The sequence below is a fragment of the Trifolium pratense genome, linkage group LG4 (assembly GCF_020283565.1).
Source record: "Trifolium pratense cultivar HEN17-A07 linkage group LG4, ARS_RC_1.1, whole genome shotgun sequence".
Taxonomy (NCBI): domain Eukaryota; kingdom Viridiplantae; phylum Streptophyta; class Magnoliopsida; order Fabales; family Fabaceae; genus Trifolium; species Trifolium pratense.
Window position 1 is genome coordinate 33,255,182 of NC_060062.1, and position 60,948 is coordinate 33,316,129.

At 33.8% G+C, this 60,948-nt stretch overlaps 3 protein-coding genes across 11 annotated transcripts; all 3 read right to left on the minus strand.

Annotated features, from left to right (window-relative positions):
• Positions 1 to 19,782: 19,782 nt before the first annotated feature.
• Positions 19,783 to 20,580, minus strand: LOC123923468 (polyubiquitin-like). The gene has a single exon (XM_045976156.1). It carries the CDS (start codon positions 20,569 to 20,571, stop codon positions 19,882 to 19,884), a length of 690 nt encoding a protein of 229 aa, XP_045832112.1. The 5' UTR covers positions 20,572 to 20,580; the 3' UTR covers positions 19,783 to 19,881.
• Positions 20,581 to 22,293: 1,713 nt separating this feature from the next.
• LOC123921958 (protein LURP-one-related 7-like) lies at positions 22,294 to 24,892 on the minus strand. 4 transcript variants are annotated; one of them, XM_045974708.1, is made up of 4 exons: positions 24,541 to 24,892; positions 23,586 to 23,798; positions 22,833 to 22,965; positions 22,294 to 22,514 (listed from the first exon to the last, which is right to left on the minus strand). In XM_045974708.1, the coding sequence occupies exons 1-3, from the start codon at positions 24,787 to 24,789 to the stop codon at positions 22,834 to 22,836; spliced, it is 594 nt and encodes a 197-aa protein (XP_045830664.1). In that variant the 5' UTR covers positions 24,790 to 24,892; the 3' UTR covers positions 22,294 to 22,514; position 22,833. The 4 variants fall into 4 exon arrangements, with proteins under 4 accessions (XP_045830664.1, XP_045830663.1, XP_045830662.1 ...); XM_045974707.1 differs by having other exon boundaries at positions 22,804 to 22,965; XM_045974706.1 differs by lacking the exon at positions 22,833 to 22,965 and having other exon boundaries at positions 24,541 to 24,888.
• Positions 24,893 to 36,851: 11,959 nt separating this feature from the next.
• On the minus strand, positions 36,852 to 60,613 carry LOC123924063. 6 transcript variants are annotated; one of them, XR_006814577.1, is made up of 8 exons: positions 60,242 to 60,613; positions 60,068 to 60,142; positions 55,144 to 55,269; positions 54,847 to 55,069; positions 54,416 to 54,540; positions 54,266 to 54,337; positions 52,889 to 52,973; positions 51,998 to 52,209 (listed from the first exon to the last, which is right to left on the minus strand). XR_006814577.1 is itself a non-coding variant. In XM_045976829.1 (5 exons), the coding sequence occupies exons 1-5, from the start codon at positions 38,855 to 38,857 to the stop codon at positions 36,858 to 36,860; spliced, it is 849 nt and encodes a 282-aa protein (XP_045832785.1). In that variant the 5' UTR covers positions 38,858 to 38,952; the 3' UTR covers positions 36,852 to 36,857. The 6 variants fall into 6 exon arrangements, 1 of the variants encoding a protein (XP_045832785.1); XR_006814575.1 differs by having other exon boundaries at positions 52,003 to 52,502; XR_006814576.1 differs by having other exon boundaries at positions 52,001 to 52,973; positions 60,248 to 60,613.
• Positions 60,614 to 60,948: the final 335 nt, after the last annotated feature.

Below are 60,948 nucleotides of genomic sequence, written 5' to 3' on the forward strand. Positions count from 1 at the left end.
CTTGGATATCCGTGCAGTCTATAGCAGAAAGGCCTAATATGTCCTTTCCTTCCACAATGATGACATGTCCAGTTATAGAACCTGGGCACAGGATGTTCCATAAGATGTTGCGACAATCCTCCTGACACAAATGTGTTGTTGATTGGAGTATGTATAGTGGCATTGTTGAACTTCATCTGTTGCTTTACTCTTTCATGTTCAAAACCAATGGGCTTAGGTTTCCCGTAGTTTTGTCTTTGTAACATTTCCTCAAAGGCATCAGTACCTTTGGTCATCATTTTAGCCACTTTTGTGACTTGATCCAAGTCAGCATTTAACTTGGTCACTTCTTTACCTTGTTCAGCAACTTTACACAGGAGGTTAGACTTCTCTATTTCCAACTGTTGAATTTGACTACTCTGATCTTCAACCTTAATGTTGAGATTATTAATGTTCATGAGTAAGTCATTTCTCTCAGCTTGCAGTTTGCCATTGATCTTCTTTTGTTTCTCCAATGCTTTGCAAACTTCTATACTTCTACTATGAAGATCTTTGTAAGTAGCAGCTAGTTCTTCATAAGTTACCTCCTCATCACATGATTCTGAGTCAGATACACAAACTCCTGTTAAAGCATTAACATATTTGGCAGATTCTTCCTCCTCTGAATCTGTATCAGACCATGAAACCACAAAACTTTTCTTTTGCCTTTTTAGAAAGGTTGGACATTCAGGTCTGATATGGCCAAAACCTTCACATTCGTGGCATTTCACTCCTCTTTCATCTTCATTTGTCTTTTTCTGAAAGCTGGACTGTTTGTTGTTGTTGAATCGACCATTTGGCTTGTGCCTTTGATCCACTTTCTTCATCAACTTGTTGAACTGTCTCCCAAGCATAGCCATAGACTCAGCTAAGCTTTCTTCACCTTCAGATTCAATTTGTAAATCATCAGCAGCACTTTTTGAAGCAAAGGCTAGATTCTTATCTTTCTTTTCATTTCTCCTGTTTAGGCCAATTTCATAGGTCTGAAGTGATCCTATGAGTTCATCTAGATTTAGACTTGAAAGATCATGAGCCTCCTCAATAGCTGTCACCTTCATATCAAATCTTTTAGGCAAAGATCTGAGTATTTTTCCAACTAGCTCCTCATCTGAGATAGGTTTTCCAAGTGCATCAAACGAATTTGCAAAGTCAAGCACATTCATCTGAAAGTCATGAATGGTTTCTTCCTCCTTCATTCTGAGATTCTCAAAATTGGTTTTGAGCATCTGAAGTTTAGATAGCTTAACTTTTGATGTTCCTTCATGAGCTTTTCTCAGAATTTCCCAGGCATGCTTAGCAGTAATACATCTCTTAACAAGCCTGAACATGTTTGCATCCACACCATTAAAAATTGCATACAAGGCTTTGGAGTTGCCAAGTGCCAGATCATCCTCATCTTTAGTCCATTCATCATTTGGCTTCTTGACATCAGTTTTATTGCCATCTTTGTCAAGAACCATTGGTGGTTCCCATCCACGTAACACAGCCTTCCATGTCCTGCTGTCAATTGATTTTATGAAAGCCTCCATTTTAGATTTCCAATAATCATAGTTCTCAGGACCTGTCAGTAAGGGGGGTTTAGACACTGACCCTCCTTCTTTATCCATTGTACCAGAAAGTACTCTCCCTGGAGCTCACCCAAAATAACAGAACAGGGTGCCTGCTCTGATGCCAATTGAAATTCTGGTATCACTAGAATGATGTTGCCTAAGATGTCCCAACAACTACTTTATGAATAATGTTGTTTCTATTGTTGGCACATCTTACATAACATATAAAATACTGACAGAAAATAAATAAGGTGCACAAGTAATTGTTAACCCAGTTCAGCCAACTGCCTACTCTGGGGGATACCAATCCAGGAAGGAAATCCACTAATAGCTCTAGTTACTAAGACCTCCAGCAAACCCTAGGATTTACGCCTTAAACTAAGACCTCCAGCAAACCCTTGGTTTACGCCTTATAACCTCGACACTACTCATGCAACTTCTGCCTAGGAACTCCTAGACATGAGATCCCATCTCACTTCCACTCACACAACACAACCTGTGTTGATTATACAATGTTGGGAATGATGTGGCGACAACTTGCCAAGACAACACTTCACTTTTGCTTAAAAGCTTCAAGTGAATCACACACGGTAAACTCCGTACTTCAAAGCTTGGGAGTCACCTTAAAATAATAAACTTACTTCTTAACTCGTGTTATAGAATCCACAAGCAAGAATTACAATCAAACAATAAAAGACTCAACAAAGACTCAATATGTGAACTAATATTTTTCAATGAGATACTTAGCCTTGAGCTTGGTCTTCGTATATATAATAATTAGGCACGCTCCTCTTTCTTCACAAATGCTCAGACGCTCCTTGAGAATCATAAAGGATGATCTGATACTTTTTCAATCTTCATTAAGGATATATCAAGACTTTCCAAAAGTGTTTAAAGGACTTTATATGATAGGATAAGTCATCCAGCTGTTCCATTAAGTTTGTCTTATCCTTAAAGCTCCTGATCAGATCAAATCTCCATTGAGCGTGCTCTTTAAGTGGATTTCCATAAATAGCAGATGCTCTCATAAATGCGCGAGATTTCCTTGAATAAATATGATGTTGTAACATGTTTTCCAACATCTTGTTAGTATATTTGTTTTAGCAAAATTAAGCCAATTCAAATATCCAACAAAGTTCTTATGGAACTAGAAAATTAATTATGTCAAATAATCTTTTTATATCCTCACTTTGGTCATCTTTCTTTTTAGCTCCTTTTCTTATTTGAGGATTTTTATCTTTGGAACCGACCGACCTACCACGCTACAGGGTGGTTAAAATTCATTTGCAATATAAGATTGTCCAACAGGGACATCCATTTTGATTGGAGCACTAGCAGCTGATAGTTGATTTCATAAACTTTGCAAATGATATATCTTTTGAACATCTCGTTCAATCTATTTTATATGAGGATCAAGATGAGATAATAATAACTATTTATTTCAAGTGATTCATTTGAACTTCTGGTTCATATTTTTCAGCTGCTTATTCCCTCCCCCTAATATTGGGAAAACTAATTCATCATCACTTGAATATTTTCCTTCTGGGCTATAAACAAGTCCCTAATTATTGGCTCAATATAATTTATAAGGGACGAAGAGTCATATCAAATATATTTTCCCAATATTCTTTAATAATTCATCGTATTGCATTATATTGGAGCAATTGGAACATACCAACACATCCAAAAATGCTTATATAAAAAATATTAGATTATAAAACTAAACTTAATTGCAAGTTAAGGGGAAGACTTTTGTATAATAACATATTGGCTTCAGCGAATCAATATCTCAACATATATATTTAAATGTTCCCAAAATATAAAATAGAACTTAGAAGTATTGATCTCATAAGTATCGACCATGTAATTAACTTTAGACGTCTAAAGAATGGATCTTCAAGTCCATTATTATTTTTGTTTGTATGAACATATTCTACAAGATGTTTGGTATAAATTTCAATTAACATATGATACTTATCAAATACTTTCTAGAATAATATATACATAATGAGCTCTCAAAAATAATCTCACAAACTTTTGGTTGTGAGTTGATAACTAACATACATGTGACCATTTAGTTGATGCATCAATTAAAATTATAGAAATTTAATTGGTCCACATGATCGGTGTATTGATTTATAAATATCACCTTATATATAAAATAAGAGACGCTCGTTTACTAAATTTATCAATTTTCTTCGGGAACTAGTAATACACAAAAAGTGTTAGATTGAATGAACTTCTGGCCATTCAATACATATTCATAGAAATTTTTCGCTTCATAATAGACCAGAAATGACCCAACTGATCTTGCCAATGATAAAATTAATATGATTTATTTGTAAACTTCTGGTTTACTTGAACATGTGCTTAAATTGCACTAATATCATAAGTACACCACAAACTAGAGACAAAAGTTGATAATATGTCTCGTAATATAGAGATAAAATATTTCCGTCATTTCTTGTTTCAATATGATATTCATTTATGTGAATATCCTTCGGTAACAAATTTCTTTAAGACTTAAAATATAAAATATATTAGCAAAGTGCAACTTCGTTTCTCGATATAACAATGCATTGATTCTTCTGGAGCCTTCAATAATTTTCGTACTACCAAATATAAAATTTAATTTTTCATGAATAGTAGAATCAATGAATATTTTCAAGCTAAACAAATATGTTTCTACAAAAAAATCTTTTCGGTGGAACACAATAAAAAAAATAGTAATAATTTATTTGTATGAGAATTAAAAGAGTAAAAATAAAGTATAACAAAATAATGCTTATGTGGATTTCAGTAGAATTAGAAATTAAAATATAGTAACAATTAAAAGATTTTAAAATTCAAATCAATCAATTGATTTAAATATGTAACCGAATAATTAAAGTCAGTTTATGTTTGCAAAGAATAATTTGTTTTTTTTTTTTAAGAGCAAAAAATAATCATTATTATGAGAGGAAAAAAAACGTATGAACCATGCATTCAATCATGAGTTTAATATATCAATAATATCCATCCAATGTATGTACAACAATGGATATACAAAATATTCTTGAACTTATTTTTTTTTTCTTTTCAAAGTTGCTACTTCAAGAGCATATTCACGAGACATAAATAATTTTTCTATTGATTTCCTTTAATTTTGGTCTATCTTATACCAAGTTCAAATATATCATATAGATTGTAATCATGTTGTAAAATTTTATAAGTTCTTCAGGAACTTAACAATATATCTCTATCAACAATGGCTATGGAAAATTACAATTTTCCAATCCTTCTAGAATACTTGATATTAAATTTTTGCTTATTCAAGAACTATATCTTTAGGGATATTATATTAAAATATTAGTTCTTCAAGAATTATACCACCAATATTCATAAACATTGATTATGAAAAATTGTTCTTGAGCGATACTACAAGAAATGCTTTAATATTGAATTTTAAGTTCTTCAAGAACTATACAAATAATTTTTCATTAACAATGGTTCGGGAAATCCATATTCTTTGAGTAATCCATCGGAGATCATTATTATTAAAACATTAATTCTTCAAGAACTATATCACAAGTGATCTTCATAATGATTATGAATAATTTATTCCTTGTGCATTCAATTGGATTTTCCCTTTTTCTTCCTTAGTTCTTCGGGAACTAATTTGCCCACTTTAATTTTAAAATTAACACGGTCATGACTATTACCATGACCACAATTTTTTTTCATGGTAATCTTGTGTTACTACATTCACTTCTGGGAATGGAGTAACATCAGTGGATCGGATTTCATTCACTTCTGGAAATAATTTTTCATTCATTTATCATTGATATATACTATCATCAAATAATAAAATTAAGCAAATAATTAGATAAACATAGTAAACACAGTCAAATAAAAAATTCCAATTATCTTTATTAATATTAATATAATGTAACATAAAAGTTTATAATGCAAATTAAATAGTAACATAATGAAATTAATAATTATAATGTAACCTATAATAATAATTATAATGTAACATATATTAATTAGTAAGTTATTGAAAAAAAATTGGCATATGCATAGAATAGGTAACGTAAATTAGCATATAATTGTACTTTTTTTTTCTTTTTTTTTTTTTAACTAAAAATTCTAACATGATATGTATAGATTATGAGCAACATACATGAAGTATTCTAAAAAAAATGGCGCATGATATATGTATGTTTAGTTTGTTTTTATTATTATTACAGTAAATAAATAAATCCAATGAAAATTATAAATTGATAAAGTCATCCTTCAGGGATGCATGTATAGGAAGTTCTTCAAGAACTATATACTATAATGTAAGAATAATCTTTTTTTTTTTTTTGTGTACAATCCTTTAGGATGCATATATATTGAATCATTCATAAGTTCTTCAAAACCTCTATAATAGATCTTATCAATTATTTTGTACATCCTTCAGGGATGTGTCACAATTGAATTCATCAAGATTTCATGGAGGACAAAATTTGAATTTTTAAGTTCTTTGAGAACTATATAATAGATCTAATTGTACGATCCTTCATAGATGTATCCGTAATGAATTCTTCAAGAATTACAGAGAATAAAAATTGGTTCTTAAATTGTTCAAGAATTGTATAACAAATCAAATCAATTATTTATCCAATCCTTCAGGGATTGATGTTTTTGAATTCTTCTAAAAGATTAACAAGATATTGATTTTACTTATATCTATGAATCTTCAAGATTCATATTTTAAAATTTCATCATATTATATCTATGAATCTTCGGGATTCATATTTTAAAAGATATTTTACGTTACTTTTATAAGCGTATGCTTATGAATCTTCAGGATTATATTTTAAAATTTCATCATACTATGAATCTTCAGGATTCATATTTTAAAATTTCATCACACTATGAATCTTCAGGATTCATATCACTACGATACTTCTGGATCGTAGGTTTGTGAATTAATATAAAAAAAAACGAGAAGAACAAAATGATATGAAAAAATAGAATAAAAAAATTCATACATAAAATAAAATTGTCAATTCCCATTGTTGTTATACCTTTTTTGAAAGAGGAGAGACTATCGTGCTGATAACGTGATATGAACTATTCCTAGAGAATAACAAGAATAGAGAAGAAGAGATGAAGGAGAGAAAGAGAAGAGAGAATAGACTCTTGTATTGTTCTATTCAAGGTGTATATCACATTGTATCATATGCTCTATTTATAGGACAATATATGGGCCAATGAATATGGGTCAAGACTAATGGACATCTACTAATATATTCATAACAAAAAGTTAATAGACAAATAATCCTGAAATTACAAAAATTGTTAAATACTCCTCTAAAATTGTTTAAAATGTCAAATATCCCTTAAAATTGTGTTTCGTCTATCAAATTATTCATTACCTTTATTTACTCTGTTAGTGGTGATGATTATGTATATGTTTGGTTTAGCGGTGACTAGAATTGAGTTTGGTAGAATTGAGTTTGACAGAATTGATTTTAGTTAAAGTGAGTTGAACTAAATTGATTTATGTTTGGATAGATTTATATAAAAGTGATTCTCATCAATTCATGTTGTTTGGATAATTTAAAATAAGAAGTGCTTTTAAGGTGCAAATTACCAAAAGGGTCATAGTACATAAAATAAAATCACACCACCCTTTTATTTTTACTAGACCATTCCCTATGTTAAAGCCCAATAGTTTTGTGATTTTTCAAACAAAAAGACCCAACCCACTCTCAATACAGTCACGTGTCTCCCTCTCTCAATGGCACCCACACCACCCACTCTCCATTTCCAGAAAATTCTTTAGTTTTATACCTCCAAATCTACATCTCCCATTCTACAGTTTTCTTCTTGATCATCTCTCAATGCTCTTCTCATATCACACAAATCTTCTCAATGTTCCATAAGCATTTTTTGTCAATATCTCATCTGCCTTTTCCCTCGGATCATTGTCGAGTTTCTACAGTGGAATACAAATCTGTATTGCATGAAAAAAACGCAGAAGGAAGAGATGAAAAAAATTGCAGGAGGAAGAAGTGAAAAAAGGTGTTGCAAGGAGAAGAGTGAAGCAGGAAGAAGAATAATAGAAGTTAATGATGGCAATTTTGAAGGGCAATAAAGGAATATGTGTAATTGTTTTCCAATATTTAATGAATCACCTACTAGACGCGATTTGCCATCAACGCAGAAGCTAGGAATATCAGCTTCCCTTTGAATCACTTCTGGGTCACTGGAATTGATTTCACAAAAACCACCCAAACATCTTTAAAGATGAAAAACTCACGTTTGAACTTTTAAACGTACGTTTAGTGGTTCCCAACGCGTAACCAAACATATACTATGCATATGTGGCACTTGTCAATGTGACTTTGTTCTTGGGTAGAGCTGTCAATTTTAAGGGTAAAACTAATTTGGGTCCTAATCCCAATATAGAAGGGGTCTAAACTATGTAAACATAATGAGCACAAAATATACTAAACCCTAAATAGACTAGGCCCCATAAATTAAAAGCAGGCCCTAAGGCCCATAATGGGCCCCAAAAAGGGTTAAATGTCTCTGTAGTTCTGGGAAAAAATTTCAGGGACTAAAAAATGTGGAAAAAAAGTATGGACTAAAAACATTGACGGAAAAAACTTCATGTACTAAAAAGGGAAAAAAATTTCAGGGACTAAAATGAAAATTCTGAAAAACTATAGGGACCAAAAACATATTTAACCCAAAAAAAAAACTTGAAAATTACATAAAAAGAGAGGGGAAAAGTAAGGGAGTTGGAAAGAGGGAGAGATAGCAAGAGAGAACAATTGCAACAATTTTAAGAGATTTATTTTTGTCACCCAACCCATTCTCCCACGCGCCCTATGAATTTATCAAAATACCCTCGTCCGCTATTTAAGTAGCAGATGGCATTTTTAAAAAAATTTCATTTTTATAACGTCAACTAACAGAAGGGTAAAAAGGAAAAGGTGTATGGTGCGTGAGTAATCAGTAGGGTGACAAAAGAAGATCTTCAATTTTAACCACAACCTTGTAGAATATTCAAATTAGCCCGAGAGAAAGGGGATTTAGGGAGAGAGATAGGGAAGAGATATGTTGTTATTATTGCAAATGATCGCTGTTGTTTCCAATTTTTTTTCTTTACTCTTCTTCAGATCAAATCTTATATTTGAATTCAAGTTGTTGATGTTGTTGCACAAGTTTCCGCGAAGCTTAATTTTTATGAGAACATGTTCAACACATATTTGAATAATCAAGGCATATAATTTTATTATCTTTAAACTACACAGTTGAAAACCATCTTGAAGACAAAAAATAACAGGTGTCAACCTCACATGCAACTAGAGCAAAATCCTATGTGGACAAGAGACCGAAATTGATACTACTTTTGGGCAATATATTGAATTATTCTTTCCCTTGTCTCATGTGTTGCGAAATTGAGTCAAATAGGTAGAGTCCGTGACAAATTGGCCCAGCAAATAAGCCCAAACGGAATACCAAAAGAAAAGTTGTATGCATCGTTTGCCAAGAAACAAAGACATGTCAACATCTATGTTTGACCTTCAACTCCTTCTTTTGGTAAATAAGGTTTGTTTATACTTGAAAAAAAAAAAAAAAACTCTCTCATATCTGATTAATATAACATCTCCCTCTTCCCCATGCCAAACCGGATTTGAAAAAAATACATAAACTTACAGCTATTCAAACCTTTTCCCTAACCATAACCTAATTTGTGTTATATAATTTTCTTTGTTTTTACATGAATCATTCCCCAAAGTTGAAATCTTTCCCTATCCATGGGTTCATTAATCCAATTTGAAACAACCTTAACACAAATCTCTGAGGATACAAGGCATGCTTCAAACAATTAGATGACAAAAGTCAAATATCAACTCAAATCTCAAAGGTAATCCCAAAATTGAAAACTTCAATATCATCTATTTTTCAATTGTTTATTGAAATTAGGGTTTTTGACTTTTGATATTTAAAGGGGTCTTGGGCCAAGAGGCTTATCATGACAACGTACAAATATATTAGTAGCAGGACGTATGTTTGTCAGAGAGTGTATTCTTATGACCTAAGTAGTAGTTAAACAAAAACGCAAATGGATATGTATATATATATATATATATATATATGGCATAATTAGTTAATTGGTCCTTTAAAGACATTTTAGGTTTCATAATGGTCCCTTAAAGAAAAAAAGTTTTGGATTGGTCCCTTAAAGACATATCTGTCAGTCGTTTTGGTCTCTTCCGTCCATTTTTTCCAAAGAAACGTTAACTATTAATAGGTGAACCAATATACATTGTGGTCTACCGTAGACCTCAATAAAATTTAAAATTTTAACCATTTGATTATTTTGTCAAAATCTTAACCATCAAATCATGTAAAGTATATGGTATCTAAGAGCCAACCAACCACACCTAACTTTTTCTCCTTTTGTTTTCATCTTCTTCCTTATTCTTCTTCATCACCAGAGAAGAACTAGTGCCAAAAACCAATAACAAAAAGCAAACGTTTTTCACAACCACCAACCTGCATATTCACATGGTGAGCTTCATCTTCACCATCACCCCCTTCTTTTGAATCTCATCAAAATCTTCAATACCCAGAACTCAAAATCCCTCAATTCATCAACCCTTTTGATTTGATAATTTAGGGTGAATGAAGCTTTGATTTTTAAAGCCAACAAAATCATGAAATTAAAAACCACAAACATCAAATCTGGATAAATCTAACATGCTTGGTGACTGAAGCTTTGATTTTTAAAACTAACAAAACCACAAAATTAAAAACCACAAAAGATCACATCTGTATGAATCTAATTAATAAACTTGGTGGGAGTGGTTATGTTTTAGATCTAGAACTTAGATTTTCTTTTTCCTTGAAGTGAAGAGAAAAAAAAGAATTTAAGATTTTTGCAAATTTGGATTAAATTTTTCTGGATATGTTTAGAAATTCTGGGTTTAAAGGATGAAGTTATGAAGAACATGATAAAGGGATTATGAAGGAATGAGGAAGAAGATGAAGAAATAGAAATAAAAACTAGTTGGTGATGGTGCACTGTTAGATCTGGTGGACATGCAAAATCTAATGGTTTCTTTCTTTTCAAAAAGATCTGATGGTTAAGATTAAAAAAATTATTGAGGTATATGGTGGACCACCTATAATGTTGGTCTACCTAATACATTTGGGGTTGATAAATTAACAGAAAGGACTAATTTGACAAACAGTGACATCTTTAAGGGATCTAAGCGGAACTTTTATTCAATAAGGGACTAATGTGAAATAAAAAAATTCTTTAAGGGATCAAAATACTAATTAAGCCTATATATATATATATATATATATATATATATATATATATATATATATATATATATATATATATATATATATATATATATTCAAATCTTTACAAATTGTTGATGTCATCTAGTCCACATCTATAACAAAATAAAGTATTTACAAAATACCAATTAAATTGTTGAGAATTTTAATTTATGTAGCCAGCAATATCTCCAAGGGCATCTCCAATGGCTTTATCAAGCCCAAGAGGTTTATCATGACAAATTACAAACATATATATTCCACGGGTGTGAACTTTACTATGCCTATAATTCATGAACCTATTGTACTAGTAGTACTTTGTAATGTATATAGTGGTCCATCAGAATCAAAAGAAAGAAACAAAACCTTGTTTTCTTGGTTCTCTAGACTTATGGGTGTAATCTCACCAATCTCTTTTCATAACAAATACTCCGGTAAGCAAAGAAGAAGGTTTACACGCAATGTTGTTAGTTGGTTATGGACAACATATGGGCCAAGATATTTGGATCTTGATGAACTTGCACGGGGTTTGTTTTGGCAACGAAGGAATTTTTATTTGAAAAAAAAACACTTGTATTTATAGGCTGACGTGAGATTCTCATATCTCTCATTTATCCGATTATAGATGATGAATACTATCAGGGCCCGTTTGGTGCACAAGATAGGATAGTGACAAGATATGATATACAACAGAATAGTGATAGGATAGAATATCAGCAGGATAATAGTTATCCTATCCTATGTTTGGTACACACATGATAACAAACATGATAACTATTATATCATATTTTTAATACATATTTGTTCATACCAATATGATAAGATACATAACATATTTAAATGACAAAGTTACCCTTATAAAACAATTGATATTTTTTAAAAATTATATTGTAATACTTTGAATTTTATAAATAAAAATATAAATAACTAATCAAATAACTTTAAATTTTAAATACAAATCATGAGAAAATAAACAAATTAAGTTTTTTATATGAATCATGATCAAATAAATAATTCAATTATACATGTTACATAAGCTATATAAATATAATATATATCTCATATGTAAATAATAAAACTACCATTGCAAAAGAATTATATTTAAGTTGTTATTAAATTTAAATTAATATTCCTATTTTGCAATTTTTTAATAATTATTTTACTTTAAAATATTGTAATTTTAGGATAATTTTGATTTTATAAATTATATAAATTACAAAATTACCCTTGTGAGAAAATCACACACACACACACACACACACACACACACACACACATATATATATATATATATATATATATATATATATATATATATATATATATATATATATATATATATATATATAAATTAATTATTTTATTATTAATTTACTATCAAATTATTTTATTATTTATATTTTATTAATTTTAAGTTTTTTATTTTAAAATATATTTTATAGAATAAATCAACAATTTTTTCTTATCCTATCCTGCTGGTAACCCAGCTCAAATTCAGAATAAAGATTTTAACTAGAGAAACAGGATAGGATAAGCTTCAGGATTAACTTATCATATCCTGTCGTGTCACCAAACACTGGATTGAGACATAATATGATACAGTTATCATATCCCGTCTCATATCATGTGCACCAAACAGACCCTCAAGAGTTAGCAAAACTTCAAACACATACACATAAAAACTAAGCATTTACTATTATTTTCTTAGCAAGTCAGTAGGAACCCATATTACTACTCCATCTATTTCAAAATGATAGAAAAATAGTTTTCGAGCATATTATCACAAGTAATCTTTTTTTTTTTTTTGAAGAAGCTAAAGAATAACATTCAAATAAGCACAAGATATGTCTATAAAAAAGATACAAAGTGTTTAATCCAAACCGGTTCATATGTCTAGGAAACATACATCCACATGGGAAAGGTCTATGAGAAATCGCTAGCCATGCCACAAAACAACCTGATTTTTGAAGTTGTTTTTTTAAAAAAAATGAAGTTTGTTCTTTTTTTTTACGATAAGAAAGTTTATTCCTTCCTTATTATATTCAGATTTAAACAGAATTTATTACCAATAATAAATTAATAATGGTTCTTTGAAGATTTAAAATTCTATAGATAAGATGAGTACTATGTGTAATTGTTAAAAATTTCAAGTGCAAACTAAAAGAACAGATCTGAGTTATCTTCATCCAACTCCTCTACCAATAATAAGGTGTACCAATGTTCAAAGTGATTGAAATGAAACGTTTATGTATAGACAGTAAAAACATACAAACCATGTAAGATAGCCTTGAGGATTGAGGTGCAAAAAGAAAAGACTTTCGGTATAATCAAACTAAGATCTTTCAAAAAGACCAAAGTAAAACTCCTTCATTGAACCGAAACTATGCATTACATTTGCAGACTATACATTAAAGTAATTTTTTGATAACATACCTTAACTGTATTGTATATTTTATTTTTTAAAGTTTGGATTTTATCATCGTATCTATATCCTGAGAGAGCATAGAAGTACTCCTAAACCAGTGGAATGCATTACCCAAAAGCATAAGCAGGATAAAGTATATCAGCATTTAAAATATGAGCATTCCTAACACAAGTCAGCATGGGAAAAACATGCATAAGCCTTCGAGATGTATTATTTAAGATATGATGATAATGAACTCAAAGTAAAAAAATTAGAGGATTTTATTGACGTAACTTATGGCAACTACTATTGGTTCCAAAGCTTACATTCACAATGAAATATATCAAATATCAAAGAAAAGAAATTTTCCAGATGGTTCACCCTTATGCTGATATCACAAACTAACACGATATCTCAAAGGATCCCAGTGAAAATAAGGCTTGTTTGTGGATTGGCATTGGACTTGTAAAGACTAAAGAGGGTAGCTGTAGCCTGTAAGTCCATGTTATGACTCTTCGTATAGATTGTATTCTCTGATGATAAAGCATGAATTCCATTACATATTTCGTCTCTTTTCCTTCTCAACACCAACAATGAATAGAAATCATTTAAAATAGAATGTAATAAAGCAAACCTGCAAAGACCTTTTTGCTGCCTGAGAAACTTCAGAAGCTGGATCAAATTGTGCAAACCACCCTGGTCCCATCAAAGTCTTTAAATCTGGAGCTAAATCTCTCCTGAGAAGGTTGTGGGAAGTGAAGTCAACAACAGGTCTCCGACTATATGAATTTAATTCACTCATTCATGGTATATTAATACTTCAGAAGGATCAGGTTTCAAACCAAAAACATATTTAATCCATAAATAATTTTAATTCAATAAAATTAAGATATGCTCAAAACCAGTTTTTTTGAAGAAGCAAAAACTTTTATTAAAAGTGAATAATGCACAAGTGGTGCAAATTCACAAAACCAAAAAAAACCACCTGATACAATGAAGATCAGCAAAACATCCCAAACGAAGGCATGACAACAAATTACTATACACTACAATTCTACAAAGGCTAAGCACAAACCCAAGGCCTTTACAATCAAATGAGAGATACAGAAACCACTCAATACAGATTCAACAACAAAAAGGCAAAACACTAAAACGGCCGAAAAACAAGGAAGAAACCAAACTTGACGAGAACTAGCAAAATCGCTACAACAGCTCGGTTCACAATTAACACATCAAAACAAATACACCTTAGGATCTCGCGTCAAGCCACAAACGAACACTCAGGCTGCAGAAGCAAAGCTTCCAACCCGAGATAACAGGGCGAAGACATTATGAGATGCAACTAAAGCGCAAAATTTTGACGAGTAATTGCAAACAGTCAGCTCCACTAACACCCCTTCTTCAACCCTGCACTTGAAAAATCACCAGGTGGCCATTAACCATCAGTTTCTAATACATGGGCATAGAAGGACATTCAAACAACTCACTCCAAGGTCTGCAGTAAGTAAAATCCTTTACCACCGACCTGTTTAAAGCTGCACAAACAGAAAAGCAACACAGCAAAAAACAGTTTTGGAAGACCAACAATTCTAGCAAAAACAGTTTAACTGTGAAGCATATGTAGCAAACCATTTGATGGCAGAAAACAAACATTCTATTCCAAAATATTGAGAACATCCCTTGAGTCTAACAACCATTTCTGTAAAAGGGATCATTGATTATTGTCTGTACACTCCCATACATGCATGCTAAAGGATCATTAATCCACTGGAAAAGAGGAAAAATAAAACCTTTATGACAATTTTTTAATATTCTCCAAGCCAAAACCTTTGCCTCTTCTACAACTTTTCTCCCATTAAAACCTTCATGGTTGAAAACTACTGTGTTCCTAGCTTTCCAAGTTGCAAATATATTTGCAAACCAAATCACCCCTAACATTTCTTGTATTTTCTTGTTACCTACCACTAATCCTTTGAACATTTATGATCAATCCCCCCTTCTATAAATGCAGTTGAGATTCCCAACCACTTTCAAAGACTCTTACCATGATAGATATCATCGGACAGTTGAAGAACATATGTATAGCACGTTCCTCACATCCACACCCCCACCCACACAAAGAAATGAGGAGTTTAAATTTACACCTCTCAACCTAAGATTATCCTTCGTTGGGAGTCTATCATACAATACTCATGATATCATGATCACACTCAAAACCAGTTGAATAGGTACATGTTAAAAACAACTCTTTAATGTATGTATATTTGGTAGACTAAAATGTCCAAGCCTGGTGGAAACTGGGATAATGCTTATTGGGTGGAATAGAATGTAGACACCAATTTCCAAAAGATATTTGGCTTCTTCATACGCTATTGAAGCAGGTAACTTATAAGTTATTACCAATCAGAAAATTGAATGGGATGAGTTCAAACATCAAATATTATGATTGGTGAGCATGTCTTGATAGAGAACCATAGGCATGAATCAGCAAAACTTCCATGGTAGGGGAAGAATGAATAAATTTATTCATAAAATAAATCAACAAAAACTTATCAAATTTCCAAGTGTTCAAATACTTAAAATTATACAGTAACAAATGCAAGAAAGAAACATGAATAAATGTTCATTAGAATAGGTCAAGTTCTAACCCAACAGAAGTGACAAGTGTGGTCATGGTATCATGAGTAGCCCGCCTAACCTCCCTATTGTAGTCCAGCAACAGCTTTTTATATTCAAATGCCTACACGAGAACAAATTAAATGATCGAGTATATTAAATAAGTATATGAAAAAATTGAGACAGGACCATTTAAGAACTACTAGACCATTAGAGGGGGAATAAAACTGGTTTATATATGCATGGGAAAGAATATATCACAACTGCAATAGAATGCATTACCCTCAAACGTAAGCGGGATAAAATATATCACAAATTTAATAGCAGAAACTGGCCTTTGGAAATTCCTTACCTAGTCAAGACAGCTTTCAAAAGAACAATCATCACGATGTTAAACAGAATCACCAACAATGAGGGGCTGCAGAAACTAAAAATGAAACTATTGAAATTCACAGCTTTCAGAAAACAACCATCATGATTCGAGTTTAATAAAACCCACTGCAGTTTTCTAACATTATTAAAACAAGTAGATGGATTAAAAAATCACTGTAAAAACAGATAATTTGAACTCTTAAGCATCGCATATATCCATATTGAACAGATGCATAAAAACCATACTACCGAAAACCTTTCCTCATGAATCCTGCTACTCATCATATCTGCAAATTGCAAGTGTTTTCTGTCAACATTATGCATAGCTAAAGCACCCCCAAACCATTAAAAAAATTCTTATGAAGCCTTAGAAGATAAAAGAATACAACATTCAAAGAACAAACGAATAACAGACTCATCCTCGCAAATATGCCCGAAGGCAAATAGGAGAACTGGAGAGCAGATCCTGTCCCATTAATGTTTTCATTAAACAATAAAATAAAAAGACAAAAAGACAAAGTGTGAATGGTGAGGATGTGAACTGCTCCCTCTGCAGTTTATTTTCAAATTGAGAGGATCTGCTCTCGGAGAACTGAGACTAATAATCCCTCTCTTGATAAGGTTATCCTTGATAAGGATTCTGTTTTGTAACAGCTCCACACAAACGATGAGACATTCCAGATTTTGATTATATGCAGAAAGTACTGAATAAAAAATCCCAATGCCTCCACCCTCCAAACTCATCTATTTACATTAATTTTAATATTCTCCATGCATAAGTTTCTGCGCTCTTCTTCCCACTGAAAAACCCTTCCCCATTGAATGCAATTTTGCCACTCCTATATAGAGAACTTCAGTACAAGGTGTACCAGAGTTCAAAGAGATTGAAATTAAAAGTTTATGTATAGACAGTAAAAACATACAAACCATGTAAGATAGCCTTGAGGACTGAGGTGCTAAAAGAAAAGACTTCTGGTACAATCTTTCAACAAGACCAAAGTATAACTCCGTCATTGAGCAATATGAACTGCATCATCAAAAGTATGCATTACACTTGCAGACTATGCATTCCAGTAAATATATTCCACTTGTTCATCAATGCTACATGATTCCATCACCCATGTCCATGACATCAAAGTTAAGGTCTCTGATATCATCATACAAACTACACTTGTGCATCATGAGCTTTATACAATGCCTTCCTACTCAAAGCATCTGCCACCACATTTGCTTTGGTACTTCAGATCGAAGCCGAAATCCATCTCCTCTGTCTCACAAAGTGGATTCTCATTCCAGTCAAAATACTGTAAATTAACATATATCAGCTATGTAATTGTCTGAAATCAAAACTTTTTCGTGCAGCTTTAAGTTACAAATACATGTAACCGGATAAATAAGTTGCAAATGAATGTTCTTGTCAATGATACTATTTCCTTCCATTCAAAAATATTACAAACAAAGCCACAATAAGAGAATGGTCTATGATACCGGGAAAGATTGTCAGGCGAAACTTACCCTGAAGGACATATATTTGGTTAAGCTTGTACATCAGGCTACTCTTCATAGAAGTATAAATCAAAAATCTTTGTAATCCAATTAAATGTAATGCTCATTAAATTAATATAGATTATAGAAAATCTCCCTTTATATAGTCAATCATGTTTAATCATGTGATACACAGGGCCGGCCATTGGGTCAAGCAACCAAAGATAGGGCTTTAGGCCCCAACATATTTTTTAAATTATCAAAGTAATTAGGGCCTAAAAAAAAAAGTATCTGTTAATAATATATATAGTTTAGGCCTCTGATAAATATTGGAATATGCAAAGTAGCCTAGTTGGCTACACATGCTTCTTTTTAGCGTGAGGTAACAGCATCAATTAATGAGCATCGATTATATAATGACCTTGATGAAGAGCATGTTCTAACTATACTATATAATAATGAGCTTGACTTATCAAAACTGACGACATTATTTTATAAGGAAAAATATGCAATTATACTCATTAATTGAAAAATCAATTACTCAAATTTAAATAATGAGCGGAGTTGCTTATTTTTCGCCGCTATGACATACTTATGACTCATAAGTTATAAGGGTCTGTGATTACAGTAACAATTGCAATCGCATTGCAATCCTTGACATTGCAAAGAACCAAGGTCGAATATGACCAATGCAGCCTCAATTGCAGTTGTATTGTCGGCAACATAAAAAACTGTATGTTGCGACCCCAAATTGCAGACCCTTGATACTTATAGAATGACACTAAGCGAAACACAACCTCCCTCCTCTGTAGACCGTAATGGTATACAAATACCAGTTAACTTCATCAGCAGAATTCTTAGCAGCCATAGTTTTTTTATATATATAAGATAAAGTTTAAGTGTGTTAAGTCTCAGGGACTCATTACGGTTAGGAGAAAAAACACAGCAGACAATAGTTGTGATTAGCAGCAGCCATAGTTTAATCCTTACAGATAAGTAATGTAATATTTAAAACCACAGATACATAGTTTACCCATTCTAACTAAAACAGGTGCCACCTCTTACCAAACCAATGCTTATTTCTGTAATTTGGCTCTAAAAGTTGTAAAAATGATTATCAACAATGTTATTAGCTTTTTTAATCATCAACAATGATTGCCACCTCTAACCATTCAAGATAATTTTAATTATAAATGAACCAGTAACTATGATCATCAACAATATAATTATAATTATATTTTGATATTTGCAGTTGAAGCTTGTGAAACAAACATTAAAACATCAATTTATGTACCTGTGCCACCAAATCAGCATATTTATAAATGCTGCATTATCTCTTAAAACAATTCCACCCCATCTGGTGCCAGAGTCAATTCAGATTGACCCAATCTCTCTCTAAGATCCAATTTCTTGAGCATGTGCAATTCTTAACCTCAAGTCACGGTAATCACCAACTTAGGCTACATGATTCCATCACCCATGTTGGTGACATCAAAGTTAAGGTCTCTGATATCTTCATACAAACTACACTTGTGCATCATGAGTCCTGGTTTATACAACGCATTCTTACTCAAGTATCTACCACCACATTAGCTTTGCCAAATTGATACTTCAGATCGAAGTCGAAATCCATCTCCTCTATGGCTCTATCTCATAAAGTGGATTATCATTCCAGTCAAATTACTGTAAATTAATTGGAAGGAAGAGAGGTGTTGCGTGTATACAATACTATAAGGATTCAAGTAAAAAATTATTCATAAGATTTTATTGTTATGAAAATATATGGGGAATTTTTGCAATCAGGGTTTGTTATACAATGATTTAAGGGATAATTGTCTGAGATTAACATATATCAGCTATGTACTTCAATAACATTTAGCTATGTAACTTCAATATCGATTCAACAGAAGCCCAGAATAAATGCCCAGCATAGACTTTTTGGCTTCACAATCATGTTATACATAAATAAAAGCATAAACATTCGACCATAAAAAATCTAGATTGATAGAAAATTAAAACTTTTATTGATTAACTTTCAACAAAGAACAGAACAAACATTCATATAAAAGGAAACATAACATAGAAACTTATGCAATCAACTTATACATTGCCGCCACCACGGAGCCTGAGAACAAGGTGAAGCGTAGATTCTTTCTGAATATTATAATCAGCAAGAGTCCTTCCATCTTCAAGCTGTTTACCAGCAAAGATCAATCGCTGCTGATCAGGTGGAATCCCCTCCTTATCCTGAATCTTCGCCTTCACATTATCAATAGTATCAGAACTCTCCACCTCCAAAGTAATCGTCTTTCCCGTCAACGTCTTCACAAAAATCTGCATTCCACCACGTAACCTAAGAACCAAATGAAGCGTAGACTCTTTCTGGATATTATAATCAGCAAGAGTTCTACCATCTTCCAATTGCTTTCCTGCAAAGATCAATCGTTGTTGATCAGGAGGAATTCCTTCTTTATCTTGAATCTTTGCCTTCACGTTGTCGATTGTGTCAGAAGATTCGACTTCGAGTGTGATGGTTTTGCCAGTTAGGGTTTTGACGAAGATTTGCATGCCGCCACGGAGACGGAGAACGAGATGGAGTGTGGATTCTTTTTGGATGTTATAATCGGCAAGAGTACGGCCGTCTTCGAGTTGTTTTCCGGCGAAGATGAGACGCTGTTGGTCTGGTGGAATTCCTTCCTTATCTTGGATTTTGGCTTTGACGTTGTCGATGGTGTCGGAGGATTCAACCTCTAGGTATAATTCAATCAATAACTTTGGTGCCGTCAACATTAATTTACACCATTTCGTATTTTGAACATTTTAATTTAATTTTTCATATTTGGATATATTTTATCCTCGTATGTTATGTTTATGATTTTTCCATTATTAAACATGAATATGTTTATCGTTTCATTCGTTTTTTATTTTAGTGATTTTGAATTTGTCTTATACGGTGTAATCATGCGATTTGAGTGAATGAATATTATTTTTTAGTAAAAATTAAAAAGAGAAAATATAATATGCACCGATGGTATTAAATCATTTTACACATTCAATGAACATATTGTATTCTGTCAAATCATAGAGATATTTTAAAATTTGTTGTATGTCATAATATATTGATGGTTTTTTTTTTTTTGTTTAATGAAACAAACTTATAACATTTCATTAATCAATAAGTGTTCAATACAATACAATGTGGTATGTCAACCAAAGTTTAGGGACTAGCTATATATGTGGCCGCCTTAGTTAAGCTACGAGCAACCTCATTTATTTGTCTCCTAATAAACTTAACACTACAATTTACAATGATTTCTCCAAATTCGGTCACATCATGCTTTTTGGAGTGGAAATTATCCACTACTATTTTCGAATCAAGCTCAAAATCAATCGGACCTAAGTTTAGCTCATGCATCCATTTAAGAGTTGAAAGTAAGCAAGTGTCCCGCCAATGCGAACATCACATATTGGGATTATGCTGCGCGAGACTCCACATTTAACAACTTATTTAATGAGTCAATATGTTGAGTTAGTTTCGCATTCATTGATTGAGAATTGCAGTGGAGTGTTTAATGGATTGGAGTCATTGGTTGATGTTGGTGTTTAAAATTGCAGTGGACATCGCATAACTGGAATGACGATGAATGTGTGAATATATTGAAGAATTGTAAGGATGCAATAGCAAAGAAAGGTAAAGAAGGGAAGGTAATTATCATTGATATGGTGTTGGACACTGAGAACGGAGACAATAATGAATCAATTGAAACACAACTCTTCTATGATATGTTAATGATGGTAATACTCACAGGAAAAGAGAGAAACAAGAAAGAATGGATTAAGTTAATTTCTTTGGCCAGTTTTAGTGACTACAAGATTACTCCAATTTTAGGCTTAAGGTCTGTGATTGAGATCTACCCATAATATATAAAAGGCTTAACTATACATTTGATCCCTTACGTTTATTTTAAGTTTTAATTTGGTCCCTTACGTTTAAAAAGTATCAATTTGGTCCCTTACATTTATTTTAGGTTTCAAGTTAGTCCTTTCCGTCAATTTTGTCACATGTGGCAGTCAATTTGCATACGTGGACTGACACGTGGCACTTTGACACGCTGACACGTGTACTGTTCAAATGGTGTTAGTGACAAAACTAACGGAAAGGACTAACTTGAAACCTAAAATAAACGTAAGGGACCAAATTGATACTTTTTAAACGTAAGGGACCAAATTGAAACCTAAAATAAACGTAAGGGACCAAATGTGTAGTAAGCCTATATAAAATATAGTCATTTGACATATATGTAACAACAATAAAGTCTTTGTATAGATTCTTTAATTTATTAAGTCGTCGACCGATGTTATGAACCAAAATTTGTAGAAACCAACAACGTGTAGCACATGTGGTATGATTTTGTTCAAAGTATGATCTCTGACTAGTTCATATAGAAAAACATTTGTTGAGAGAGGTCAACCCTTAAATATATCTCAATTTCCTCAAGAGAGTCAGAAAAATCACAAATCAAAACCTTTTCTTGCAGTTTAAGTTACAAATACATGCAACCGGATAATTAAGTTGCAAATGAATGTTGTTGTCAATGATACTATTTTCTTCCATTCAAAAATATTACAAACAAAGCCACAATAAGAGAATGGTCTAAAATCCCGGGAAAGATTGTCAGGCGAAACTTACCTCTACGGACATATATTTGGTTAAGCTTGTACATCAGGCTACTCTGCATAGAAGTATAAATCAAAATCAATATTTGTAATCCAATGAAATGCTCATTAAATTAATATAAGTCTGTAGAAAATCCTCCCTTTATATCTAAGTTAATCATGTTTCATGTGATACACATTTTTATAAAACTTCAAAGTGATACACATGTTTAGAACAAAAAATACAATAAATAGTTTACAATCCCAAAACCAAAAGCTGGCTTGCTCCACTATAATTAGTCAAAAGCAACCCAAACTACTATAATACCATAAGAGCACAAACATAGATTGCACACAAAGCTCTACCAGAGACCGAAATCCCAACTGAAGCAGACCTTAGAAACCAATAGCAGAACGCAGCACAACAGTAAAAATGCAGAAAAACACAGCAGACACGGGACTCATCCGGAGAAAAAACCGAGAGGTATGGACAAAACGCAATCTGACTTTTGCACCCATGAAAATCACCTTCGCATGCATAAAGCAGGTAATGGTTATAAGTTGTGATTAGAAGCCATAGTTTAATCCTTACAGATAAGTAATGTAATATTCTTAAGCCATGATGTATATCTAATGTAATATTATTCGATATTTAAAAACACAGATACATAGTGTTGTGCACAAATAGTAACAGAAGGTAATAATAACGAAATTGCAAACAATAAGAACACAAGAAGTTTGATAACGGAGTTCCCCTTTGCTACGTCTCCGGCTGCAGAATTCGCTACAGCTCGTTTCTATTAGATGAAAGAATGAATTAGGGTTTCAGTGTTACAAGCGGTATATATAATAATAATAGAATGTCGAAAATACCCCTGCACCATAAGACGTAGCCATTCTAACTAAAACAGGTGCCACCTCTAACCAAACCAATGTTTATTTTTGTAATTTGGCTGTAAAAGTTGTAAAAATGATTATCAACAATATTATTAGTTTTTTTAATCATCAACAATGATTACCACCTCTAATCTTTCAAGATAATTTTAATTATAAATGAACCGGTAACTATGATCATCAACAATATAATTATACTTTGATATTTGCAGTTGAAGCTTGTGAAACAATCATTAAAACATCAATTTATGTACCTGTGCCACCAAATCAGCATCTTTATAAATGCTGCACGATCTCTTAAAAGGAGAACCTAGAACTTTTAAGTCGAAAACATCGTCGTTTAATCTCTCACCAGAGATAAGCACTTCTAACTCAACTCTAGTAAGTGTTTTCACGCTCCTCTTCACTCCAAACACAAGCTCCTTATTCTCATCACCACTTCCCTTGTAACATTTCCAAGTCCCATTCTACCAAAATAAAAATAAAAACATATTTAAAAAAATGTCCAAATTTACTTTTTTAACATTTGGATAAACAACAATTTTAGTCGGTAGAATGTGAGGCATCGTCATTATAACCACTAATATCTCTACTTATGAACTAAATTAACTAACTAAGAACATGACCAAAATGAATTATAAAAAACACATTTGATGACTAAAATGCAAAATTTGACAATGCCAAATTTCAAGCTTATACCTTATTTTTCCTAGCTTATAAGCTAATTATATTACGATAGCATCTTAAAATTACTGGTTAGTAGGTGACCAAACAAATCTTGAAAAGACTCTGATATCATCTTAAAATTTTAGGTTGGGTCTAACTCAACTTTACAATACTAATTTTGTAAGGTGAGAATTTCCCCCACTTATAAACATATTTCCCGGCCATCTCACATCTATGTGAGACTCTTAAGTCTTAACATAAATATGTAGTAAACATATAACAAATTATTTCATATTTATCGATTATTAGTTCAACCACTAATTTTACCCGATATAACAAATTCAACTATCTAACACTTATCCGCCGTAAACTATAAAGAGTTCCATATTAGTTCACCAGCTATAAACTAACTTATCAAATATCGCTATCTTTTGTGAGCGTGAGTCAAACTAAGGGATAATTGAGGATGTATTTGCAGTTTCAAATAATCAAAGACTTAATATTTTTGAATAATAAAAAAGAAACAAAGAAAAAGAGACTAACTTGATAGCGGTGGATGGAGAAGAGAGGATTATTGTTGGAATCAAGCAACAGTTTGGTATCCTTTGGAGGGGAAGATGAGGTGGGATTAGGTGGTTGGCGGTGCACCTTGAAGACTATGTTCCCCGATGCATCGGTGAAAGATAGGATGCCACGTGGAACTCCGGCGTGTTTTTTGGAACCGAAGAGATCGATTGGGATGTTGTGATCTTCGGTGCCTGTATACGCGCAATCTGAAGTTTCCAATTCCATATTTGTTTTTGTTTACTATTTTTTCCTCTTAAATTCAATACAAATACAAAAAAGCATCACACAAAATAATTAAAATATAATATAATAATATTTTTTATAAAGAGCTGCGGAATCAGATGCTGTTTGGGTGAGTCAAAATTAAGAATTGCGATTAACAATCAAAACCATTTTTATCATAAAAAAAAAGGTTAATCATATGCACGTTTGTAATTTTTTGTTTGTTTTTATTAGGACAAATGAATTGGAGAAATTCTTAGTGAGACCGCACCTAAACATTAATGATTAGGCACAACCAATTAAATAATTACAAATCATTAATTTATTTAAAAATTACAAGTAATTATTAGTGTAGTAATTAATAAAACCAAATCTCTTTAACCAAAAAAAAATTAACAAAACCAAATTTTTATAAATAAGGAAAGAAAAAAAAATTACATGTGCACTTTATATTTTGATTCATACGCTCATCATATATATTTTTTTTCATACTAAGCTTTCTTTTTATTTTTTTTTACTAATTGAAACCTTTGTATTTATATTAATAAGCTAAGGTTCCATTTGGATTAACTTATTTTTAAACTTATGCAAACAACTTATGCAATATAAATTATGTTTTTTGCTATTTTATAAGTTCACACTAATGAAAATATTATTGTTATAAGCTATTTTATTATAAACTATACCTTGACAAACTTATAATAATACATAAAAATTGCATAAGCTGTTTGTATAAACTCAAAAATAAGCTAACACAAACGGGGGCTAATTCAATTAGCTTATTGTTTATATTTTATAATTTATATTTCACCTAAATAATAGTTTATATTTTATTAATTTTCTCTCATTTTATTCTTATTATCTTACTTTAAAATAATTAAATATTAATTAAATATTTTTTATGGCACTTTATATTAATAAGATAATTCAACTGTTAATTTTACTAAATAATACAAATTGAATTATCTAGCTTATCGGCTATAATTTATACAATATAAATTTGTTTATCAACTATTCACTATTTCTTTATCAAACAAATTCATAATAGTTTGGATAGTCCTTAAGTTTCCAAAAAATACAAAAATAATAATGAATAAAAATAAGGTAAATTCTTTGATACCAAACTAATATTATTGGGCACCACTATTTCATACGCAAAATTCTTTAAAATGTGAATTATGTAAATATAAGTTAATATCAAAATATGATATTTATATTAAAAAAAAAGTATCAAAGTGTTCAAATAAAAATAATTTAAACAAAGAAATCAAAAACAAAAAGAAAGAGCTTAGTTGAAACAAAAAAATACATGAGCAATTAGAAGAAAAAAAAATAATAATAAAGTGCATAGCACATGTTTCTTGACAACTTTTTTTTTTCCTTATTTAGTGAGATTTGGTTTTAATTACTATTCTATTAATTTAATATATTAATAATGAGTTATAATTATTTAATTGGTTGTGCCTAATCATTAATATTTAGGTGATGACTCACCTAAGAATTTCTCAATGAATTGAGTGTCCTTTAAATTTTAAGGATGGTAATAGATTGGTTTTTTAATTTTTTTAATTATTATTTAACTTTATACTATAGATTATATTATAGATTATCCTTTTACCGTTATGATTATTCGTTACAAAACTATTTATGTAGTATGTGTTTATTGAATGATATGATATTTTATAGTTATATGGCTGTTGCAAAAATGCTTATATAGTAATAGTAGTCTAGAAGAATTTATGTGTTTTGAATGTTGTGAACAAACTTTTATAAATTGTAAAACATTCATCATGATAGATGCTTTTTAAAAAGATATTATCGTGGTAAGATACTTTGTAGTTGCTGTTAGGGATCCAAATTGTTAAGAAGTTTCAAATTGTAGTTGATGTAAGATGGTCTACACTGAGTTTATAAAGCAGAGTTAATCGTTACCTTATAAATCAATTTTGTATGGTTAAGATAAGATAAACTTTCAATTCTAAGATGATATCAAAGCAAATTTCGTATCCACCTTGAAGGAATTTTTCCACCGTATTTTCTCTAGAAAATTTAATTTTCTTACTTTTCATTTTCAGTTACTTTTCTCCTTTAATTTTTTGAGATTATTTTCCTTCTGTGCTTTTTTTGAGGAAACCGTATTTTTCTTGCTTTGCTTCCGATTTCTATTTCAATCCATTTTCTTTCGTTGCAAATTGCGATTGTTCCATTTGATTATGACCTTTGTTCGAGTCAATTTCGTTCTTTGCTCTAAAATATAGGTTTTTACCCTACTCATTGTGGGTATTTTTTGCGGGTATCCCACTTACGACCCTTACTAACTTGATCATCGGAGTGTGTGCATCTACCACCCCCTCCTTCACAACGAGTCCAACCATCAACTACAACCAGCTAATCAACAGCGAAGTCTTCACAAAGCGTCTTTTACCGAAGATCTAATTGGTGGCTACACGAAAGGCCACAGTTAGCACGGCGGCTGCTACCACCGCTGACCACGTCAACTTCCTAATAAATGCAGAGTCATCAAACGCTCGCGTCGTCTGGCCAACGTTAACCAGATGTTAGACGGCGCAACAACATCATCTTCATCATCTGTCCTCACTTGAGCTAGCAAACCAACCACAAAGGAACCTCATTATTCCTCCAAGAAACCTCCAGATTCAGCCATTTTAGAAGAATCCTGCCGTTGATCAACCGTTACGTCAAGTTCCACCACCAAACGACAGACAAGCGAGGAACAAGACACAAACAGACTTCTAAGAAGCCTCCTCGACGCCCTACACCACCAGTATGAAGTTGTTAGTTGACAAGGTGAGTTTTTTTCCTTGTCTTACACTTGAAGATAGGAACTTCTAGATAGTTGAAAGAAATATCACCTGCTGCAAAACCGAAAATATTAGCAAAGGCTAGTTTTCTGGATAAGGCCATAGAACCTGCATAGTTTTTCTAGGTGCCTTGACAAAGAGATTGTGTACAAACGAGTTGTGCAACTTGACACGAATATCGAGGCCTAACTCATCCTTACAAAACCGGCTTGTAAGGTGAGGATTGCCTCCTCTTTATAAACTCTTCTCAAGAGTCCTATCTATCCGATGTGGGACTAAATCCCACCGAGTGTTGGCTGCTAACACCCTCCCTCACGCTTCAGCCCAGCGGAATGGGCCTGAAGCGTGGACGACGGAGGAAGGCGGAAGCCCAACGATAGACCCGATAGGCTCTGATACCATGACACGAATATCGAGGCCTAACTCATCCTTACAAAACCGGCTTGTAAGGTGAGGATTGCCTCCTCTTTATAAACTCTTCTCAAGAGTCCTATCTATCCGATGTGGGACTAAATCCCACCGAGTGTTGGCTGCTAACACAACTGCTAGGTCTAAGGTATCAAAAGCCTTAGAACTGTCGTGCCATTTATAAATGTTGCAATATTGATTGTTGATACACTTTTGATGATCAAAAACTCATGGTTATAGCTTTTGTAACCCACCAATGTTGATAGAGGCAGGTGCCAATTGCTCCACAGACTGCCGGAAACTTATCCATAGCAGCAGTGACATACACTAATTCCTGTGGAGGATGGTTCTCTTGTGGCTGATCAAAAGTTATAATGAAAGCCAGACATGCCTTATTTGCTGCTATTTTGATTTTGAGTATCCTGCAAATTGTACCTTGGAAATGAATGTACCTCAATGCATCAGGGAATATCTATAGTTGGATTTGTATAAAACTGATTTTTGTTGCAAAAACTAGTGCTGGTACATTTTTCCTTTATGAACAATCTTCTCCTATATTGTTTCATAATTTCAAGTCTAGCTGCATCTTATCCAAGGATGACTTTCTGCAATTATTATTGCAAGATTGGGATTGTTCTAATGTGTTATTATTTAGATTTGCATTGGTATATGAACAGTTGATGCTTGCACTTTAGCATTGGGATTGTTAAATTGATTATGTACCAAGGGTATCCGTTGTTCTCTTTCATTCCTAATCAATACAAATTCCGATTTTATTAATCTATGTTGGTGGTATTCTAGAGGTGGTATATATTATAAACTATATTGTTGCATAATTTAGAGTATGATAGTATTTTTGAGGCTGAATATTCATGTATTTTTCTTATTTCAAATGCATCTCATACACATGAATATATATAGCATGAGTAGTGATGGTTACAACTATCAAAGAGTCACCACTACTAGGTGCTTAATCAATGATTAAACACTCCACTAAGCACTAAGTTCTTCCACTAATAACATTGGCAATTTTCTAATGTAACTCTTCACTTACACTAGATAATTTCCACTGCCTTATCATATTCCACTAACATAAAATCAGCACATTAACTAACATACTCCCCCTTAATGTGCTGCTCTTTAACTCCCATTGCTTCTCTAAGTTGCTGAAATCTTCCTCTTGGTAGTGCTTTAGTAAAGATGTCTGCAAGCTGCTCTTGTGAACTGCAGAAAATCAACTGCACATCTCCTTCTTCAATCACACTTCGAATGAAGTGATGCTTTATGTTAATGTGTCTGGTCCGGCTATGAAAAACAGGATTCTTTGCCATTGCAATAGCTGATTTGTTGTCACAATGAAGCTGGAGACTTCCCTCTTGCTTCTCTCCAATATCTTCCAATATTCTTCTCAACCAAAGTGATTGTTGTGTAGCCAAACCAGCTGCTAAATACTCAGCTTCAGCTGAAGATTGCGCCACAGTATCTTGCTTCTTTGAGCACCAAGAGATCACACCTGAACCAAGGTTGAATACATAACCTGAAGTGCTCTTCATATCATCAACACTTCCAGCCCAATCACTATCACAGTAGCCTTTAGCTTCAAATTTAGAATTCTTCTCAAATCTGATTCCATACTCCATGGTTCCCATGACATACCTTAGAACTCTTTTTGCTGCACCAAGATGTAAATGACTTGGTTTGCTCATGAATCTTGAGAGTAAACTAGCAGCAAACATTAAATCGGGCCTTGAAGCTGTAAGATAAAACAAGCTTCCAACCAAACTTCTATACATGCTTGCATCTATTAATCTTCCACCATCTTCCTTCTTTAATTTTTCATTCACCACTAAAGGAATATCAACAGGTTTGCAGCCATACATGCCAAACTTTTTCAAAATATTTTCAGCATACCTCTTTTGACAAATAAAAACTCCATACTCATCTTGGTAAACCTCAATGCCAAGAAAATGATGCAGCAAGCCAAGATCACTCATCTCATATTTTTTCATCATCTCTATTTTAAAATTTTCAACCATTTTCTTGTTGTTACCAGTATACACCAAATCATCAACATAAAGGGCAACAAGAAGGATATCATCTTTACCTTGATGTTTCACATACAAGGTAGGTTCACTTTGACTTCTTTGAAATCCTTGCTGAACGAAGTAGCTGTCAATTTCACTATACCACGCTCTAGGGGCTTGTTTCAACCCATAGAGAGCTTTCTTCAACCTGTAAACTTTTTCCTCTTGGCCTTTAGACACAAAGCCTTGAGGTTGCTGCACATACACCTCTTCCTTTAATTCTCCATTCAAGAAAGCTGACTTCACATCAAGTTGGTACAAATTCCAACCTTTTTGAGCTGCTAACGCAATGATTGTTCTTACAGTGTCCAATCGTGCAACCGGAGCAAAAGTCTCACTATAATCAATTCCAGGTTGTTGTGCATAGCCTTTGACCACTAATCTAGCCTTGGCTCTTTGGATTGAACCATCAGGATTATGTTTCAATTTGTACACCCACTTTACTCCAATAGCTTCTTTGTCATTTGGCTTTTCAACTAGCTGCCATGTTTTGTTCTTCTCAATTGCATCTATTTCTTCTTGCATCGCATTCCTCCAAACATCTTCTTTGATTGCTTCATCAAAATTTTCTGGTTCCACAACACAATAGTTGCACCTTGCATAAATATCACTCAAGTCTTTCAATTTTATTGAGCTCGGAGATGATGAACTTGAAATTGGTGAACTTGGAGAGGATGAAGAACTTGGTGTACATGGAGTTGGTTGCTCATTTTCAGCTGCTGAATTTTGTTGTAATAAAATTGCAGGGACTGTTTTCTCCTCCGTTTTGTCTTCTTCCCAATTCCAAGAAGCATTCTCATCAAATACAACATCCCGGCTAATGATCACTTTGTTTGTCTTCATGTTGTAAAGTCTATAGCCCTTTGACATGGAACTATAGCCAATAAAGACACATCTTTCACTTGTTTCTTCCAGCTTTGTCCTCTTTTGTTTAGGAATTTGAGCATAACAAACACACCCAAAAACTTTAAGATGGTTCACTGAAGGAGTTCTTCCACTCCAAGCTTCAAATGGAGTCTTATTCCATACAGCCTTTGTTGGACATCTATTCAACAAATACACAGCAGTTTTAACAGCCTCGGGCCAAAAGGTTTTAGGTAAACCTTTCTCAAACAGCATAGACTTCGCCATCTCCATCACGGTTTGATTCTTTCTTTCAGATACACCATTTTGCTGAGGTGTATAGCCAACTGTGAGCTGTCTTTCAACACCTTCATCTTCACAAAATTTGTGAAATTCATTTGAGGTGTACTCCTTCCCCCTGTCACTTCTCAACACTTTTATAAACCTACCACTTTGTTTCTCAACAAAAGCTTTAAACTTCTTAAAAATTCCAAAAACTTCAGATTTTTGTCTCATAAAATATACCCATGTCATGCGGGTAAAATCATCAATAAACAAGATAAAGTACCTGTTTTTTGGCATGAGACAAAGTATTCATAGGGCCACACACATCTGTGTGTACAAGTTCCAACACTTGTTTAGCTCTCCATGCTCCTCCCTTTGGAAATGGTTGGCGGTGGTGTTTGCCAAGCATACATCCTTCACACACACCATATTTTTCTTCAATTATTGGCAGCCCATACACCATCTTCTTTTGATAAAGCAACTTGAGACTATTGTAATTCAAGTGCCCAAGTCTTTTGTGCCACAAACACGAGTCATTATCTTCTCTAGCCATCATGCTGAAATTTTTCTGATAATTAAGAGAGAGTGGAAAACTTCTATTGCTGGTCATTTTTACAACAGCAACATTTCTTCTCTTTGAATCAAAAATTCTGCACTCAAGATTCTCAAAATTTAGAGAATAGCCATGCTCCAAAAGCTGTCCGATGCTTAACAAGTTCTCGTCTAACTCCGGTACATAAAGAGTGTCATGAATAACTTTGCTTCCTTGCTTTGTTGTAACTCCAATGCTTCCTTTGCCTTTTACTTCAACATGTTCTCCATTGCCCAATTTAACTTTTGAGCCAAATGAAGAATCAATGTTGATAAAAGCTTCTTTCTTTCCGGTCATATGATTGCTACAACCGCTGTCCAAATACCACACATTTTTATCTTCTTGAAATGCTTTTTGACAAGCAAAGAACAAATTACCTTCATCATTTTCTCCTTCTGCAAATGAAGCATGCTGTTGATTGCCAAAACGACAATCTTTTTGAATGTGCCCGAATCTCTTGCAATTGTGACATTGTGATTTGCCCTTGTTCCAACAATCCCTCTCTGCATGAGTGTTACTTTTACAAATGTTGCACCATTTATTTGATGCTCCTTCATGCCATCTTCCATCATTTGCGCCTCTTCCTCTACCTCGTGAGTTTCTTCCTCTACCTCGGCCTCTTCCAAATCTGCCACCTCTAGAAGACTCACCTCTATTTTGTGTTGGAGGCTTATTTTCACCATTGTTGGGCTGAATGTTGAGTTTAGATTGAAAGGCACTCTCAACTGATTTTTCAGAACGTCGTAACAACCTTTGCTCATAAGATCTCAAAGACCCCATCAACCCTTGAACTAACATAGTTGATAGGTCCTTAGTTTCTTCTATAACAGCCACCATAGGATCAAATTTTTCTGTCAAACTAATCAGAATTTTATCAATAATTCTGCGATCATCTATTGTATCTCCATGTGACTTCATTTGATTCACCAATTCAGAGAGTCTGTTGAAGTATTCATTCAAACTCTCATTCTCCTTCATTCTTTCATTTTCATAGTCTCTCTTAAGAGATTGAAGTTTCACAGTTCTCACCTTTGAGTCTCCTTCAAACTCTTGTTGTAGAATAGTCCATGCATCCTTTGATGTTTTTGCTCTCATAATCCTTGGGAAAATGGATAGAGAGACTCCTCTTTGAATCATCCCGAGAACTCCAGCATCTGTGATCTTCTTCTTCTTCAATTCTTCAAGTCGGGTGCTTGATTCTTCATCCTTTTCATTTGCTTTAGGTGCTGGTTCTTCATACCCCTTTTGGATGAACTCCAAGACATCCAAAGAGGTGAATAGAGTCTCCATTTTAACAGCCCAAAAATCATAATTCTCTCCTTCAAACAAAGGAACTTTAACATTGCTATAAACTGTGGAAGGGTTGGTTGTGGAAGCCATATTTTTTGTTGTTTTTGCTGCAGCTGCAAGGATCTGCAGCTCTGATACCACTCTGTTGGTGGTATTCTAGAGGTGGTATATATTATAAACTATATTGTTGCATAATTTAGAGTAGGATAGTATTTTTGGGGCTGAATATTCATGTATTTTTCTTATTTCAAATGCATCTCATACACATGAATATATATAGCATGAGTAGTGATGGTTACAACTATCAAAGAGTCACCACTACTAGGTGCTTAATCAATGATTAAACACTCCACTAAGCACTAAGTTCTTCCACTAATAACATTGACAATTTACTAATGTAACTCTTCACTTACACTAGATAATTTCCACTACCTTATCATATTCCACTAACATAAAATCAGCACATTAACTAACAATCTATTTCAAGTGATTACAGTCTTATTGGAGTGATGATACCCTAACATGGAGCATCGATACCAACAATTAGCATAAGGTTAGGCGAGGGTTAACATATGCATTGCTGAGATGGGAGCTTCGTGTGGGATGAGAGCGAAAGAAATTGTGAGAACGTGAGATTCGAGCTAGATTGGTTCTCGTACGTGAGATTTTTTAGGGTGAGAATGGTGAGGGTGAAAACACTGTCGCGGACGAGCTTGGCAGAGTGGTTACCGGGAATGCAAGAGAAGACGGAGATGAGATGCAGGGACTCAGATTTTAAGAAATTACATTGTCAATTTCAAAATGAAACTCTAACCTTTTATATCATATGCATTTATACAAGTCCAACTGCTAATTTTCATACCAGTGAAGGATATTTGAAGATTATATTACCACCAAAGTTGTTTGCTACTTTTGAAAACATGATGAAATTTTGAAAACAAGATACAGCAGAGGCTGATCACTCCATTTTTTGTCTGTTTCGATCGAGGGCACGTAATTTATGTCCATGTGACGATTCTTTTTTCTTAATTGAAAGATGAAGTGATTGATGACATATGATATGAAAGCATGGTTTTGTTGAAGAACATTAGACAATCACTAATAATAAAGCAATTTGTAATATAACCATGTAATATAAGTATAGGACATTCCATATACATAAGTTTTTTTTTTTTTATTGCTGATTCATAAGTTTACACACACACACACACACACACACACACTAAAGAAGAAGTAAATCATTAAAGGCAACTATTTTATTTAACAAAAAGTCAGCATTACCAACAATAAAACCAAGTGTACTTAATAACTTATTGACGGCCAAGCGGTCGTCGTTGCTGTTCCACTTCTTCGATTTGCTGTTCCGCTGCTTTGATTTGCAGTTTGGCTGCTTCGATGTTGTTTTTTCTGATACCATTTGAATAAAATCCATATAGTTATAGCAATTGCATATGAGCCGAGAATGGCTACACACACAACTAAAGCTATATCTTTTTTAGTCCAATGGGATGCTGCTTGAGGATGTGGAGGAGGATATATCGGGGATGCGGCGGCTATGGGTGGATTGCTATATGTGAACTCCAAGAATGGAGTTTGAGGGGGAAGTGATCCTTCGTCACTTCCCTCTTGTGCACTAGAGAAAGTTAATTGGATGAGGATATTGATGAACAACATGATATTTTGAAGAAAAGGGAGGGAAGACATGTTTTTGTTATATAGAGAAACGAGAATTTGGATTGGAAAGAGCTGAAACTGAGTGTGTTTTGAATTTGAAGAACGAAGGAAGACATGTATTTATATCACTTCGTGCATGTGTTTAATACTTTAGTGCGTTTGGGATAAGCAATAATGGGGCCATAAGCATTTCTGTTTTTTATAAACTAAGAGTATGTTGCCAAAGAATGCTTCATCAATTGAAAGATGTTACAATTTTGGAGTATATATGATCTATCTAGCTAGCTCCACTATAAGAGAATCTACTGACAATTGCATGTGTAAAATTAATACATTCTAGAGTTCCAATGTAAGACTCAACATATCATTTGAAGAATCTTAGCTGATATGGAACAAACGTTATATAATGTATAGGTTGGATAGTCATGTTGAACTCTTTCTTTTTGACAATAAGGTTTAACTCTTCTGTTTTTTGATAATATGGTTCAATTCTTTCAAACTTGCCTAATATCAATACTATAGAATTAATATTGTATAGGTTGGACTGTTCATGGTTCGCAAAAAAACCGAACCATAACAGTGGTTCGAAGGTTGGTGTCAAACCGAACTGAACCGGATTAATGGTTCGGTGAATAGGTTTTTATTTAACAATCAAATTGAACTGTTAAACACGTCGAACAGAACTGTTTTTTTTTTTTATTGTGGACCGACTATTGTCGCGGCGCGAAGAAATGGACCGCGAGCGTAGAACACTCGAAGAACAAACAGAGTTGCCATCAAATTTTAACTGGCTGCGACAGCTGACAACGGCTGGCATTTGGTATGACAAGAACTGTTGGGATTGATCAAATAGGCCTGTGAGCGTTGTGAGGCGCGTATTACAAGGGGTGTACATGAACTATGATGTCCGTCACCGTTGGTTTGCATGAGACACCTCCACGAAGAAGTGAATTTGGGTTGGATCTGGAGCACTTGGGCTGCGCGTGTTGGGCGTTGGCCCAGTCCGGAATAGTTCATATACCAAAAAAGATACTCATATGAAGATGATTATGAGATGAAGAATGCTTTCAAGAAGGAATGAAGGATGGAAGAAGAATTGGAAGCTAGGAAGAAGCGTTAACTTGAGGAGATGAATGAAAGCGTGCGTGACGAGATTGATCCTCTCAATTTATTTTTCCTCAATTTTCACATCTCAACCCTAATTAACTTTTCTCCATTATTTTTTTTTTTTTTGGTAAAAAAACTTTTCTCCATTTTTCTTTATTTATAACTCAATGGTCTAAACTCCACTTATTTTCTCAAAAAAAAAAATTCCATTTAAAAGGATCCATTCTCGTGCGTGACTAATGAAAATCCCAACTTTTAATCTTAGTCATTCGTTTTAAGTTAATGACTCTATTCATTCTCATCATTCTCATATAGCATGTATTAAATAAATTTGTGTTTAATATTCAAACTAATTAAGAAATCTAATCAATATTTAATATTGTGCAATAATTTATGACATATATATATATATATATATATATATATATATGGTTAAATATTGTGTGTGATTTTACATTATTTTAAAAAATTATAAAATGAAAGAGAATTACTTTCAAGCTTGCTAGACACATGACAACTCTCCAATCTCTCTTCTTTTTGGTACAAATGAGGAGTCTCAATTCTCTTTTTATAATTAAGTCCAAAAAATAAAAAATTCTCTTTTTATAATGACAACTCTCCTTTCAATTTAAATTTCCAAAATTCAATGATAATTTTTAAGAAAAATTTATTGTGATGAGTTATTTGCTTAACTTCATCAAAATAATCCAGTTTATGGAGACATTATATATAATATATGTAGGGATCAAAAGTCAAATTATGATACATTCAATTACTCACCTTAAAAGAGTTAAATTCGAGTAACTACTTAACAAACAAAAAAAAATCGTAAGAAAATATAAGATAATACAAAACATGCAAGCAGGGAAAAATGATATACTAAAATAATTTAATAAGAAAAATTATAAATAATTTTATTTCATTTGAATATGAAAGAAAATGATCATATAATATGACTTAACCACATTAATTACACTTTCCCCCACCAGGTCCTCCAAATTGGAGACTTAATCCAGTTTGTAAATCTTGATAAAATGCAGCACTATAGCATAGAGGATGGGTAGTTTTTATTTGCCCCATATCTTTTGTAAATGTTTGGTGCTTTCGATCATTATTAACAAATGCAAGATCCTTAAAATAACATGCATGACCCAAAATACCATTTGGTAGTACTCCAGATCCCATTGGAGGGCTTGGAGCATACATAGCATTTGATGTTTTGCCATACCATGCTACTTGATCAACAGTTGTCATGCTGGAGAACAAAGATGCTGGATAGTATCCAATTCCCTTCTCATTTACATAAATCCACCAATTTTTTGTTTTTGGATCCTGCACACATCAATAAACTTTTGTGAATATCATCTCCGATTTCATATATAAGTAAAATTTATTTTTTCGATTTATTGGATAACTGATGTATTTAGTTTATAAATATTGGATAACTGATGTATTTGGTTTAATAAACCTAATTTTTTTTCTTCATATATATATGACTAAAGGGAATATCTCTTTTTTTTTTTGGGTTTTCACCATCAGTTTAATCTGGTTCGGGGGTCAGTTCTGGCATCAAGTGGTTCCAGCTCCCTCCGATCGCAATTGCGGGGGATCGAACCGCGGTCCTCCCTACCAAGTTCAGCGTCAATCACCAATGAACCAACTAACGATTGGTAAAGGGGAGTATATCTCTTTGTTAGTATAAATACCTTCCGTAATTTTTATAAAAATCAATTGACGTTTTAGGTTCATTAAATAACTAATATATCTGATTTATATTATAGACCAAATATATATTATTTTATGAATCTAAAAATTGAATAGTATCTTGTAAAACGAAGTGTAATGTGTATTATATAAGGTAAATTTTTCGCTTTACACCTGGTTTAAATGAGTTTTGGTTAATATGTTAAACAGTAAATTATTTTTTTTGAAAGAAAAAACAACAATAAATTATTAATAATTTCTTGTTGTGAAAATGATATGATCTGAAAGTTACCTGTAAAATACCTAATGAAACCATGATAGTCAATCCATCAATAGTTGATGTTTGATTGAACGCTTGACCTGGAGTAATTGATTTGTCAACTTGAACAAAACCTTGACATTGTAAATTATGGCATCCTCTTTTGAAATTATTACTCTGTCAATTTTAAAAGCACATCAAAATTTAAAGGAACAAAAATCTCTATTTTTCTAAAAACATTTATATGCCAAACTATATATTTATAAAATCTAGAGTGGAAGCAAAAGAAGAAAAAAAAAATTAAAAATACTCACCGCCCAATAGATAAAAAGATGAGTTTTATAATCGTTGTATATTTGAGGCATCACCTAGCAAAAATGTGAATTAAATCAGGAATTGTTTATGATTGAACACATAAAATTAATAAGCTATATATGCACATGAAAGTTTTAGGAAAAATTATGATAATATTATAAATTTGACATAATTATACTTTTGACCCATTAGTTTTTATTTGTGCAATTTTAACACCCTAAAATCATTAAAAGAAATTTAGAGACAAAAATTGTACAATTAAAAAATTAGAAAGTTAAAAATGCAATTAAACCTATAAATTTAAACTCACATGCCATCCAACGACGATTAGATTATAATTATTTGGAGATCTGTTTAGAACCCAAATAGCTGAAACACTCATTTGTTCTTTATTCTCAACTTTTGGATTAAAAACACTAAGAGTGCCACTAACTCCATAGAAAGAAGTACCACTTGCGGGTTGAAGAATTACTCCTGCAAACTATATATTTAAAATATTAATATAGTTCAAAATCAACATCAATATGCAATAAACAAGCAATAAAACCAATCTATTTATATGAATTTTAAATACATTAGCTGATGCAACTTTTTCCAGTTGTACTAAATCCTCTAGAAGTGGATCTTGAATACCATCAACAATAAGGCTATTCACCAAGCAATAGACAAATAAAAATATATTTATCATTTTCAAAATTCACTTCTCTCTCAAGTAAATATATGAAATCAGTTGATCGATGAGTGGTCACAGTTACATATATAATAGTATTCAATATGATATATTGATTCCTTTTATAACTCTTTTCTACTTTGGATTCCTCCACGTGAGATAATCCTATTAGAGATATGTCAAACATTAATTTTGGATATATTTCTTTTTATAAAATGAATCTCTTTTGGTCATATTGGTTATATATATAAACAAAAAGTCAAATGTATAGAGTCCAAATTTAAATCTAATACATTTTACTTTTTGACAATTTAAATGACTATTTCTGCTTTGAACAATTAGCTATGATTTTATGTATTTTTTTGGTTATATGATTTTATGTATTTATATTATTGAAGAAAATGAATCTGTTTTGGTCTTGTTCGGTCATAAATACAAACAAAAAGTCAATGTATTGAATCCAAATTTAAATCAATCACATTTTACTTTTTGACTAAATTTAATTTTGGTCAAACTTTTGACAATTTCTTTCTTCTTCTTTTTTTTTTTTTGGTACAAATTTTTCTTCTTCTATTTCAGGACGGATGATGTTACCCAACACCACAAATATTTTCATTACAGCTCCATTAACTACATTTCTTTGTTTGAACTTTGAACAATTAACTAGATTTTATGTAATTATTATTGGCGATTATGTCTTCTTTTTTACGGGTTTGAGGGCTCACATTGGAATCGATAAGGATGTCAAAAACTTTTTTTTTTTGTTTTGAGTTAAAGGATGTAAAAACTTAATAGGCCGCAAACGGACAATTGTGTTGTCGTAATAAAAAATATTGGCCATCCATAATTACTTGTGAATATGAAAAGTACATATTTTTTTTGAACACTTTCATACACTTCTTTGAATATGTACCCATACACCGCTAAGTTGGATAATTTTCATTAATAAAAAAAGAAAAGAAGCTTAATTATATATTTGGTCCTTATGTTTTATTTTAGGTTTCAATTTGATCCCTTACGAAACCCACTAGAGTTGGTTTTGAAGTATTGACTTGGGACATGTGAGTATGCTCTGCTTTAAGGTCTCAGGTTCGATTCTCTCTTGTGCCAATTTGGATGGGCCAATTTAGCTTCTTAAAAAAAAAGTCCTAATTTAGCTTCTTAAAAAAATAAAATAAAATCAGTCTCTTATATTTAAAAAGTTTCAAATTGGTCATTTTAGTCAAATTTTTATTTAAATCGTCTACATGACTAATGGATTTGTGTACACGGACTGTTGGCGCAGCAGAAGCAAGAGTTTGGCTGGTTCAGAGGATGCAAGGTTCAGAGGTTGTGTTGCCTCTGACTCTGTTGCGCTTCAGAGGATGGTTGCAGGCAAGCTCAGCAGGCACGCAGGCTTGACTGTGGGCAAACTAGCAGTTTTGCAGAAACTGCTATATACAAGATGAACAAGTTTCTTGATGAATTGATTAACAACTGAACATGAAAGACTTAGGGAAAATAGAAATTTTTATTCATCCTTAATGGGCCAAAAGTTCAAAATACAATTGATACACTAAGGTGTATTTATACTTGTTACTTAAGCTACAAGTAACTACCTTTGGCCTAACTAATTCCTAACAACTTTTGGTAGTTAGACTAACCAACTAACTACCTAGGATCAAACAAAACAAACTTCAAGATGAATTAACTGCTTTCTTAACACGGACAACTTATGAGGGTATTATGTGAAAGTTTTAGAAGAAATTAACTCAAAATTTAACGAAAAGTTAGAAGAAATTATTTAAAAATTTAACAAAAATGACGAACTTATGTTGGCATCAATAACATAAGGGACCAACTTGAAACTTTTTAAATGTAAGAGACCAACTTAAAACCTAAAATAATCATAAGGGACTAAATATACAATTAAGTAAAAAAATATGCAAGTTTTGATGACTTAATGGTTAAGGTTTCACTTGATGATAGTGTCATTCCGATAAGTGAAAATTCAATGACCAAGGCTTAATTTTGTGGTTCAAGAACAAGGAAACTATCACCAAATGCTAGAAGATGTGAAAAGTCAAGAAAAAGCACTCTGGCACCTGGCCATGGATGTGCCTGACTGGCCACAGTTGTGCCAGGCCTCATAGTCGAAGCACCATGATTCATCCTGAAGCCCTGCCAAGGGTTGTGCCAGGTTGGCCACTGCCATTGTAGGCTTTTCTTAGAGCCAAATTAGTTTTGGCTTTCCGTTTTTTCATTTTATTGTCCACTAATTTTATTAAGATCAGCTATCCATTATTTTTCCACGGAAATTGAGCTTCTCAAGGCTATATATAGACCCTCTATCATTTGTAAAATCATCATGTTTTCTATTGTATACAATCCTACATTATCAATAAAGTTCTTTCTTGTATTTTCTCATGTGTTCTTAGTTTAGATTAATTTAGTTTATGCTTGCAGATCCTCATCATGTGTAGGTGTGAGTAGTTCACCAGCATCTTAGGGTTATGGAGAGTAATCCATAGCATTCTCTCTTGATCCTTGTCTCTTGTGTTTTTGTTGATTGTGATTACTAACAAATTATATCATGTCATAGGGTGTTTGTTGTTTATCTTAGGACAAGAAGATGAAGCACCGAACAGATCCTAATCCTTTATGATATGACCAGTGTATTGCACTTACCGTGCGTCTAAGGGTATGTGAGGATCTCCATCTTGTTTTCACGGGATGTCCCGTTAATTGCAAGTAGTTATCACATTATCTATAGCTTGTTTTAAATATCTTTTCACATGATAAAAGTATGATTGGTTAGGTTAATAGGAACTATTTACTTGTGATAAAATCCATGATCATAGGGTGATTTTTATTAGAAATATAATTATTTGCTTTTCTTGCTCACTTGATCAATCTCTCATAAACCAAACCAAATCTCCAATATCTCATTTATATTTATATTTATATTTATTTTATTTCAATTTCTCTAATCTTTCTAATCTCTATAAATAAGTTTTACCTTGTTTCTTCTTAGTCCTTGTGAATCGATACTCTTTTCTATTACGACGATATACTCATACACTTGTGAATGTATCATGTAGACCTTATTCATATTTCTAGTCACAAGTTCAATTTTAGTGGTTAAAGAAAGTTCTCCAAGCACCTATATGCACCGTTAAAAGTATACCTCATAGTTGTCGTCTGACATTCTCTCAGGCATTGAAAGAGGCTCTTTATAAGGTTGTTGTTGATGCAGGTTCTATAGGCGCTTGGGTTCAATTGTTGCTTCTTCCTAAGTGCACATTACAAGTGGTCAACAACATCATATTTTGGAATGCTTAGCTACATGGAGTGAAACAGGCAGTCTCACCAAGTTAGTTGATTATGTGCTCGGAAGCTACAGACAAGAGGGTCATGGTTATGGAAAAGATAATTTTAAGGAGGAAACCCAAAAATGAGCACTAACATAAAGCAATGTCTCTGTAAGGTGGCAGATGGACACTTCACAACGGCCGTGAAGGTGTTGGGGGGTCATCTGGAGTAGCCCCATACAATGAAGACACCATGTAAATTTTAGGGGATAAACATCCGTACATGACACCTCCCTTCATGCCGACTACCTTGTTTTCTGAAGCTCCTCTAGTGGTTGATGTTGACACTTTTTTAAATGTATTACATCATTCCCTAAAGTAACATCTACATCGTGTGCCAGAGATGGTTTGCGGGCCCAACACTTATTAGACGCATTGTGTGGAGAAGGTTATGTTGTGGCAAGATGTCTGTTATATGTCATCACTACGGTGGTTAATTTGTGGCTTGGAGGAAGATGTCCCAAGAGTTTGTCAGAGTTTGTTGCTTCCGCACCTTTGACACCGTTATTAAAGCCGGATGGTGGGATACGCTATATTGTTGTAGGCACTATTTGGAGGTGCCTGGTATCCAAGGTTGCCATGAAATGGGTCGGTAAAGATATGAGTAAATATCTTAATGACTTTTAGTTTGGAGTTCTGGTATCAGGTGGTGCAGAGGCCATTTTGCATAGTGTCAATAGGGTGATGAGTGTGCGACATGGAGATGGTTCTTTGGCTAAGCTCACTAGATTTTTCGAATGCATTCAACATGGTAAATAGGTCGGCACTTCTGCGCGAGGTAAGATTGAGATGTCCATCTATTTCTTTGTGGGTTGATTTTCTCTATGGTCAGGAAGCGAGGTTAGGCATTGGGGATGGGCACATTATGTCAACCACTAGGGTGCAACAAGGTGACTCATTGGGAACACTCCTTTTCGCTGTCATGTTACACCCTCTTATCCATATGATAAGAGACAATTACAAGATTCTTCTTCATGTGTGGTATCTTGATGATGGGACTGTTGTAGCAAATTTATGGGAAGTGGCTAAAACACTTGATATCATCCGAGAGAAAGGCCTAGGATTGGGTCTAGATTAAATATTCGTAAAACTGATATCTTTTGGCCTTCATGTGATGGAAATAAACTTCGTGAGGGGTTTTTCCTTTGGATATTGGGAGACCGACGTTAGGGGTGAAATTGCTCGGAGGGGCTGTTAGTCGAGATAAATGTTTTATCGAGGGTGTGGCCTTGAAGAGAGTTGTCAGGGCTATTGAGTTGATGCATCTTCTTCCTCGGTTAAGGGACCCACTGAGTGAGCTTCTTCTACTTCGATCATGCATGGGTATTGCCAAACTGTTTTTTTGGCCTAAGGACAAGTCAACCAGTTTACATGGAAGATGCCAGCTATTTCGTTTGATAAAGGGTTGCGTGGTGCAGTTGAAGATATTGTGGTTGGCAGAGGTCCTTTCATTGGGGATCTTCAATGGAGGATAGCTTCCTAACCGATTAAGGCTGGGGGGTTGGGGTTGCACTCAGTAGTATAGGAAACCTCATATTTTTTTGTGGCTTATAGAGCTCGGTCTCGAGGTTGCAAGATCATATATTGAGAGATAGTGGAGTATGTGGTATAGACTCGAATTTTGACAACACTTTGGATGGTCTCCGTGGTATGATTCCAACTTTTGACTTTAGTAGTTTCACTAGCAAGGACATCATCCCTCCTAAAGCCCAACATGTTTTGGCGAGTGCCCTATTTAGTAAAATTGTTAAGGACGTGGATGTTAACTTTCAACTGACTACTAGATAGAAAACAATTTTTGGTTGTTTGCAAGCGGCTCATGCTTAGGATTTTCTTCTAGCTATCTCAATCGAGGGATTATGTCAGCATATGTCCCCGACAAAGTATCGCACAATCCTCAAATATCTGCTGATGATTCCTTTATTTCCTAGTGATGAGGTATGATTTGTCTGTCGTAAGGCGTGTCTGGATAGTCATTGGGCAGCATGCAGTTCATTGTCGAGAGCTTCCAGGTTTCAAATACAGACACGATCTTGTTCGAGATGTCCTTTTTGATGTTTTTAAGCGCGCATGAGTATTTGTGGAGAAAGAGGGGCTTGTACTGACCCATTAAAGGGAAGATCTACAGTGAGGCCAACCGATGTTTTGGTATACGGGTGGGTCGGGGGAAAACATGCATGTATGGACTTGACTGGAGTTTTCCCAATTTGTGGGATTCACGACTAGGGAGTGTGGGACAGGCGGCCCTCAAAGCTGCCTCAAGCAAAATGGTCAAACATGAGAGAGCGTGTTCTGAAAATCAACATACATTTATACCGTTTGCATTTGACAAGTTTGGTTTCCTAGAACCTGATATTGTGAATATTTTGAAACGAGTTCAAAGAGTCATTGATTTCCTAGCTCTCTACATTGATTTTTCCCTAGAGGCTATTTTCCCTTGAATTTTCACAAAAACCTCTAAAGCTATTTTCCCCGTAAAAAAACAACAACACGGACTCTAGCAACTGATAAAACAATGGGTTGATCCAAAGTTATATCACAAAAACATACTACATCATACAAGATTAACACTCTTAGAAAATAAATGCCAAAAAAACTAGGAAATACTCCTCCATCGCTATAAAAAAAAAAAAAAAAAACCACTTTTTCAAAGTACTCCACATTAATCAACAGGATTTTGGTACCAACTAACTGGCGCTAAAAACACTTTTGCATACTGCACAACTCTTTAACGTGACAACTTGCCTACCCATTTCATAAAAATGGGTCAACCAGCTCATCCTAAATGTCTCAAATATAGTGATGCATTCATTAAAGTGTGGTTATTTTTCAATTATGGCACTACAACTTTTAATAATTGTAAATTCACCCATCTAGTAAAAACAAAATTGAAAATTCACCCATGTTGGAATTCAAGGTTTTCTATCGTTTTCTTCCATCTTCTTCACCTATATTCCCCCTGTTATGGATTTCCAAAAAAACTCTCTTTTTACTTCTTCTTCTCACTAAATGCCTCTTCTTATTCTTATAGAAATTCAATCGGTAACATACTATGGTATCAAATTCAGGTGTTTCTTCAACAAATTTGGGTAGTTCTTGAGCAAATCTGAATATTTATATTTGTTCATATTTTGTTAGATTTTGATTTTAGTATTTGATTTAACACTTCTTTATCGAAATTAAAATCAGAAAATATTAGAAATTTGGGTAGTATTTGATTTGTATGATATTTCTGGGTTGTGGTTTTTTTGTTAAAATTGGTCTGAAACTTGCGAGTTTGAATATAAATGTACGGGTCAAAATCCGGGTCACTTTGACACCAGCCGGAGGTTGAAGATCACTCATTTGTTAATGACACAGCGTATATGGTATATATATTAAGCAACAAAACTTATCAACAAACATATGCTTTGCCGCATTGGTCACTGAGCGCATCCCGAACTGGGACTAGTAGGTTGTGTGTTCAACCCTTACTACTGACATTTTTTCTTTAACTTTTTATTTTTAATAATTGAAACTTTATTAATTATTACTTTGGTATAATAGTAAATTCCTTTTGAAATTTTGTTAATTTCTATTTTAAAAACTAACTTATTTTTTTACAAAGATGTTAACTTAACAATCAATTAGAAACTTAAATTTTGAATTGATAAGATTGAATCGTTTGATTGTCAAAATTTAAATGTTTAATTTATTTTTTAGTGTGATTAGGTATATATATTGAATGGTTTGATGGAAAAAAATTGAATTTGTTAATTCTGGTAAATTTAGTTTAGTCCAATCAAAAGAACTACAATTTTAACCATTTATGGCTTATAAAAAAAACTCAACCATTTATTCATTTTTTTCTCTCTTTTCTAAACTATTTTTTCCCTTTCTTTATGAATCATCACCCTTATATGAGGAAAAGGAGAGAGAGAAGCATCAAAAGAGCATGAGAGAATCCAAATCCAATTGAGATCACCTCTGAAGCAATGGTTTGCCACTTTGTGAGAGAATCCAAATCCAATTGAGATAAAATAAAGACCGATAATTTAATTTATTTTTTTATAGATGGACAAAATGGCAAACTATTGAAAATTCAACACACACAAAATGGAGAGATCGGGGTTCGAATTCCGATTACGACATCTAATCTAACAAGTTTGATATTTTTGTCAGTTGAACTATAATGTAAACGCATAAAAGGATTATGCAACGTTTAGGCGGCTAAAATTGTTAACATGTGCTTTCTATTTTAATATATAAAAAATATAAATAAAAGGATTCCACGTTCATTAATATTTTAAACATGCCTCATAATAATATAGTAAGATATGTATTCTATTTAAATGACAAAATTACTCGTTCAAATAATTTCATATCCATTAACATTTTTTCTAAATTATTTTGTAATAATTTATAATTTTATAAATGATTTTTTTATTAACTAATTAAATAATCATATATAATTTTAAATAAAAAATCACTGGAGGCACTGAATAAACAATATCAAGTTTTTTTATAAAAATCGTGACCAAACAAATAACTCTATTATATATGTTAGATGAGCTAAATAAGAGGTATGGTATATCTTATTTGTAAATAATAAAATTATCATTGTAAAAAAAGTGTATTTAGTTTTTTTATAGAATTTAAATTAATATTCCTATTTTTGTAAATTTTAATAAATATCATAGTTTTCATTGAATTTTGATTTTTTAGATTATATAAATTTTTTTTTTTTTTTTGAAGAAACTAAAATGGTATATATTAACACAAACAGCCTCCCCAGCACAAGGCGTACCGAGGTAGACTACACAAGTTTACAATAGAGTTAAAGAGATGTAATCACAATCAAATCAAACAAAACTCAAACACAACAATGGACTAGATAACCAGCTATGGTAGTTTAAAGCTAACGTAAAACTCGTCATCCTCAACCACCTAAAAGAGAGAAGCTTGATCTTATCTAGTAAAAGATGAGGTGTGTCTATTGAGCCTTTGAACAAACGATGATTTCTCTCTGTCCATATCACCCAAGCACAAACGAGCCAAAGAAGCTGCATAAAGGATCGCCGCGCTCTGGATACACCTGCAGAAGCTGTAAACTGGGCAAAGTGATCACGCAAAGTAGTAGAAACCACTGGAGAAATGTCAACCCATTCGCGAACTAAGTCCCAAAGAGATCCAGCGAAGCTACATGAGAGGAATAAATGATGGGCCGACTCCGCCACTCCACAACCAAAAACACAAGTATCAGCTGAAGAAGACAAAACACCACGATTGACCAGGTTGGCTCTCGTGGGCAATCTATCCCGCAATAAACGCCAAGCAAAAATGGACACCTTCAACGGCACCTGAGTGTGCCATATAAGGTTCTCCGCATCATGCAAAGTAACTGAATCCTGAGAGGTCAGAATCTGATAAGCTCCCCTGACGGTATAACCTGAGTCTGGATCTGGGCTCCACTGCCACCTATCCGAAGTCTGATCCTGCAAAGAAATGTCAAGAAGTAAAGACTGACACTCCCCCAACAGCTCCTCCTCCCACGCCCGCAACTGTCTCCGCCACTTCCACGCCTCTCCACCTCTCCCCCAACCTAAAACAAACATCTCAGCAACCGTAAGGGATTTGGTCTCTGCCAAAACAAAAAGGCGTCCAAACCGCTCCCTCAACGAAATCCCATCCACCTAGGGATCGGTCCAAAACAGAGTATCAGAACCGTTCCCCACCCTCCTCAAAACATGCTCCCCGAACCAACTGCCCTCTGACTCACCCACACCCTCCCTAATACGCGCTACCTCCCGCCACCACACCGAACCTCTCTGACCACCCTCCCGAAGTCTACCGCCCTCAACCCCATACCGAGCTACCAAAACTCTATACCACAAACCCTCTCTGTCTACCAACAACCTCCAACACCACTTACCCAACAACGCTAAGTTGAACTCCCTCAACTGTCTAACCCCCAAACCTCCAAACTCCTTACGCAAGCAAATGGATTTCCAGCTAACCCAAGAGATTTTCCTAGAATCCTCACACCCCCCCCAAAAAAATTTAATGAAAAGAGATTCAATAGAGGCAATAATACCTGAGGGAGCTTTGAAGAAAGAAAGAGCGTAGACAGGTAAAGATGTCAAAACAGACTTTAACAGAACCAAGCGACCACCAAACGACAAGAAGCGACTTTTCCACCCAGACAATCTATTCTTTATGCGAGACAACACCGGTTCCCAAAACACCAAGCGCCGCGGATCACCCCCAATCTGAAGACCCAAGTAAAGAAAAGGGATTTTTCCCACTTTGCAACACAGAGCAGACGCAGCTTCATCTAACCAGGACTCAGGAATATTAACGCCAACCAACATACTCTTATTAAAATTCACCTTCAAGCCCGACATAGACTCAAAAAGCACTAAAACAGCCCGAAGAGCCCAAACATTCGCCCAACTTTTAACCCCCATCAAAAGAGTATCATCAGCAAACTGAAGATGCGACACCATTATCGATTCTTGTCCACCAATACTGTACCCTGTAAACAAATTACGCGCTACCATAGCTTCCATAAGCACATTTAGACCCTCAGCCGCCAGAAGAAAAAGGAAAGGTGAAAGCGGATCACCCTGCCGAAGCCCTCGCCTAAGAGGAAATTCATCAGTCGGACTACCGTTAACTAACACAGAAGTTGTAGCCGTGCCAACACACTCTCTAATCCACTTCCTCCACAAAGTTGGGAACGACATTCTCCCCATAACGTCATCAAGATACCCCCAGTCCACCGAATCATACGCTTTCTCAAAATCTACCTTGAACAACATAAGATCCTTTTTAGACTTACGCGCCTCATCCACTATCTCATTTGCAATTAGAATACCATCAAGGATTTGTCTGTTCTTCACAAAAGCAGTCTGGGCCTCGGAAATTACACTGCCCATCACTTGACGCAACCTATTAGCTAGAACCTTCGCCAGAATTATATAAATTATAAAATTACCTTTGTGCCAAAATCATGTATATACTTGAAAATTTATTTAAGGTTTGTTTGTTTTAGAATAAATATGGGAGAGAGAAAGTGAGAAGAAAGTAGTTACTCCATCCGTCTCAAAATTATTGTCACAATTTGACTGTGTGTACTATTCATACAATTTACTAATTTTGGTAAGTCTGATCCCAATTTACTAGAATAACTCCAGCTTTTTCGTGATTTGGGTGCCACTCGCCTAGCTAGCCTTTAGTTGTCGTCGACGTCGTGTCGTACTCACCAAACGCTTATCTAGTTAGGGTCGAGTGTGGTTTAATGGGCTCGCTTGCATGTTGGGATTTGCCTTATATAATCGAAATAATATCTGATTGAGGTTGAAAATATTATGACGGTCAATATAATTAATTATTTAAAAAGAATTAAGATGATTTTTTTTTTCACAAAAGAATATGTAAGTTTATTTTTTTTTAAAACAAAGAAGTTAAAGGGTTTGAGAATTTGAGAAGGTCCACACTTTTTACAAAAGAATATGAAAGTTTATTATTATTTTTTAAACAAAGAAGTTAAAAGGTTTGAGAATTTGAGAAGCTCGACACACCGTAACACATGAAATAACGAGTCAATTATTGAATTGTTTATCTGTTTTTAGTTCCATACGTTCGTGTAATTTGATTACTTGATCCCCTAAATTGGTTTCCATGACGCGAAAATAGGCTAAAAAATTTAATTTTTAGTTTTTGTCTCTTAAATAGAATTTAATTGTATGATTTTGTCAAGAATTTGAAGGTTGTTATAATTAGAGACGGATACAGAACGGGACAAACTACGACTCAATAATTAATCGTACATTGTTATACAATATCTATTAAGGGAAGTGAACATCAACATAAAACTCATAATATATGATATTATATTTCTGATATATTTTTTTAAAATAATACTATTTAATTTGTTTTTAATTAATTAATATAGTTGTTATATTTTATAAAAATAATTTAATGCCTTGAAAAAATTAAAAAAAAATATCAGTAAAATAAATCTCATTAAATAAAAAGCAACGCAAAAAACGGCATACAAAACGGATGCTCCTAGCGATCACACTCTCCCTCACTCTCTCTAACTCGCGAGTGGGCTTTACACACGCATGAACAGTGTCACCTTCAACCTCAGTCGGGTCAACCCATACCAGAACCGGGTCAAACCGCGGGTTGTTGCTCCAGCATCATTATCTTCGGTTTTTCATCTCTATTTCGTCCGATTTTTTGTGGGTTTCAACCAGAATTCAATGTATAACACAAAATTATAAGTTTTAAACATAAAAACATGAGATTTAAAGCAAAATTTGTGAACTTTGTGAACCCATAAAAAGAAAAGGTTTTTCTTAGATTACTCCCTCTATGATTGTTGAAAAAACACAAAATTTGTGGCATTAGTTTCGAAAAATCATGATCTACAAGAGCCTTGTAATATTTCACTGCAATTTGTTGCATATCAAGTTTCGAAATTTTGAAAAGAAAAAAAACGAAAATTATCTTTTTTGACAGTATAAAAACGAAAATTATCTAGAAATTAAGAAAAGAAGAATTAGAGATGAAAAAATAAAATAATTTATTTGCAAACCTGAAGTAGATGAAATCATGAAATGAAAATCATCGGTGTTAATTTTGTGTGGGTGGTTTTGCAATTACAAGAGTTTAGCTTACTAGTTTTGCAAAGTTTGTATTTTCATTACATAAATAATAGAAAATAGATTGGATGGTTTAGATTAAGCCAACTCGAATGGGTAACTCAGCCCATCTTAACAGAATGGGTAGATAAGAATTTGCCTACTTTCAAACACACAATATGTTATTCAGTGAGATTTACGCTGATCCCACCATTTTAGGAACGAATCTTGTCAAAAAGAAAATGAAAGCCACATGATTTAGAGGGTCACATTTTAGTTTCTTTAAGGGCCTTTTGAAATTGGCTTATTTGAGTTTATCTACTGACATACACACTTGTGAGACCGTTTGAGGGAGCTTGTTAGCTTACTTTCATAAGCTTAGAAAACAGCTTACAACTTATATGAAACAATTTGAATTTATTTTATCTTCTGCTATAGAAATAGCTCATACATAAGCATTTATAGGATAAACACTGGACCCGTTTGGATTAACTTATTTTTGGGTTTACACGAAACAACTTAGGCAAATAAATAAGTTTTTATGTATTATTATAAGTTTATCAAGGTAGTTTATGAAAAAACAGTTTATGTAGATACACTTTCTGTACTCACTAACGGATTAACATAAAAACTTAAATATTCGCATAAGCTATTTTTCATAAGCTCAAAAATAAGTCAATCCAAACGGACCCTTAATTAAAATGTTTATCTAAACAGGGCCTATAATACTAGAGAATAACAGGAAGCATATTGCTAACATTTTCTCATTCAGAAATAAAGGAATGACAGAAAATGAATTATACAGGATTAAGCAGAATAATCAAACCTGGTTGATGAACTATAGTAGACAAAATGAGTACCCGGAAGAATCATCTTAATACCCTTAAAAGCAGGTCCAACAGAGAACATCTATAAAAAAATAAGAAAAAAAAACATTAGTATTAGTTTCAAACGAATTTGAAACGAATTTGAAACGAATTTGAAACATGAAAATATCAATAAAGGTTAACAATTTTGTTTAACATCAACAAGTTGGTTCACAATTTTGGAAAGCGCGGTAGACTGATGGATACCCCCATTTCAAATTACGTCATGTGCTGATTTCACTGAATAAGCGCCTCCCAGATCAGCTAACCATTGCAATCTGTCAATATCCTCAACCTCCAAAACTACATTAGCCAGCAACACATTTATTACGTCATACATGGTCAATTCAGTAACAAATAAAAATTTATTTATAACTGTGCATGCCTTGTGGAAAAAAAAGGCATACATACACCTACTGCATTAATTCCCTCGGTCACTTCTGAACCAAAAGCCATTGCCCCTCCTTCCATTCACCCAAATCTTCCACCATTGCATTTGGATCAGCAATAATTCCATATTGAACCTTTTGCGATAAATTAGTCATTTGTTGAATTGTAGTTAAAAAAATAAATAAATAAAAGCCTCAAACAAATTAGGCGTGAATTTAGGCCTTTTCTTAACACCCATCAACGTAAACAGTGTATTGTTGATGTTTAGCCTCTATTTACTATCTCAAGTCTCTCTCAATTTCTATCCTTCTGCAAGCTAAGAGTCTTCTCTTGCTTAGTCAGATTCTATATCACCCGCCAACTAGAACTTCCCCTTCTTCTCAAGTCTTTTTCTCCTTTATACCTTCGCACTTTACGTCAATTTACCCTATGCAAACCAGTCTAAATATGGGTTAATAATCCATGTCTCAATCAAACAATTATGTTTAAAACCTCGAAACCCACATAGGTTAGGCAAGCTCTGAATAGAAAGATGTTATGCAAATTCAGAAAACAAGTCACTATTAAAGTGAAAGAGCCATCTAATAGTTTCTGTCGACTAAATACGAACACATCCAGTGGTATTGACAATAGATGAGCAATATTTCCTACTATTTTTTATATGTTACAACCTCCATCAAGCAAATAGCAACTGATTTATACATTTGAACAACAAATAAGACTCGATACGTAATAAACATAATAACATCTTTCTCAAATTCTTTGAAGAGTTGTACATTAACATTTATCACTTCATTGTAATATAAGATGTACCTTGTGCAGAAAGGGCTCCTGAGATTATGCCTTTTGAGCAACATAATCTGGTGCTTTCTTCTCTAAATTAGAGTTTACAGAAATCCTACGTACTCAAAAAGCATAAAATTGCATTTAAGCCACCAATTCAGGATATGAAGACTCAAATATCGAATTTTGCATTCAAAGTCATCAAAGACAAATTTTTACATAAGATTACCAAGGCGCACATTAGTACACTACCATCATCCAATTTATGAAAAATGCATAATTGCATCAATGGTCATTTCAACATGCATTTCATATTATGAATAAACATTAATTTAGAAATTGCATTTAGGCCAACAATTGGATATCAAGGCTAAAATATAGAATTTTGCATTCGAAGTCATCAAGGGACAAATGTAACCAAAGCACACTACCATTATGCCGATTTATCATCATTACTAAAAAAGCATCATAGTCAATGTATCAAGGGTCATCTCGACGCATTTCAAGTTATGAATAAGAATTCACAATTAAAATGCATTTAGGCCAACAATTCAGGGTCATTAAGGCTCGAATGTCGAATTTCCCATTACGCTATCAAGGCACATATATTCAATTTTGCATCTTTGGTCACCAAAGGCATACTACCATCATCGATATTTATCATTATGCAAACAGCATCATACAATCTTTATATCAAGGGTCGTCTCGACATGCATATCAAGAATAAAAATCCATAATGAAATGACATTTAGGCCAACAATTTAGGGTCAGCAAAGGGAGATATATTCAATTTTCACATCTATGGTCAGCAAGGCACAAAACCATCATCCCAATTTACCATTACGAAAAAAACACGGTAAAGTCTTTGCATCAAGGGTCGTCTCTACTTGCATTTCAAGTTATGAATAAACATTCATCATTCAAGTCTCTATCACATTCAGACCAACAATTTAGGGACATCTAGGGACATATACTCACCAAGAGCTTCACCAACATCCACTCCACAATGAAGAACAAAAGCTAGATGCATAGACAAAACTAGCGTCTAACAAAACACAAGTAACATTGAACCGTAAGCAAATGCCACGGAACCACTTTACTTAATGCTTAATTGCTAATCAATACCCCCTTACCCCCATGAACTGGTTCAACAATAATAAAAAACTGAATACTAATGGCTCACTTCTGAGTAAATTGAATAGCTAATCCATGGAAATTATAATATTAATCATGTTACAGTTGTGTATGATGTGTGCATCGTATAAACGTCTCCAAAGATGTTGATAAGAAAGTGATGTTATCACATCTAAATGAACCATTTTCAGCATACAAAAAGAAACTTTTTTTACATCTAATAATCTATGCATACATTATTCAAACCCAATACAACTGAAAAAATATACTTACTGCTTCAGTGCAGCCAAACAGAAGGCTAAGCAAGGATTTCCACTGGAGAAATGCTTCTAACGACTGACCCATCTGTAGCATTGCAAAATGTCATAGTGGATTCAACAAGACTAACAAAATTATAAAGAAACTGTGTTTTCTCGACCATACCAAAAAGGCAATTAATGCAAACTGTAGTTCTCCAAGGAGCAAGTTTTCGGAACCTCCATAATTTTTTCCACAAGAGTTTCTAGCAATTGTGTCAGAGAAGTCCAACATAAAACATGAGCACATATCTACAAAAAGCAACATGCTAAGGCTCTGTTTGGATAGAGTATAATTAAGCGCTTATAGCATAAGCACTACATATAAGTGCTTGTGTGTAAGCTATTTCTTTAACAAAACATAAAATAAAGTTAAATTGTTTTCGTAAGAGCTAAAGTTGTTTTCGTAAGTTATCATGGAGAGCTTATGAAAATAAACTGAAAACAACTTATGGACATGTCATAACTTGTTTCAATGATGTAAGATTTTTTACTTCAAAACTCTTTTCTCACGATGACTTTTTCGAACCAAATATTCAATAGTATGTGTATGCGTACCTTGTCATGATTCAAAGAAGTTCCTATTCACTGATCTCCTTGCGTTTTACAACTCGTGGAGTCGAGGTATAATAACATCCTTTTCTCTGGTTTGTGCCAATAGACGTTGCAGAATTACGAACCTTTAGCTGCTTGCTTGTCTGGTGCTTCCTCCATTGATGTTTTGGAGTGTTTCTAAACATATCATTTTCGCAATCCACACTGATTTCTCCTCTGATGGGCTCTGCTCACAAATTAATAATAAAATTCAACAACCAATTTAATACAAAGGACACTTCACTCAAGCAAATAGCATACCAAGCCATTCGATGATGCTCTTTGTAACGAAATTAGATAATCGCTTCCAATCTTCATAGTCGCTATGATTGTAAGGCCCAAGATGTTGGTCAAATTCTATATTTTTAACAGCTTGACTATATCTTCCTAAAGGAAAAGCAAAGAAAATAAATATATACCATAAATTGAAGAATAGGGCATAAAACTCTATAGACTATAAAATATAATCATTTAAGCCAACATTTCTTATTTAGCTCTAGATGAATCGTGAATTTTCTACCGACTGAAGCACATATGGAACTAAATGCAACTTCGAAAGCCAAAAAAAAGAGAGTAATATAGAAATAACTCAAAGAAGAGAAGTGAATGGAGAAAGAAAGAAGTTGCAAGTAAAATCATGTAGGAAATATACAAATAAGAATATCAAACACTATATTATCTTTCGTTCAACAATATCAAACACTATAACAAAAAGGAACAGAATCAATTTAGGGACACTATAAATTTATTATTATTTTAAATGCAATTGCATTCTTAAAAAAAAATGTTCAGAAAACAAACATTTCACTTTAGGGACATCGAGGGACATATATTTAATTTAGGGACATCGATGGACATATATACTATTTCGCATCTATGGCACCATAAGTCATCTCCACTTACATTCGAAGTTATGAATAAATATTCACATTTAAATTCCATTCAGGCCATCAATTTAGGGACATTGAAGAACAAATACTCAATTTAAAGACATCGAGCGACATATATTTAATTTCAGGACATTAAGGGACATATATTCCTTTTAGAGACATCAATGGGCATATATACTATTTCACATCTATGGCGCCACGGGTCCTCTCCACTTACATTTGAAGATATGAATAAGCATTGACATATGAAATTTCATTCAAGCCATCAATTTAGGGACATCAAGGGACAAATACTCAATTTAGGGACATCAAGGGACAAATACTCAATTTAGGAACATTGGGGGACATATAGTCAATTTCGGGAAATCGAGGGACATATAGTCAATTTCGGGAAATCGAGGGACATATAGTCAATTTCGGGACATCAAGGGACATATACTCAATTTTGCATCAAAGGCACACAACCAGCTTCCAAATTTCGCATCTATGGCACCATAAATCATCTCCATTTACATTTGAAGTTATGAAAAAACATTCACATTGAAATTTCATTCAGGCCATCAATTTAGGGACATCAAAGAACCAATACTCAATTTAGGGACATCGAGGGACAAATACTCAATTTAGGGACATTGAGGGACATATAGTCAATTTTGGGACATCGAGTGACATATACTCAATTTTGCATCAAAGGCACCAAGGCACACAACCATCTTCCAAATTTCGCATCTATGGCACCATAAGTCATCTCCATTTACATTTGAAGTTATTATGAATAAACATTCATATTGAAATTTCATTCAGGTAATCAATTTAGGGACATCGAAGAACCAATACTCAATTTAGACACATCGAGAGACATATATTTAATTCCAGAACATCGAGGGACATATATTCATTTTTGAGACATCCATGGACATATACTATTTCACATCTATGGTGCCAAGTGTCCTCTCCACTTACATTTGAAGTTATGAATAAGCATTGACATATAGTCAATTTAGGGACAGCGAGGGACATATAGTCAATTACGAGACATTGAGGGACATATGAAATTCCATTCAAGCATCGATTTAGGGACATCCAGGGACAGATACTCAATTTAGGGACGTTGAGGGACATATAGTCAATTTCGAGACATTGAGGGACATGAAATTCCATTCAAGCATCGATTTAGAGACATCCAGGGACAGATACTCAATATAGGGACGTTGAGGGACAGCGAGGGGCATATAGTCAATTTCGAGACATTGAGGGACATATGAAATTCCATTCAAGCATCGATTTAGGGACATCCAGGGACAGATAGTCAATTTAGGGACATTGAGGGACAGCCAGGGACATATAGTCAATTTTGGGACATTGAGGGACAGCCAGGGACATATAGTCAATTTCGAGACATTGAGGGACAGCCAGGGACATATAGTCAATTTCGAGACATTGAGGGACATATGAAATTCCATTCAAGCATCGATTTAGGGACATCCAGGGACAGATACTCAATTTAGGGACGTTGAGGGACATATAGTCAATTTCGAGACATTGAGGGACATGAAATTCCATTCAAGCATCGATTTAGAGACATCCAGGGACAGATACTCAATTTAGGGACGTTGAGGGACAGCGAGGGGCATATAGTCAATTTCGAGACATTGAGGGACATATGAAATTCCATTCAAGCATCGATTTAGGGACATCCAGGGACAGATAGTCAATTTAGGGACATTGAGGGACAGCCAGGGACATATAGTCAATTTCGAGACATTGAGGGACAGCCAGGGACATATAGTCAATTTCGAGACATTGAGGGACATATGAAATTCCATTCAAGCATCGATTTAGGGACATCCAGGGACAGATACTCAATTTAGGGACGTTGAGGGACATATAGTCAATTTCGAGACATTGAGGGACATGAAATTCCATTCAAGCATCGATTTAGAGACATCCAGGGACAGATACTCAATTTAGGGACGTTGAGGGACAGCGAGGGACATATGGTCAATTTTGAGACATTGTGAGGGACATATGAAATTCCATTCAAGCATCGATTTAGAGACATCCAGGGACAGATGCTCAATTTAGGGACGTTGAGGGACAGCGAGGACATATAGTCAATTTCGAGACATTGAGGGACATATGAAATTCCATTCAAGCATCGACTTAGGGACATCTAGGGACAGATAGTCAATTTAGGGACGATGAGGGACAGCGAGGGACATAAGTCAATTTCGAGACATTGAGGGACATATGAAATTCCATTCAAGCATCGATTTAGGGACATCCAGGGACAGATACTCAATTTAGGGACGTTGAGGGACAGCGAGGGACATATAGTCAATTTCGAGACATTGAGGGACATATGAAATTCCATTCAAGCATCGATTTAGGGACATCCAGGGACAGATAGTCAATTTAGGGACATTGAGGGACAACCAGGGACATATAGTCAATTTCGAAACATTGAGGGACAGCCAGGGACATATAGTCAATTTCGAGACATTGAGGGACATATGAAATTCCATTCAAGCATCGACTTAGGGACATTCAGCGACAGATAGTCAATTTAGGGACGTTGAGGGACAGCGAGGGACATATAGTCAATTTTGAGACATTGTGAGGGACATATGAAATTCCATTCAAGCATCGATTTAGAGACATCCAGGGACAGATGCTCAATTTAGGGACGTTGAGGGACAGCGAGGGACATATAGTCAATTTCGAGACATTGAGGGACATATGAAATTCCATTCAAGCATCGACTTAGGGACATCCAGGGACAGATAGTCAATTTAGGGACGATGAGGGACAGCGAGGGACATAAGTCAATTTCGAGACATTGAGGGACATATGAAATTCCATTCAAGCATCGATTTAGGGACATCCAGGGACAGATACTCAATTTAGGGACGTTGAGGGACAGCGAGGAACATATAGTCAATTTTGAGACATTGAAGGACATATGAAATTCCATTCAAGCATCGATTTAGGGACATCCAGGGACAGATACTCAATTTAGGGACATTGAGGGACAGCCAGGGACATATAGTCAATTTCGAGACATTGAGGGACAGCCAGGGACATATAGTCAATTTCGAGACATTGAGGGACATATGAAATTCCATTCAAGCATCGACTTAGGGACATCCAGGGACAGATAGTCAATTTAGGGACGATGAGGGACAGCTAGGGACATAAGTCAATTTCAAGACATTGAGGGACATATGAAATGCCATTCAAGCATCGACTTAGGGACATCCAGGGACAGATACTCAATTTAGGGACGTTGAGGGACAGCGAGGGACATATAGTCAATTTTGAGACATTGTGAGGGACATATGAAATTCCATTCAAGCATCGATTTAGGGACATCCAGGGACAGATACTCAATTTAGGGACGTTGAGGGACAGCGAGGGACATATAGTCAATTTCGAGACACTGAGGGACATGAAATTCCATTCAAGCATCGATTTAGGGACATCCAGGGACAGATACTCAATTTAGGGACATTGAGGGACAGTCAGGGACATATAGTCAATTTCGAGACATTGAGGGACATATGAAATTTCATTCAAGCATCGACTTAGGGACATCCAGGGACAGATAGTCAATTTAGGGACGATGAGGGACAGCGAGGGACATATAGTCAATTTCGAGACATTGAGGGACATATGAAATTCCATTCAAGCATCGACTTAGGGACATCCAGGGACAGATAGTCAATTTAGGGACGTTGAGGGACAGCAAGGGACATATAGTCAATTTTGAGACATTGAGGGACACATGAAATTCCATTCAAGCATCGATTTTGGGACATCCAGGGACAGATACTCAATTTAGGGACGTTGAGGGACAGCCAGGGACATATAGTCAATTTCGAGACATTGAGGGACATATGAAACTCCATTCAAGCATCGATTTAGGGACATCCAGGGACAGATACTCAATTTAGGGACATTGAGGGACAGCCAGGGACATATACTCAATTTTGCATCAAAGGCACCAAGGCACACAACCATTTTCCAAATCTACCGTAATAAGAAAATTGTTATCAAGTGTCAACTTGCATTTCGAATAAATCGAATAAATATTCATATTTCAAATTGCATTTAGAACTTCAAAACTTCCATGTATATCATCATGATTCCATATGAATGTTATGTTATAGAAATATGATAAGGGTTTATAGCACAAACTCTTGATAAAATTGTTTATCAAAACAGGGAATAAAATAAAATCAACATTACAAACCGAAAATACATAAATCAATTACATGTGAGTTATAGCAACTTACTATCATTGTGAAGGGTAATGTCTTCCAGTATCTGGTGACTTTACCAGTGGATGTGAGTCTCAGAGCAACAGGTTCCTACGAATTCCACAACAGGTCTAATAAGTATACAACAACAACAACAACAATAACAAACAATTAAACATAGATTAAGGAAAAAAGCCACAAAATTAGAACCTTTACAATTTGGATTGAGAGTGAAGTGAATCCAACGTCGTCGTTTAATTCTTTTCGATTTCTACATTTCAATTTCAAATCGAATCAAGATTTTTAGGGTTCAGAAACATGAAACCCGAAAATGACGATACATGATCTTCCAAAAAAAAATTAGGGTTCGAATAATCAAGATTCAGGAAGAACGAATCAGTTTCGCTAATAGAGAAGAAATTGGGTCGAACGAAAGATTGGAGGCAATGAGACATTGTGGGTTTCTTACTAGGGTTGAATCGATTCGATGATCAGTTAGAATTAGAAAGAATTTGAATTCGGAGTTGGAAAGATTGAAAACGGTAACAAAGAAACCTAACGCAAAGCCATAAACTGATCATATGAATCGTAGTCTGCGTTTATTCTACTGAATGGTATTTATAATGTCAAGCGAAAAAAATAATAGAGTATATATATAAGTAATTTACTTCTGACCGTTTCAAAAATAAGTAATTTATTTTTAGACCATAAGATTTGTAAAAAAAAAAATCTGGAATAGTTATTTTTTTTTTCTTTTTAGATTCATTTGTATTTTTATTATTATTTATTTCTATAAAAAAAATATTATTTCAAATTATATGGTTCTATTTTAATAAAATATAAAAATCTTAATTTTTATGAATTATAAGTATAAAACTTTGTATATTGTCGGCACATCATAATTAATCATGTGTGTG

What these genes read in the sequence shown, in the direction of transcription:
- LOC123923468 (XM_045976156.1), bottom strand. Translation starts at nt 20,571, where the DNA reads ATGTTGACGGCACCAAAGTTATTGATTGAATTATACCTAGAGGTTGAA.
- LOC123921958 (XM_045974708.1), bottom strand. Translation starts at nt 24,789, where the DNA reads ATGGAATTGGAAACTTCAGATTGCGCGTATACAGGCACCGAAGATCAC. An exon ending in TCTCCATCCACCGCTATCAA is followed by an intron (nt 23,799 to 24,540) that starts GTTAGTCTCTTT and finishes TTATTTTGGTAG; the next exon opens with AATGGGACTTGGAAATGTTA. An exon ending in ATGCTGATTTGGTGGCACAG is followed by an intron (nt 22,966 to 23,585) that starts GTACATAAATTG and finishes ATGCATGCGAAG; the next exon opens with GTGATTTTCATGGGTGCAAA.
- LOC123924063 (XM_045976829.1), bottom strand. Translation starts at nt 38,857, where the DNA reads ATGATAAATATATTTTTATTTGTCTATTGCTTGGTGAATAGCCTTATT. An exon ending in AAAAAGTTGCATCAGCTAAT is followed by an intron (nt 38,651 to 38,743) that starts GTATTTAAAATT and finishes TTAAATATATAG; the next exon opens with TTTGCAGGAGTAATTCTTCA. An exon ending in TTTCATTAGGTATTTTACAG is followed by an intron (nt 37,224 to 37,887) that starts GTAACTTTCAGA and finishes TGATGTGTGCAG; the next exon opens with GATCCAAAAACAAAAAATTG.